The 72089-nt window shown below is 39.6% G+C and overlaps 2 protein-coding genes across 4 annotated transcripts in view; both read right to left on the bottom strand.

Annotated features, from left to right (window-relative positions):
* Positions 1-5372: 5372 nt before the first annotated feature.
* Positions 5373-46525, bottom strand: LOC124862465 (SH3 and cysteine-rich domain-containing protein 2-like). 3 transcript variants are annotated; one of them, XM_047356409.1, is made up of 11 exons: positions 45916-46519; positions 32487-32835; positions 30697-30791; positions 27848-27932; positions 23579-23700; positions 19282-19351; positions 19004-19113; positions 18813-18901; positions 11993-12044; positions 10049-10186; positions 5373-8337 (listed from the first exon to the last, which is right to left on the bottom strand). In XM_047356409.1, exons 1-11 carry the CDS (start codon positions 46000-46002, stop codon positions 8239-8241), a joined length of 1296 nt encoding a protein of 431 aa, XP_047212365.1. In that variant the 5' UTR covers positions 46003-46519; the 3' UTR covers positions 5373-8238. The 3 variants fall into 3 exon arrangements, with proteins under 3 accessions (XP_047212365.1, XP_047212366.1, XP_047212367.1); XM_047356410.1 differs by lacking the exon at positions 11993-12044 and having other exon boundaries at positions 45916-46525; XM_047356411.1 differs by lacking the exons at positions 19282-19351; positions 23579-23700 and having other exon boundaries at positions 45916-46520.
* A 4762-nt stretch (positions 46526-51287) lies between these two features.
* Positions 51288-72089, bottom strand: part of LOC124863228 (F-box/LRR-repeat protein 20-like) — a 25677-nt gene continuing 4875 nt past the window's right edge. The window contains exons 2-15 of the mRNA XM_047357526.1: positions 68194-68255; positions 64726-64780; positions 64538-64612; positions 64327-64421; positions 64149-64217; positions 63975-64070; positions 62630-62756; positions 62150-62224; positions 58104-58234; positions 57946-58006; positions 57775-57819; positions 57624-57680; positions 57298-57510; positions 51288-53962 (exon numbers count right to left, since the gene is read on the bottom strand). Coding sequence (XP_047213482.1) covers positions 53855-53962; positions 57298-57510; positions 57624-57680; positions 57775-57819; positions 57946-58006; positions 58104-58234; positions 62150-62224; positions 62630-62756; positions 63975-64070; positions 64149-64217; positions 64327-64421; positions 64538-64612; positions 64726-64780; positions 68194-68255 — 1269 coding nt within the window. The 3' untranslated portion in view covers positions 51288-53854. The remainder of the gene's footprint in view (positions 53963-57297; positions 57511-57623; positions 57681-57774; positions 57820-57945; positions 58007-58103; positions 58235-62149; positions 62225-62629; positions 62757-63974; positions 64071-64148; positions 64218-64326; positions 64422-64537; positions 64613-64725; positions 64781-68193; positions 68256-72089) is intronic.

Here is a 72089-nt window from a genome sequence, read left to right on the forward strand (position 1 = left end):
AAGACACTCTTTATCTGATCTGACTATGCTCAGACTCTACATATTCAAAGTTGGCAAAATACAACCTGCAAGACTTGCAACTGTAATTTAAACGAAAGGTTGTTATTTGTTTGATTTAGGGATTTAGTTGTCAGCTGGTCAACAAGGGATGCTTTTTATGGATATGAATCAAAATATGGAAAGCTGATGCCTGCAACTCAAAATAAGAAAAAAATTCCAATCAAACAACAAACTGATTAGCACAATAAACATTCAGATATTCTGCATTTCGTATGATGCTCAATCTACTTGCCAAATATTTGCAGAGGGAGGGGTAACAAGAGTATCATATGGAAGATTTCATTTGAACATTTCTTTTTGTTCTCATAGAAAGAAGGTGTTGCTCAAGGAAGAGTTTCCTCAGCTGTAAGTGCTATCAACAAACAGAGTTAAAACATCAAAGATGATTTGGATGTTTTTTTACCATCCTAAAAGCAGGAATTTATAATGGTCCAATCTTCTTTATGGCTGTCTGATGCTTTGTTTTGAAGCACTCCCAAATCCTTGGCTAAATCTCTGACAGGACTGAAAAAAGAGGTATCATTATTACTTTTATTTTTGAAGCGTTCAGGAGATGAAAAAACCTTCAGTGTATCATTTAAAACCACCTCAGATCGGCCTTGAGCCTGTCATCTTGTGTGTTTCGGATGTTTTGTTTCATTAAACAAGTCTGTCTTCCCTTAATTTCATTTTTTCTTTTCTTTTTCGCAATATGAGGAAATGGAAGAGGTGTAAAATCAGAATGGGAAGATGACTTTCAGCTCTTCCTCTGTGCTATTTTCAAACTACATGCATGCAATCACAAGGTACGGTAAATTGTTTTTGTCTCTCTTTGTAACTGCACAGTCATTTGCATATAGCTTGAAATAAAGGACAGCTTCCTTTTGCTCCCTGTGTGGGTGACAAAAAAGCGATAATGGTATGTTGTTCACAATGCTGAGGAAATAATTCTTTGCATTGCTATCAGCCAGTATTGGGGACAGGTCATTTTATGTGGGTGTTTGTGTCTTCATGTTGGAAACCTCTGATTACCTGCTATTCCTAGAATAACTATCCATTTAATTGCCTCTATTCTTTGCAGTTTGATTCCCTAGACAGCTGCTTTTGTTTGTGTTTGCTTCTTCTGCAACGCAGAATCAGAAGGTGTGAAAACTACAGTATGCACAAATGAAAAATATCATAGGTATAAAAGCTTCTGCGTGGTGAATGTGTGTGAAGGTTGGTCAGATACAGTCGGAAATGTGTATTACACAGGATTAGATAATTTATTTAATGCAGTTTGTGTTTTTGTTTCTGAGCATAATAATTTCATTCTTATCTAAAGACATATCGATCAGGCTTTTATTGACATATACTTATTTACTTTGAGGTCAACTTGCAGATTCAAATTTAAACCAATCTGGATTTTATGTCTTAAGAGTAACATCCAAACATCTCCATGTTCATTATAAACTGTAATAAAGATTCACTATAAAACAAAAAGTGCTTTATAATATAGGTTGTAGTCATTAATTGAACAGAAAAGAATTGAAATCCTTCTGATTTGTGCAATAAAGCATGTTTCTAATCTGTCTCTGGTTTTTACTAAACTCAAATGAAAATGAATCAAAAACATGCTTTAGTTTAATATCTTTATAGCCTAAAGTGTTTGTTTTTTTGATGCATTGAAATGAGCAGATGATGTAAACCAAAATCAACCTTTTACCTAATTTTTAACTTTGGTTTTAACACATTTACCTTATTAAAGAAAGCCATTCCTAAAGTTCTTTAGAGTCGTTTTTATCTCTGCATAATATTCCTGAAAAATATATAACTAAATTATTTTTAGGCTAAGTGACCTTCGAGGTCACTGGAACACAGTGAACTCTCCTGTCCTAGAAACCAGTTTAAACTTATCTGAGATTTGTGACATGGTGCATAATCCTGCTGAAAGTAGCCACTAAAAGATGGGTACACTGTGGTCATACAGGGATGGACATGGTCATCAACAATACTTATGTAAAGTGTGCCAATAAAAGGGTGTAATGTTGTTTTGGATCCGATAACATTACACTGTCACCATCACCCTGAACCATTGATCAAAGGCAGGATGGATCCAGGCTTTTGTTTACATCAGTTTCTGAAACCAACAATCTGACTGTTGCAGCAGAAATTAAGACTGACTCTTCCAGCTGGGCAATTTTTTCCCAATCTGTAATTGTCCACTTTTGGTCAGCCTGTGTGAAATGTATAGCCTCAGTTTCCTCTTAGATAAGAGGAGTGGCAGCCAGTGAGGTCTTCTGCTGCTGTTGCCCATCTGCTTTAAGGTTTGATGTGTTGTGCATTCACAGATGGTACCCAGTACCACTGTAAAAAAGTTGGCAGAACTCAACATTCTAAGGCAACAAACTTCAGAGCATTTTTAAGTGTTGCCCAACAAGTTGTTAAAATTGTAGTCTGTAAGAACTTTGAATCCTGAATTAACCCATCCCCTTTTTTCCAGGGAGCAGTGAACTGCACACACCAGTGGTGCCCAGGAAGCATTCTGTGGTTAAGGGGACCCAGAGTGATAGTCTGAGTTTTGAATCAGCAACCATTGGGGCTGCTCCAGAATGCTACTGCCTGCCCCTCTAACCACCAGGTTACATCTAACAGTTCTAAATCCTGACTACTGGTAACTCAACTATGAGTTGTAGTGACTTAAATAGGAAACTTTAGTGTCACTGTACAGAAGGTACAGTGACATTTCATTTTGCGGCATTTCTTTGGCTCTGTTTTAATTGTTAAAGCTGAACATTACAACAGCACTCAGCCTCTAACTCAAAAGCCAACTCCAAAAGTTGGTTTTTCTGCATTTCACAACAAAACTACAAAAGTTAGCAGAACTTTCACCCAATGCAATGACCTACAACTTAGAGATATAAGTACTGACAACTCATTAAATAATGTTAAAGATTTCAACTACCTTGGTTTACTGGACTGACTTAAGATGTTGTTCCTAATATGTCACACTTAAGTCGTTTTTTTACAGTGTATTTAGGTTGTAACAGGTTGTCATTTAGGCTACTGATGCCTTTATTTCATCATCTGCTCATTCAATTCCCTTTCTTAGTCCCTTTTGCATAAATGTATTGAGTTGCTGCCATATGGCAAATTCATTATTTTGGTTAACAAGAAATATAATAGGAATATAATAAATCTTGTTCTTAAAGAAAGCATCAAAACCAGCAGTTAATTTTTGAGATGTGTTTAAATCATTAAATAAAAATGTTGGCGAGTTTTCTTGAAATCCTTAAAATTGCTGATTTTTCCATGTTTAAAGTATTTGTTGTGCTCTGATTCGTCATTACAATTCTCTTCCTCAGTGTTGGGATATGATATGTAACCCTTTGATCAGCATGGATGAAAGACAAACGGCATGGCAGTGTTCAGTACAGCAGCCTGTGTTCTCTCTCTCTCTCTGGTTTACCTGAACAGAGCCGCTGAGGCTGTGAGTCCTGAAACTTGCTGTGAGGCAGCTCGAAAGGTTGAGGATGTAATAACAACAGCAGGGGACACTGTATGAATAATGATGGCAGACAGTTATTATACAGGAGCATAAGCAGGGTGGATGTTGGGTCAGCCGGTATGATGCCTGGCCAAATTTTTATAAATGACCACTTTTACTGCAGGCCTTCATTATTTCTCTCCGTTTACTACCTCAGAAAGTGGATGCTATGGCCAAGCTGTGGCTGAGCTGCCAGGAAAATTGAGTCATTATTAAGAGGCTGTTTCACTCTAAGAAGCTTCATCACATCCTCGTATTTTTCCCTGTGATTCAATCAGGTGAGGTGTGGGCATGCTTCTAAAATAATTTTATAATAAGTGAGCTATTGCCATGATGGCAGTGACAGAAACTGATGGAAGAGGCAAGAGAGAGCGTGAAGAGCCCAATGATAAGGTGGAAGACACTGGTGAGCGATGTCTGGTATGTGGATGCAAAACCAGAGTAAGGAAGGAGGAAGGGAGTGAGAGAGAGGTGGACCATGCCAGGGAAAGATTATACAAGATTGTCTTGGCGGAGAGAGAAAGATGGGACTGTTCAGCTTTCTCCCACACTGGCAAAGTTTCATCAGGCTGAGAAGACTTGCTGTGCTCTGAGTCACAGCAGATGGGTTGTTCTGTCAAGTGCTAATAGAGGTGTGCAACAGGCACTCTTGGTGATAAAAATCAACCAACAAGCTCTTCTGTCAGAATACAGCCTATTGGTTTTGAAGCCGGTGTTAAGGCAAAAGCACGGTCACACCCAAGAGTAAAGCTCCACAGCACCAAAAGCTATGACTTTAAAGAAGTCCGTATCAAACACTAACATAAAATCATAAATGAATACGTACAGCACTGTGAAAAGCTGTTTGCACTCTAATAGAGAAAATAAGATTAAATAAAGCCTGATTACTAATAAATAAATCAAACAATAAAAAAGACAAACTAATAAAAAATATTACATGACTACCTACTGACTGAGAGCTAGAATGGTTAGGGAGTCCTTTTTTTTCCATGATAAAGCTGATTATGATCTAAAAGTTTGTCTGTTTAATTCTCTGATGACAAGAAGAAGTTGATTTTGATGGTCTAAATCAAAAATGTGATACCTAATGAAAAATTTGAGAATAATTTGGGAGAGGGTAAAAAAGAAAGAGTCCATTGTTTTGTAAACTGCATCTGATGAACTGGGCCAGAACATCAGGGATAAAACAGGAACTGTCTGCTGTGGATTTGCCTTCCTTGATCCAGTTGCATTCTTGCTCTGTTGTGACGCTACCTCAGCCCCTCTCTCAGCTGGAGGGACAATCCCTTTGGTGACAACAGTGGACCAGTCATTTCTTCTCAGTGTGAATCTACCATCACCTGAGAATAGCAATGAGGCCCACTGGTTGCTCGTAATACTGATATTAACTGTGGTGCGCACTGATACATTTTTGTTTTTTGTTGAAATAAAAACAAAGATAAAAAAAAAATCTGCACATAGTAGATGTTATCACTCCTCCTCTGATTTATGAAGCTGCGCATAACATGGTAAACAGGCCTTAATTACACTCCCACCAGCAGTGCCATTATGTGCTATTTATATTGCAGCTGTCTTGAGCACCAGTCTGGCATTCCTCTGTGCACAGCAGTGTTAGGTCATGGCTGGAGAATAGTGCATTATGCATGGACAGCACTAAAACAATAGAGGTGGCCTCATTTAGCACAAATGCAGCACCAGAAAAACACCAGAAGCTCTGCCTTCTGTCATGCAGACCTAAATGATCATCAAGCACAAGCAGCTGTACTGCGACTGTATGCATGTTGTGTCAAAAAATGGGCCGACAACATTGTGTAAAGACATTTTATTGAGGTAAGTAGCTGAACATTTACTCATGACACAAGACACATTCAAACATATTTTTACATTTAGAAATCTTAGAAATGCGATGCGACACAAACTTGAGGCAGCGTAAGATATCAAGAAGGTGCTGGTACATATCAAGATCACCTCACACCTTCACACAGCCCCCTGCATTATTACTGGCACCCGTGGCAGAGAGGGCTAAAAAGCATTAAAGTAAAAAGGATTTTGAGGTCTATGCACTGATATAACCAGGGAAGAAGGTTGACTGTTTTGTCCGGTGAAAAATTTATCTGTTGATTTGCCCAGATGCTTTGGATGAAAAAAATCATCTTTATTTTTTAACACTGAGTTAATGTTTTTGACGTATGTGCTTAATTTTTCGATTTTTTAAAGTGTAGGATCAAGCTACTGCAATAATTCTAATGCTTTTTACACATCTTTAACAGGGTGATAATAACTAGAGAGGATGCTGCAGAGATTCTGTTTAAGCTGCTTTTTGATGAAAAGCAAACTAATAACCTAGAGGGGTTTATGCTAAACCTGCAATATTGTTTGATGACTAAGATCATGATGATACCTGAAAAACAAATTAATATAAAATGCTACTTTTACTTTTTACAGGAGAAGATGCTTATTAGTTCCACCTTTTTGAGGCTTTGATGTGTGAGAGACAGATAAAAAAGGGATTCTATCACCTAAATGGGCAAATGTTTCCATGATTTCTAATCTATTCTCTACTTCAAGTCATTTTCTGTCTTCCACATGCAAACGATTTGCTTCCCCTTACTTCAAGAAGGGGGCCTGGCAGAAGAAATGCTTCAAATTCATTGAAAAATTAATAAATTAAAAATAGATGTCTAAACTATCCAAAGTGTGCTGGGTTACAAGCAAAAAAATGTTCTCCCTCCATGTCACAGCTGACCAGTCACATCAATAACAAGAGGACAAGAAGGGCCAAACTGGGAGGGGAGGAAGGCAGACTGACATTTGATCAATGAATGACTCCCATGCACCCATGGGTAGTGTTACCTCAATGCAGGCTGACTCATAACGGTTCAAAGCCCAAGTCATCCCTCTCGCTGCGCCACCTCCTCCTCTGAACTGTCAGACAAACTTACTGTTTGTCACAGCCAGAGAGATCCCTAAAATGTTGCTGTTTTTATTTTCAGGAACACTGGCTGCAGATCAGTTTTATTCCCTGCTGTTTTCAGCTGTGGTGAACATGTTAAAAAACGTTGGGCAGCGCTCACAACGCCCGCTGGGGCACTCGAGCGAATCTCAGCAGGCGCCAATGTTCATGTGCACAGAGAGCTGGTATGTGAGAACAGGAGAGCAGCATCTTCCGGTTTGAGCGTCAACACTTGTTGACACTTATTTTTTCTGTCTCTGTGGCCACATAAAGCTCCAAAAAATTGTTTCTATCCAAATGTTTTGGTTATTTTAATTTCCTTTGATTTTTCTTTTTATTCAGGCACATGATAAGATCTAATAACTCTCAAAGTTTACACCACTTTTAAATGGCAGGTTTTTGTGATTAGAGTACGATAAGTTATTTCAAAACCTTTTTCACATATAATGTAACATTTATCTTGGACAATTCAATTGTAAAACAAGGAAAATTGTTAAAAGGAAAAATGAAAAAAGTTGCAATGACCTGGTTGTATGAGTGTGCATTCCCTGAAGCTAATACTTTGTGGAAGCACCTTTGGATTCACTTTCAGCTTATAGCTGACATCAGTAATGAGGAGCTGGCCAGTTATGAACCTAAATGAAATAAGTTCACGTACACTTTATAGCTAAAGCAATATTTGCAAGAGCTGGTTTAACAAAGTATTAGTTTAAGGGTGTAATTTAACGCAACTTACACTCATGAAACTAAGTTTTTGCACCTTTTCTATTTTTCTAATAGATTTATTTGTTTTCAGATAAACTATACAGGATAAATGCCATAGTTGAACAGGGTACTGTACACCTTTGACAGGCATTGTACCACAAACAATTACTGAAATATGGCTGAGAGAAAAGGAAAAACGATTCAGCACTGTCATCTAAAACTCATTCTCTCCGAGTTCAAGATTGATTAATAAACTTTGTGTGAAGCCTATTATCCATTATGTTATAAAGGGTTTCACATCAAAACTTAAAAGATGTTGAATCATTTTTGCAGTATATTTCAGATATTTCTATGAATCGGAAAAAGTCTGGAAAATACTAATTAGAGCATCTTTGAAGAGGTTCTCTGAGCTTTAGATTTTTCCATTGAAATTGATTCTCCTTCTACATTTTTACATTTACTAGTGCTGTTCAATGCAGGCTTTAAGTTTACACAGGCTCCTTCCATCTCATCCTGAAGTGTCTCTAGTGGCAGTGTAGCTTTCAATAGATAGCAGCGGTTGATCCTTGCAAAGACTCTCTAGTTGCAGCAGTATGATAACAGCCCCCAGGGTAAAAAAGGCCTGAAATGAGCAGATAGTGATGAGACAGAGTGGGTAGAAGCAAGAAAAGGACACTGACACAAGCAGGATGTTCCTGTAACAGGATACATCTTCCTCCCACAATTGCAGAAGTGTTTTTGACGAGCAAAACTAAATGTAATCCAAATATTTGAAGCCACATTTACCTCTGCTTCCCTTTTTCTAAATGTTGAGTCACCCAACATTCTTAGGAGCAGGACAGCAGTCAATAAATTCTCTCAGAAAACAAATGTTTATCAGAGATGGCAGTGTTGGATCTTTGTAGGAGTGTGTGTTTTCTTTTGCAGTTTCAGAGGCTTAGATGGTCATTTCTCCAGAGAGGGGGCAGAGTGTGGTGCTGACAGTTTGAATTTGAGTGTAAAAGTGAAATAATGTTCAGATCTCCTCTATGGAGTCGGCAGGGACCAGGCCTCTCTTCTTTCCACTGCTCAGCTTCAGAAACATTTCCCCATCTTCTCTCTTCCCAACACAAATCTAAAACGAAGAGAAGAAAAGAAAATGAGGAAAATACACCAGTTTTTTCCCTTTTTATGTGTTTTATATTAATAAATTAGAGTGAATTGATGGAATAATTTTATGAGGATAATGTAGTGTATACGACCCCACCAGACATTATTGTGACATTATTGTGACATTATTATGTCTTTTCTCCTCAGGTCAAGCACAGAATGTCATATCCATTATTCTATTTTAAGGTAATGGTTTTATCATTCAGTGCACACAGACCTGAAGACCTTGAGCTTAGATAAGCTTCCATCTAGCATTTCTCTGTGTCATCTTTGTTTTTCTACCACATAACCCCACACAGTTGAGTCATTTTATGATTACCTTGTAGTTTTAATTATTCATGTTTGTGTCTTTTTTTTGATTAAGGACCTCCTTAATAATGATTAATACGTGTTGTCACACAGTGGTTAACTGGAGCATCCTAAGTAAAATCCTGGAACTGAGGTGTCACTTTACTGGCTCCAACCAAGCCAAACATGCCATTTATGAGGTCCAGTCTGATTATCTGGGCCCAGTGAGCCTGCTTTGCAAAATTCTTCATTGTTTTCGTTAACACCACCTGTTAGAGTGAATATAAGCGATCCTGAGAAGAGATGTTTTCGCATCTTTTGTCTGATGTTACACTCATGCTTTGTTCTGGCTGGGACCCAGAAAGTCATCCATCCAAGCACCCGAGGCTATATCAGATGTAACTTGTGGCCACCTCCTCCTTCTTCAGAGTAACCCTGGCTGGTCCTAACAGCTATGTGGGCAGAATCTCCTTCAGGAGAGAGAAAGATGAGGAGCGGTCCAATCTCAACTCCCTGCTTGCTGTACATTTCCTATCAGATTCCCATGGGAGTAACTATGTGTTACTCTACTGATCAGGAATGGATAAGAGCAGATGTGAACCGGATAACTTTAAACCCGTTCCTCTTATTTTCCTTTGAATCAAATCATTATCAGAATATTTGAATATCTTTTTACACAAGGTTTCATGATAGTCTGATGAAGTCTGTATAACTTAATTAGTTGAATAATAAGATTGACATTTGCACTTTGTTTCTATTAGTAACTCATGATAGTTGTCTTACTCTTTAAATGATGCATCCTCATCTCTGAGTCATAATAAATAGATGCACAGAGAACTAAAGAAAACTTCTGGTCTTTTCAAAGGTAGGACTGGAATCGTTCGCTGAGAAAAAAAACTATTTATGTAAAAATTAGGCCTAGATGTCAATCATTTAGATATATTGTTTTAGACATTGTTTAAACATATGTTCACGTAAAAAATGCTCACTGGGATAAGGCTTTCCGATGTTGGTATCCAGTGGTGTCCAAATGTTTTGCCACGTAGGTCGAAATTTGACGAATTACTTTTAACTGCTTAATCGTAAACTAAACTAAGGAGTATTTTAATGAAAGAAACAAAGTATTTAGATTTTTGTAGTAAATGCATCTGTAATTCATATTAGATCCAAAATATAAAAAGGGTCTTTCGCTTTTCCCTTATTAAAACAGAGGCATGTAATATCTGATATTTTTTGTATATTCCGATATAGTTTAATTGTAAAAAGGCTACTTGCAGCGACAAGAACAGGATATGACTGTTATACCTTGATTAGAACTATATACACATAAGCCTCAAGCAAAAACAGGAAAAGAAGAATGTTAATAGTCTATAACATTACTGGGTTACCTGGGACTCCCTTACTGCCATGTGTCCTTTTTCTCTATTCCCGGGAGAACCCTGGACGACCCGCCAGACCCGCTCTCCTGGCCGGACCCTTTGCACAAAGTTGGCAGGGAAAAAGCCAATTCTGTCACCACTTTTGCCCTAGAGAAAACACAAGAACAGAACTTCTCATGACCATTAGAACAGATGTACCGTACCCTCCATGACACTAAGGTGTGATGTCTGTCTGAAGGAATGATTAGTTAAGAAATAAAAATACTCATTATTGTCACTATTAGTAATGTGACCATAAAAGTATGGGTGCTCAACAAAATTCAGAAAAATCAATCACAAAATCATTTAATTACAGATTAAATTGTTATTCTGCAATCCCTGAATGTTCTAGAGCAGTTGGGCAGATTGATAAAAAGAAAAAAACTTGATTGCTCCAATATGCCTCCAATTTCCTGTACACTGAAGAAAGAAAAACAGTTTTTCATTATAATTACAGTTTTGTAACCTCAACAGGGTAACTGGGATTCTAGGGCAACACCATTCGGTCAGAATTGTTTCACAGCAACTAGATGTACAGAGTTTGAACTGGGCTTGACTGGAGTTTGAATTCTCATTAAATGCAATTATATAAAGCATGAAAAATTGATTGTGAATATGTTGGGGAGATGCCTGTTCAGCCCTCCTCTATAACAAAATCACAAATTTTACATGACTGGTTCATTTGTCCAAAAAATCTTTGCAAAATGAGAGAAAAGGTGTTTATCACATAAATTCTTTGCAGATAAAAAGCTTTCATTGTTCTGAAAACACAGTTTGTTGAAAAAAGCTCATTAGCTCCTTTGTGGCAAAATAAAGCTACTTGTTTGCTTTAGATTTTGTTTTATCATCTTTTCTGGTGTTTTTGTTTAACAATGCTTCACCTTCAGATATAGCTATTTAAGTTTTTTATGCTTTGACTTTCAAGGACTGTATTGAAATTGCTCTAAACATTTAAAATTATTTTTATGAAGCTGAAAATACCTTTTTCAAATATCTGTCAGCAATGGAGTAATCCTACCTCAGTCTTGTCAGATTTCTGGAGACTTTGAAATGTTCAGTGAAAGCTTTTTGTGTTCTGAACGAACAGATGATTACTCCCTTCTTTAATATTGGCAATCCAGAGTGGCTGTCATCTTTAGCTTAACTATTTGGTGGGTGAATCAAGGAGGTGCCTTTGTTTATCATTTCTCTGGAATACAGTGATAAATCACAAAGGCACTAGGGACATGCATAGAGTTATTTTCCATCTATTCACATAAAAATAAGAACAACTAATTGAAAGTGTTGAGATTTAAGTGACAATATTTGAATGTTTATTGCCGGATGCCTCAGGTATAGCCATGTTTATTAAAGTAATTCACAAATCCTGCATTAGTAATGAACAGATGATTCACAAATTATACATAATTTAGATATTCATTGGCCATTCCTGTGCTGACTGACTTTTGAGGCTGATGCTTCATATGTGCTTACATAACATAAGTTCTATGTCAAGGAAATACAAGTACTGCTGATGAAAGATACACAGACTCTGTGCATTATTTAGTCTCGGTGAATCTTGCTTTTTGTGTGCAGCTGAAAGAAACTCACACACTAAGATTTTTTTTTCCACTGGAAGTGAGTGAAGCTCATTACCAACTCAATAAACACCTTGTTGAAGCTGAAACACTAGTCATGTTCATTATGTTAAACTCTTTTGGTAATTTTCAGAGGAAATTATGTTCTATTTCAGAATGTGGCTGCCTGCATGTTTATGAAAAATGGAGCAGGTGCTACACACTAAAGGTTTAATTTGAAGACTTGAATTAGCACACATGCACAATAAATGTGCATTCACACACCTTTTTGGACACTCAAAGTGACACAAAACCCCAAGATACAGCCGCAAGTGCACACACACACTGTCAGACCCACCTTCCACCACTCCTCATTAGAGTCATCTGTGACCTGCACCCGATCGCCTGGACTAAAGGAGATAAAACAAGAGATCTTTTATAAAAGATGCATGAAGGGGGGATGAGATTGAGATGCATAAGAAAAGGGTGCGAAGGAGGCAAGAGGGGTATACATAGTCAGCATAGAAAAACAGAAAGTAGAGCTGAGATGAAGCACAAAAGATAACATTATCTGACAAACAACAAAAAGCTGTAGTACCCATGGTTACAAAGCCACGGCAGTGGCAAAGAAGCTCACATGGGGTCATAAGACCTACGTGTTGGACTAATGTCTGCGATGATGAAAACAAGGCTTGGCTGCTGCCGACCCAACCTGGCCTGCGTTTTATTGTGCTGCTGGGCTTTGATGAGACCCCTTTCTACAGATCCACACATGTACACAGCAGCCGCTGTCCTAGATTCACAGAAATGCTGTCCCAATTGCTTGTCTGTACGTCAGTTCTTTTGGGTGTCAGCACTAAATAGTGTGTTATACAATGACATCTCACACACTCAGCCTTGACTCATAAAATAAGCCAATGTGGTTTTGGTAATTGTTGCTAAATTAGGGTTCATTTATTGAAGGTATTTTGGAGCTATTTCTCCAACGCTAAGAACTTTCTTTTAAAGTCTGTTGATGCAACTTTAAGGTAAGTGTTCAGCGGTGGGACTAACCTACTTTAAGTCATGACTGTAGAAACACCAGCGTTGCTTGATGGCTGGAAAAAGCCCTTTCATATTACCCCAAAGTCAGATAGAGGGTCCAAATTTACAGTAACCTTTGCTTTATATTTTCATTATCCCTGCTTACATATCAGTGTATCTCAAAAGCATTTCTTGATTTAATATGTATAATTTCATTTTTATGTTATTTTTTTCCAAGTCCAACAATTCTGATGCCGGCAATTTGTCAAACTTCCAGATCTTTTTAGCAACCACTATACAATACACTATTATGGTCTAGACAAGAATTAAATAAAAAATAGTCCAAACCTTCATACAGCCTGAAGAACTACTGATCAACAGCATTTTAAAAGATTTAAAGTGAGTGTTAAAACAAATTTAAATTTATGGAACCTCAGAAATCTGACTTTTTACACACATACGCACAGTTATTACATTCTCAGATTCAGATTCGGAATTTGAATCTTTATTCATGTCCTAATGGGCAATTAATTTTATTTAATTCTGAACAGGACTAGTCTGCAGATGATGACCCTGAGATTGTTAAACTATTCCCAAATGCAGTGTTTTTGACATTGAAACTATTACAAGAAATTACTTGGATTCTTTTAATGTTTTATTAGAATGCATGTGAATACATGAAGCTCTAGAAAGTAATTATCTTTTTTCTGCTGTTTCAGAACTCGGTAAGCTTTTGACATTAATGTATTCTGTCGGTTTTCTTAGAAAGATTGCATATAGGTGGGCCTTGAGTAGAATACTTTAGGAAAAAATATAAACTTTGTTCTTGAAGTTGATCTAATGAGCCGTGCATTCTCTCTGATCCCTGCTCTCAATGCCGAAAGACACAGAACACAGTTGGACAGGAATCTGAAAGGACTAAAACTGTATTTTTGAAATTTTAATATTTAGGGTCCCAGCAAGTTGTTGAAACATAACCTAGCTTATCCAGCAAAATCTTTTGAAATTGGGGATAGTCTGGTGCTGGGGCTGACGTTTCGGCTCTCTCGGGATCACTTGGGTTCCCTTGGATCTTGGTCCCTGGCTTTGGGCCCTGGTCTGCTGGCTGGGGGGGTGCCGGGTTCCGGCAGGGGGGTCTTAGCCGGTGTTGATTGGGATGTGGCCCCGCTTTGGTGGTGGGGTTGGCCGTCTGGACTGCTTGGTGGGCCGTGGTGCGCCATGCGGGGGTGCGAGTGGCCGGCGGGCTGGGGCGCCCCCGGGGTTTGGGGGTGGAGTTGGCGGGGTGCCCGGTAACTGGGGCCGCCGTGGCCTTTTTCCACTGCTTCCTTCTATGGTTCTGGCCCATGGTCGGGCTCCGGGCTGCGGTTGGCGGTCGGGTGGGTGGGGCGGCAGAGCATGTCTTGTGACTGCACCGGGGCGGCTGGCGGGTTGTGCTTGGCCTGGAGCGGTTGGCCTGCACGGCCCAGGTACCCGGCCGGTGAATGTATCCCTCTCGTGGACTGGTGGGCTGGGGCTGCTGGCGCTGTCTGGGGGGGTTGGGCGGGCTTGAAGGTGTGCTGCTCTGCTGGCTGTCGTGTCCGAGGGGGGATCGGGGTGGTGGGCTGGGGGGTGGCATGGAGGAACTGCAGCCTGTGGGGTGGAGGGGTTGTGTCCACTTCTAGGGCGTGGGGTCACCGGCGTTTGGATCGGCAGGGCGGCGATGGTGGAGCTGAGCTGGATAGTGTTTCTCCCTGGGCGGTCGTTGCAGTGGCAGTGATGTAGTGGTTGTTTGTGGCTGAGAGGGGGCGTGGTGGGGGACACTGGCCCTGGGTGTCTGCCGCTGGCTGGGGACCTCTTGGTGGATGAGTTTGTCCCATTGTGGTGCGGGGTCGGGGGTCCTGTTGTGGGTGCGGTGCTTGGTGGATTCTGCCCTGTTGCGCCAGTGGGCGGGGGTGGCGTTGCGTGGGGCCCTTGCCTTGCCGTTGCGGCGCGCTGTGTGGTGGGGGAGCGGGGTACAGCTGGGGTTCTAGAGCTGTGTGTGGAGCTTGCGTTGTGTGGGTGTGGTTTCATTGGCTTCTCGGCCATGGAGTTCACCTGTGGGGGTGTGCCCCTGTGGGGGAGGGGATTCGTGGCGTTTGGGTTCGGGGGGATGTGTTCGATATCGGTGTCCTTGTTGAGGGTGGCCCTGTGGGGAGGTTCTTGTTGGGGTTTACTGGGGGTGGGAGACTCATGGGGTTGGGATCGGAGCTCATTGGGGGGTCGGGACTGCTCCGTCCTGGGGCGGCTCCGGTTGGCGGGCTGCTTTGAGCCATGTGGACCCCTCTGTTGTACATAGCCCCCTCTGGGTGGATGGGGGTTGTTGGGGGCTGGGTTCGGGGCGGGGGGGGGGGTGGGAGCCGGGCCAGGGTCACCTGGGTCTGGGCGGTGCCGGCGCTGTCTGCCTGTCTCTGCCCCAGGAGGGAAGGGGACCACCTCCTGGGTCCGGGGGCTTGTTGCCCCTAGGGGGTACCGGCGCCTGGACCTGGGAGTATAGAGTATGCATGGGGAGTGAGTGAGTGTATGACGTCCATTGTTGTTTGTCGTTTTTGTTTTTTTGCGACAGGTTGGGTCTTGGACTGCTCCCTCTCCTGGATCAGCTCAGGCCCCCCATATTAGGGGGGGCCTATTTCCTCCCCGCCACACTACCTGCCGGTGGTTGGAGTCTCTGCCCGCTGGTGTACTTGTGGTTCTCAGTGTCCGGGGCCGGGTCCTTTGGTGTGTGCTGGCTCACTCCTGGTGGCTGCTTGCTGGGGCCTGCCGGCCGGGCCTGTGGGCTCGTTGGTGCGGCTCCCTGGTGCTTCTGCAATGTCGCTGCTGGGTGGTTCCCCTGGGACTCTCCACTGCTCTTCTCTGGGGGGGGTTGCGGTAGTCCCGGCGGTGGTTCTCCCGGGGTTCCTGTGCTTTGGGGGGCTTTTGGATGTCTGTGGCCCGGATCTCCTCAGTGTCCGTCCAGGGACCATGGGGCAGGTCTGTGGGTCCTCACACTTGCTATTGCATATTTTTGTGGAGAAACCTTGTATACAAATCGCGCTCACACTCATACTCACAGGTGTTAAGCTTCAGGTGTTGACAGATACACAGATGTTCTATATTGGGCTGTACCTCTCACTAAGTACATTTTACATTCATAATTACCGTGTACTATTTGTTAAAAAAAAAAACAGCTGCAGGTGTATAATCAAGCAGGGTGTAATCTTGTATTCTCTTCATCCTTCTTTCTCACCTCCACTCTTTCCTCCTTTTCTCCCCTTTTTCCCTTTTGCCCCATCTCTCTTTTTTGAGCTTCTTTTTGCCTTTTCATTTAAGTCCATAACAATTAAAATATTCCCAAAGAAGTTTATAATAAAGTTTATTTTATAAATATCAAGCAGTTTTAAAGCATTAGTTGTGATGCTCTGCTTGTGAAAGTGAATCTGTTGGGCAATTTCTTGGCACTCAGACAACAATTTTGAGCGCTACTCTGCCGGACAGGACATGGTAAAAAAAAAAAAAAGAAATAACTTGAATCTGACAAAGGTAATAATGAATAAAAATTCAATGAAAATGAACAAATGAAACTCAACCATGCTTTACAAACATGCTTCAACAGAATTATTTTAAAAAAATAAACTCATGAAACAGGTCTGGAAAAAAAGGATTGTACTCCTGAAAATAATGTGACCAAAGGGACATGTTAAATCAAGGTGTGTCCATTAATTAGCATCACAGGTGTCTACATTCTTGTAATCAGTCAGTGGGCCTATATATAGGGATACAGGTAGTCACTGTGCTGTTTGGTGACATGGTGTGTACCACACTCAACATGGACCAGAGGAAGCGGAGGAAAGAGTTGTCTCAAGAGATTAGAAAGAAAATTATAGACAATTATGTTAAAGGTAAAGGTTATAAGACCATCTCCAAGCAGCTCCATGTTTCTGTGACTACAGTTGCACATATTCAGAAATTTAAGATCCATGGGACTGTAGCCAACCTCCCTGGACATGGCCGCAGGAGGAAAATTGATGACAAAACAAAGAGACGGATAATACGAACGGTGACAGAAGAGCCCAAAAAAACTTCTAAAGAGATTAAAGGTGAACTTCAAGCTCCAGGAACATCAGTGTCAGATCACACCATCCGATGTTGTTTGAGGCAATGTGGACTTAATGGGAGACGACCAAGGAGAACACCATTGTTGAAAACAAATCATAAAAAAGCAGACTGGAATTTGCCAAACTACATGTTGACAAGCCACAAAGCTTCTGGGAGAATGTCCTATGGACAGATGAAACAAAAACTTAACTTTTTGACCAGGCACATCAACTCTATGTTCGCAGATGGAAAAATGAAGCATATGAAGAAAAGAAGACTGTCCCTATTGTGAAACATGGAGGAGGCTCTGTTATGTTCTGGGGCTGCTTTGCTGCATCTGGCACAGGGTCTCTTGAATCTGTGCAGGGTATAATGAAATCTCAAGACTATCAAGGGATCCTAGGGAGAAATGTGCTGCCCAGTTTCAGAAAGCTTGGTCTCCATTGCAGGTCATAGGTCTTGCAACTGGATAATGACCCAAAACACGCAGCTAAAAACACCCAAGAATGGCTAAGAGGAAAACATTGGACTATTCTGAAGTGGCCTTCTATGACACCTGACCTAAATCTTTTGAGCATCTTTGGAAGGAGCTGAAACATGCCATCTGGAAAAGACACCCTTCAAACCTGAGACAACTGGAGCAGTTTACTCATGAGGAGTGGGCCAAAATACCTGCTGAGAGGTGCAGAAGTCTCATAGACAGTTATAGGAATTGTTTGATTGCAGTGATTGCCTCAAAAGGTTGTGCAACAAAACATCAAGTTAAATGTACCATAATTTTTGTCCAGGCCTGTTTCATGAGTTTATTTTTTTAAATAATTCTGTTGAAGCATGTTTGAAAAGCAATGTCTGACTTTTATTTGTTCATTTCCATAGAATTGTATTCATTATTACCTTTGTCAGATTTAAGCTATTTCTGTGATCATTGTGGGTTTTTCTTTCATTAATCGAGGGGTACCAACAATTTTGTCCATGTGTGTGTATATAATCTATCATTGTTTATGCTATATTGTGCTTAGTTTCTCAAATAACTATAAATATATTAATGTGATTATTAACAAGGTACCCCGCTGCTGGAGTTGGACACCATAGATGGATAAATGGATGGATGGATGGATGTGATATGATTCTTAAAATAGATCAATTTTTTTATGACTTGTTCATCTTTTTTATTCCTCTCTAAAATATGCAACAAGATGACTGCAAAAATAATCTTTAAAAATCAATTAAGATTGATTTTTGATTTGACACAAATAAGAAAATTAATAATTTATAAAAGACTGATAAGATTTTTGATGCATAAACATAAGTAGAGTTGTGAAGAGTTAATAGTGTTTAGTCCACATTATTTCAAAAAAATCGGATCAGTTTTTAATCAATAGATTTTGTGCTTTCTTCTCTGTAGAGAAAGTGGTCAGAAATTACTTTCCTAAGTGGAATATGGAAATTGAAGTAAAAACAGACTGATGTCCGAAGCCAGTTGTAAGGTTTTTCATTTTCTTGAGTCCTGAGAGAAGAGCATCTGCCTTTTTTTAAATTCTGCACTCATACACTCAAAGCCAGATCACAGATGGCTCTTAACAGTCTCGATGCTCTGCCTTTGTGAAAGCTGTCCTCTACCCATCAATACACTCTCATAATAGCCTCACATCCCAATCTTCTTCTCTCATCCTTCATCTGACAGAACTCCTACTTTGAAATTTGCCCTTTAGATGCAGCGACTTTGTCTTACTTTCACTCTATATATCCTTCTATTCTATGCAATTTCCTGTCTATCCTCCATTTCATTTCTCAGTTGCTCATTGTCTCCATCCTCTTCCCTACTGGGAACGCAGCTAATCTACGCTACTTCTACGTGGGAAGAGGAATGGGATCTGAGTTTATAATTAGTTGTCCTTAGGGGTGTCCCAACATCGTCCTCTACAGATGGCGGGGACATTATATTCTGCAGATATGACTGCCGGGTAAATCACAGTGAGAAACAAAACACAGAGAACAGCAAAACATGCTTACACACAAGCACACATGCCCTGACCTGCAGAGACGTGGTCATGGCTTTTACTCACTGTAGTTCCAGGTCATTCTGCTCCTGAGGCAGGAACCTGTACAGCGCTACATAGGTGTGGATGGAGTGAACTTCAATGCGTTTGGGCACCTGGATACGGGATTATTCAGGTCATGAGACAGAAACACAAACGCTGAAAATAAAACAGCAAAGGCTGACCTTAACATAACTGCCAGCTGAACAAAGCACTACCTTTGCACTGCTGTCCTCTGCAGGAATCTCAGCTTGCTCATTGCTCTGCTCTACCTCCTTCTCCAACTCTTTCTCTGGGAAAGGGGCGTCAGGAAGGATTGAGATGATATCTATGAAAGCAGCAAGAAGAAAGACTCTTACAATGATGCAGATTATGCTTTTTAACAAACATGAACATTAAATATATCTTTCATGCAGGCAGTCTTGCACAGGTAAACACAGCGGACACATTGACCCACACATACAGCCCATATCCACATACACACATCAGTCTTTACCCCCTGTTTCCTGAGTTATCTCCTCCTCCATGCTGCACTGTCTCTCCTGACTCTCCTCATCTCCCTCTCCCTTAAAGAAGGAAATAAAGAGGAATCGATAAAATGTTAGCACCCAGCTGCTGAAGAGGTGTACTCTTGTGCAACAGATGTCTGATCAGTTTGCTTTTAGCCATTAAGAATACTATTTTCTGAATTATATTGATTGTTTTTGTCAGGGATGACAATGTTAGAGAAATTGGGCATTTATATTTTGGCAGGGAACATTTATATCACTTTAATGCTTAAAAAATAGTCCATACAAAGCATGAGGATTTGTGTAATTCATGTCTAGCGTCTGACTCATCGGTCTACTACTTTATTGTCCTGCCTTTCAGGTGCTAGACTAAAATTTAGTAGTCCATATTTGTAAGGTGGAGAAGAGGAATGCAAATTATACATGGTTTTTTTAAGGTTTTGCTCCCCAAAAAATCTGAAAAGTATGGGAAGCTTTAGTATTCAGCCTCCTGAGTCAATACTTTGCAGAACTGTTTGATGCAAATACAGCTGCTATGGGAAGAAACTTGTGGCATCAGAAACTGAATTTTGAATTTGTCCGACTGAATCTGTTTTTGTGTAATTTGAAATTAAATGCATTGATTTGAAACTGAATTTATTGGTTTGAAACTGAATTTATTGGTTTGAAAACTGAATTTAATGGTTTTAAACTGAATTAACTTGCATTGAATATGTATTTCGTTGTTTTGAAAATTCAGTTTGCCTACTTTCACTTTCAGTTGTAAAATTCAGTTTTTTGTGTCACGCATCTGGGTCCTTGAGGATAGCCTTAGATTAATCAAACACAGATTAATCGATTTACGTTTCACTTCAGGTTAAACTTCCTTTACGGCATGTTGAGCTGGAGCAGTGCAGCATCACCAAGTCAAATGAGCATCTATAAGAAATCATGTAAACAAATGATGGTCAAACAGCAACACTTATGCTACCTGTAGCTATTAGCTAAACATGCCAGATCAGCATGGTGTGGCTGGTGTTATGTCGGTCTGCGTTTCCCCTTCCTTTACCTCAGCGTAACTTATGTTGCCTAGCAACAGCGATAGCGTGAAGCACAGAGCTGTGAAGCCGAACAAATGGAACCCTAATGGCTTATTTTCTTGTTTTATAATCTTGTTCATTATTCAGCCATTTAAATTGTTAAAGTTTTGTGTTCATAGATTTAAAAAAATGTGTAAATCTGTTTGTAAAAATGTAACAATTTAAACACTAACATATTAACTTTAGGAATATTGTTTAAATCAGTTTATTTCTGGAGCATAAAAATAAAAGAACCAAACATCAACATTAGATATCATCTGATTGAATTATATCTGTGTTTAACTTCCATCCATTGGGGAAACCCAGCAGGAGTTTGAAAACAACGTTCCGGGAGTCAGCTGTTCTCTCGGGATTCATCGCACCTCAACCCCCCGGTCAGCTGTGCGCTGGTGAGGCGAGCCGGCTGTGAGCCCGGTGTCAGGGCAGCAGAAGCGGACATCTCCGAACACGTCGGAGCACGTGTGGAATAACTTTTCCCTCTCCTCCAGGCTTTGCTACTTCCGTTAACACAATCTACTTTGACCCGCAATGAATCATGGGATAGGGTGGCCCACGAGGAATATACCGGACCCATCCTTCATATCTGCGGAAAAGAAGGACGCATTTGTCGGCCCTATTTGGAGGAGCCTGCGAAGCTGTAGACGTTATTGCCTCACAATGATGTAATCGGCCAACAAATGCGTCCTTCAAAGAATGCAGCCCCTCAGTTTGGACGCAGCAATAGTGAATGACATCCGTGAATCGGTGAATCTGTGTTTGATTAATCTGTGGCTTCAAGGACCCGGATGTGTGACACAAAAAACTGACTTTTAGAACTGAAAGTAAAAGTGGTGAAATTGAATTTTCAGTTCAACAAAATACATTTTCTGAGCAAATGAATTCAGTTTCAAACCAATAAATTCAGTTTCAATTAAGTGAAATTCATTTTCAAACCAATGCATTTCATTTCAAATTACACAAATACAGATTCAGTCTGAGAAATTCAAATTCAGTTTCTGATGACACAAGTTTCTTCCCATATACAGGTCCTTCTCAAAATATTAGCATAGTGTGATAAAGTTAATTATTTTCCATAATGTAATGATGAAAATTTAACATTCTGACTGAGTCTGGAGTAGAAACATCCAGAGCCACCGTGCACAGGCGTGTGCAGGAAATGGGCTACAGGTGCCGCATTCCCCAGGTCAAGCCACTTTTGAACCAGAAACAGCAGCAGAAGCGCCTGACCTGGGCTACAGAGAAGCAGCACTGGACTGTTGCTCAGTGGTCCAAAGTACTTTTTTCGGATGAAAGCAAATTCTGCATGTCATTCGGAAATCAAGGTGCCAGAGTCTGGAGGAAGACTGGGGAGAAGGAAATGCCAAAATGCCAGAAGTCCAGTGTCAAGTACCCACAGTCAGTGATGGTCTGGGGCGCCGTGTCAGCTGCTGGTGTTGGTCCACTGTGTTTTATCAAGGGCAGGGTCAATGCAGCTAGCTATCAGGAGATTTTGGAGCACTTCATGCTTCCATCTGCTGAAAAGCTTTATGGAGATGAAGATTTCATTTTTCAGCACGACCTGGCACCTGCTCACAGTGCCAAAACCACTGGTAAATGGTTTACTGACCATGGTATCACTGTGCTCAATTGGCCTGCCAACTCTCCTGACCTGAACCCCATAGAGAATCTGTGGGATATTGTGAAGAGAACGTTGAGAGACTCAAGACCCAATACTCTGGATGAGCTAAAGGCCGCTATTGAAGCATCCTGGGCCTCCATAAGACCTCAGCAGTGCCACAGGCTGATTGCCTCCATGCCACGCCGCATTGAAGCAGTCATTTCTGCAAAAGGATTCCCGACCAAGTATTGAGTGCATAACTACATGATTATTTGAAGATTGACGTTTTTTGTATTAAAAACACTTTTCTTTTATTGGTCGGATGAAATATGCTAATTTTGTGAGATAGGAATTTTGGGTTTTCATGAGCTGTATGCCAAAATCATCTGTATTAAGACAATAAAAGACCTGAAATATTTCAGTTAGTGTGCAATGAATCTAAAATATATGAATGTTAAATTTTCATCATTACATTATGGAAAATAATGAACTTTATCACAATATGCTAATATTTTGAGAAGGACCTGTAGGCTGCTTTGCTGCTTCTGGACGTGGACAACTTGCCATAATTGATGGAACCTTAAAATCCATTCTCTACTGGAATCAACCTGAAGTTAGAATGTCTGGCTATAAGTTCATGACCTTCAGCTTGAGCACACATTGGTTACCTAACAGGACAATGTTACACACCAGCAAGACCAACTCTCAAACGTTTTGGAGAAGCCTGGTACAAGTCCAGGCTTAAATCTAACTGAGATAACTTGCGAGGACCTTAAACAAGCCAACAGGCAGTTATCACAAATGTTTGATGGCAGTTTTTACTGTTTATTAGATTCAGGGAGCAGTAACTGCTTTTTTCCTTTGTTAAATGAAATCATTCGCTGAAAACTTGTTTTTGTATTTCATTAAGGTTATTTTATCAAAAATTAAAACTTGTTAACATTTAAGTGTAACAAAGGCCCAAACAACTTTTCACAGCACTGCACTGTGTACGGTGATTGGACAGGAAGATGCAGTGGAGTAAAGTGGAGCCATGGATAAGTAAAGATATCTAAAGCAAATGGGAAATATATATATATATATATATATATATAAATTTGAACTTCTTAAATTTGGAATGTATTCAACTTGTACAAAATAAATAAATAAATAAATAAAGCAAAAATTAACTAAACCAAACTGTAGTAAAGCAAGCAATGACAAACATAAAAAGCAACAAAAACACAAACAGAAAGACACAAAGTGACCACAACAACAACTCAAAAGATCAAAGCACACAACACCATAGTAAAGATTTTTTTCCCTCTTATCTGCCCATATATGCTTTGTTTTTAAACCTTGTTCTTTGGCCTTTTGATTTTTATTTTGGCAAAGTATTGCATAATGCTTTAGTTTAACCTTTATTTAAAGCATAAAAATAATCTGGAATGTTCCCACTACACATTGACAATCTATTAAATTTTCTGTACTATACATATATTCCTATGGATGACCTCAGTACCTGGTCAGTAAGTGCGTGAGTGGACTGGATTAATCAAACCAGGTTTTATGTCTAAAGCACACATTAATCTGTTCTATAGCCACACGAACAAGGTAATGATGCCGTACCAAGCTGCGTGTTGGTGATTCTGATAAACTGCCAAAACTGGAACGGCTCATCTGTGCCAAGGACGTCCCGTAGCGCAAGGCAGCATACACAGGGTCTACACGCATCCGCGCAGCTTCTGAAACTACACACACCACACAAACACACATATATTTACATCTGAGTAAAAATCACACACATAAATTATTAATTACTCCAAGCTTCTGCTGCAGACACGCTACAATTAGGATGACAAGCTGAGATAATGCTGTACATCACAGCTATTGTGCCTGTGAGAATCTGGAGGACTAAATATAACAGCAGAAATCCAGTCACTCCAAAGTGACCCACTTTACATCTGAAAGTGCACAGCATCCGAAAGTTAAAAAGACATCAAGACATTCTAATAACTCTACTGAGTCTTAGATTTAGGGCTGTGATATATTAGGTACTATGGCCAAGTACAAAGAGAATAAGATAAGATATTTTAAATATGGAAATCCTCTCAAAGTCTTCATCTCTACGTTTCATGTAGACTGCAGTGCTCAGTGCTACCGCAGCATATTTTAGGTTAGGAATTCGATTTTCTGCTCCTATTTCCATCCAGCTCAACACAAGCTGAACGGCAGAGGGATTTTTTTCTATGGTGTCACATATGTTTGTGCAGGATGAAGCAGCGACGATTTGCAATTTCATACTGAATGAAGTACCTCTGTGCTCTCGTCAGAAATATTCACCAGGAGCCCTAAAAACTGAAATTCTGACACAATACTAAAATCAAAGGAGTATTTAGGGGGTGAACATTCCTGAAGGATGTGTTTTTGCAGAGTGAAATAATTAAAGAGGAGTAAATAAGAAGCCTTGATTTTGCTTCACATAAATCCCTCTCTCATAGCAGGTGTAAGACCGTGGGGCTTTATTTATGTAAGCAACCGAGTAACTGAATTAAAACTGACTCCAGCTTTTTCTTTCTATAACTTCGCCATCTAAACAGAAATGTTCCTTCTTGTTTTAGCAGATGCCAAATCAGACTTTGTGAAAACAAGATTGTAACCTAAAGCACCAACTATCCTTCACCACACTCATGGAGAGTTCATTCTCCTTATGAGCAAAAGAGTGTACTAATAGGTACTTGTACGATATATTAAGTACACAAGGATGTACAATACTGGGTTCACGAGAATGAGACTTGATGAGGATTTAAGTATACTTCCAAGAATTTCTTTTTGCTTTTGTAAATAGAGAAAAGATTTTGAAAACCACAAACCGTGTTTTAATAGAATCCTTATTATTGTAGTAGATGTCAGTCCACGTTTCACTGGTCAATATTGTGTTGTTTTATGCTTGTTCAATTTTATTGCCAAAATATATTCCTGTTTTCAAACACAGAATAAAAACATGTATGAAGTATTTCAGATTTTGCATTTAAGATGATCTAATGCTGCCCAGACTCATATAAAAAACATAAAAACAAACAAAATATCGCCCAAAATAGCCCTTTGGTTAAACACTGATGGAAAACAGGGAAACAGATGCTAATACGAGTTGTGGTATTCTCACAGTGTTTACAAGTTATTTGTATTTTGTCTGTCACTCTGTTATAGTTTCATTATTCTACTAAGTAACCAAAATGCTGCCAGATAAAACGAGTGGAGGCTTATTTAAGGCTTTTTTGATAGAGTTGTTGACTAGCTCAACAAGAAGTATCAATTTATTAACTATCAGCACAGCAGAGCAACTCATGAACTGCTTCCTTTCTTACTTCAAAATAAGAGTTTTTAAAAATAGAGTCATGGTGTCAAGCCTAAAGCACATATTTTGATATCTAGGGAACATAATAGATAATATTACATAGTAGTACTCTTACATCACCAAACAAAATTATGTGCTAACAGCAGCTGGATAGCGGATTGTGAGATGGAGTTCATTTTTATGAGAACTATAGTGGCGTTTGAATACCACAAGATCTTGTTACAGTCCTATTAATAATATCATAGTAATCATGAGTAACATGAGTTCTGTATTGTAGCAAGTATGAGGACATTGTGACTTTGACAGACTGGGAACTCAGCAGGCCCCGGCAGAGTCCCAGGCTTTGAGGTGATGATGGTGCTGCAGGTTAATTGCACCTTGAGCCATGAGTTGTTCAAAAAGTCCCAGCATGAAATGCTGAGACTTAGTCAGCATGGTGTAGATCACATCCTACGAAGCTCAACAGTAGCTACTAAGGGTGTAACAACTTATCGGGACATGAGATCTTGTGGTTTGTATGACTTTGCTCGGTAAAATCCAGGGAACTGAGGTGAGATATTGGCTTCTTAGAAGTACCTTGGTGTTCATTTGAACAATAAACTGGACTGAAGCCACAACAATGGTGGCCTTTACAGTAAGGGCCAGAGTAAAATCTATCTGCTGAGAAGACTGAGGTTTTAGAGTGCAAGGGATGCTCCTGAAGAATTTTTTTGACTTAGTGGTGGCATAAGCCATCTTCTATTGCAGGTATGGGGCCCTGCAGCCCGGGGGCCATTTATGGCCCCTTTGGGTTTCATTAGTGTGCTGTGAAAAAAATGCATCTGGAAGATAATTGGAACAATAAGCCTTGCATTTCCATGCTTTACTATCTATTAAAAGGACAGAACCCTTTTCGTGTTATGGCTTTTACATGTCATTTATATTAGTTCACACAAATATTACATCCATCCGCTCCTGGCCTGCGCCTTCTGTCAAATTTTAGAACCTATTGTGGCCCACGAGTCAAAAAGTTTGCCCACCCCGGTTCTATAGTGTTCTCTGTTGGAGCAGCAGCTTATCGACATCTGAGAAGACACAGTTAGATAAGTTCATCAGGAAGCCCAGCTCTGTCCTAGGATGTGTATTGAGACGAAGGGAGTAGAATTTTGTACTGTGTCATGACAGTTTTCATTAGTGCCACTATTTTTTTTGTTTTTGTTTTCCATGTTACCACATGAAGTGAACACCTGGCACCTAAATTTTAACACTCTGAGTCTCCCCATAATGGTCAAATAATTATTAGCTGTAATTTTAGCTGACCTGTTCTGAAGGTATGTCCTGCTTGCATCAATTCAACAGTTTAGAATGTGAAAGGGAGTTGATTTTCGGTGCGGACGGAGTGTCTGCATAGCATAGCATTACAATAAATAATATTATCGGGTTTTTGCAGCAACATTTGCTGCTCCTATCAGCTAACAGCTACTAGTATTTCTCCTAAATGTGGTTCCTGTCAGCATTACAGATTACAGCCTCCTACCTGCTACCCCGTGTATGCATCTGTGCTGCTGTTTTGCATGCATTGTGGGGTTTATTTATGTAATGCATCACCTGCATTCATCAGCAGTCCTCAAATAAAGTCTAGCCTCTTTCCTCTTGTAAGCACATATGTCAATTACCTCGCAGTGAATCAAATGTGTAGTATATATGGCATCAGCATTCATTCAGGACATTTATGCTGCAAAATGTTTGCAACCTTCAAATAACTGCATGCTACAGTGTCAGATTCTAATCAAGGAGAAATGCACATTATTGACCAAAGTGTAAATAACCTAAGCTGTGCATTTTCCTACACCATTGAAATGGAAAGCAGATATGCTGTAGTGTAAAAGGGGCATTAGTTTATTACAAATATATTGCTGAAATTCCATCTTTACTCATTCTTGTAAGCTTCTTGTAAACTTAATATCTTACCTAGAAAAAACAAGTTCTGATCCAAAGATGAAAAAGAAGAAATATACTCAAGTCCTATTTGGCCAGGGAAAAAAAGGAAAGCTTTAAAAACTCAACATGCGTTCAAAACCTGAATCATGAGGTGTAACTTAACTCAGGACCGCGTTGGAAAGATCATGCTGATCATAAATTAGCAAGCATTTAAATGTTTATGAAGATTTTAAACAGGCAAACTGCAGTGCCTGTCTCTAAACTTCAACAGTCCGGAGGTATACAACACAAATCATAAACAGATTAAAAAAACATAAACATCACGGCTTATGAATATTTATTCACATACTTTCAGAGTTCAGACCATCCACCAGCCTCGGAGCAAGGCTGACGTTGTTCTTCTTCTCTATCTTTTTCCCACTTCATGCCTCCGTGCTTGTCAGGTGAGAGGGAGGCAGCTCTGGGTTTGTTACAGTACAAATGCAAGCGCACAAAAATCTAAAAATACCCCAAATCACTAGACAGAACAAAGTTACAAAACAAAAGCGCAGAGACGCAAACAAACCTGTTCACTCACTTTTTCATACACACACACACACAAGCACTCTGTGATTGCTCACCTTGGCTTGGCCGAACTTCCTTGACGACAGCCAATTGGTCATTGACGAGCATCGGCGAACTGAAGTTTCGCTTGAATGCTCCAGACTAATGGAGGAGAGCAGAAAGCAGAAAGACTTTTTCAGCTTCCATTACTTTCTCTATACAGATTCGACCCGTAGAAAAATAGACTCGACTGTGTAGTGATTTTAGGGACTCTAATGAAGTCATTTGAAAATGACTGGATCAAAAACACAGAAAGGCACACTGACGTGCATGTGAGCACTGTCAGAGCGGAGCACCCAATGCAGGAGAAGAAATTATTTCTCTATTTATCTGTAGTCCTTAATACTGAACAACAAATTCACTAGACCACTTTACTGTGTATGTATTGCTTAGATACAAGCGTGGTCAAAGAAGTCTATGTTTGGGGTCTCCATGATCGCAATTTTACACTGAATTAAGCACAGTAAGTGTTTCAGCTAAGATCAGTTTTTCTATGTCTCTGAGTCTCTGTGATTTTAAGGAGCAAAATGAAATATACTTTAAGCTTCTAATGCAATCTGCTGATTATAGGCAGGTATACATTACATCTCTATGCCCCTTTCACTATCCTACATGTCCTGCTGATTGTGCAAAGCTGTCAGGCTGCACTGAGCTGTCTTCAATAAAGTGCTCCTTAAATATTTGAGGTTGCTTTCAGACGTTCTCATCTCTTGCTGCATACTAATATCTGGAAAGTTAACAGAAATCGCACTGTATAATCATTTTGCATAAAGGACTGTATAAATATCTATAGTTAAGTTTTTTTGTGACCCAAATCTAAACTTTCTATTTATCTTTGTAATTTATGATAGATTGGTGCCAAATAAGACATTTTTTTCTTTTCTCAAAAGAAACCCAACAAAGTGCCAAATGTACGACTTGGTGTGACGTCCACATAAATATTACATGAAAATAGCATTTTGATTAAAACATCGTTGCCTATGGGCGGGAGGCGGGGTACACCCTGGACAGGTCACCAGTCCATCGCAAGACAACACAGACACACACAGGACAAACAACCACATACACACTCATTCACACCTAAGGGCAATTTTAAAAGAGACCAAATAACCCAACAGTCATGTTTTTGGACTGTGGGAGGAAGCCAGAGTACCCGGAGAGCGCACGCATGCAAGGGGAGAACATGCAAACTCCATGTCAGGAGTCGAACACAAGACCTTCTTGCTGCAAGGAAACAGTGCTACCAACTGCATCACCGTGCATTCCGGATTAAAAGATTGATGTATTTATTTTAATTCACATCTTTACAAAATCATAAAAAACACTGAAGCTAAACTATAGATTTCCATTGCAGGATTTCATCAAAACACACTTCTTAAACAAGAAAAATTATTTTTCTGGTCAATGATGTGATACGAGGCAGAAAGAATCGACACTAGACAGTGAAGGTTGAAAGGAAGCAGCAAGGGAATTTTGCCAATTTCCCACAGAGACTCTGAAGCACTTTCATCTAGTCTATTAGGGTCTATTCACACCAGGAAAGTCCTTTAGTCCGCTTGTTTGGTCCAAAAGTGAACCTTATTTTTCTGTTTGGTGCGGTTTATTTTCACATTGTACTTTTTGCAAGTGAACTATTACTTGTAAACAAAGCCACGCAGGTGACGATCATTGCTCCCATTGGACAGAAATGACGGGGGCGGGACAGAGCACAGACCCGGAAATCTAGGAAAACCACTGTAGACGTGCTTCGTGCAGCACCTCTGTTCTGTATATTTGTGCCGTTATTACAGCTGCAATATTATTGTGAGAGTCAAGAGCAGCTCGCTCAACACAGATTTTGTGAAGTTGTATTTATAATTTTGGAACGGCGTAGGAGAACAAATATGCCATGTACCACAACATGACAGTAGCATTGCTAAGCAACATACAGCTTATCAGGTATGATTTCAGTACAACGTACACCTTTGCTACCAGCTACGGTGGCTTGTTAAGTCCAAAAAGACGTACGTTTTTTTGTAGTTGGTTCAGATCGGGGCCGGTTCGTATTCAGACCATAAGCGAACCGCATCAGAGTCCGTTTGGAAGAGGACCGAGACCACCTCAAAAAGTGGGTCTCAGTCTGACCAACGGGGAAAACGAACTCTGGTCCGTTTAAAGCAGACTAAAAGTGGCAGGTGTGAATACACCCTTAGACTTTTCCATGACTGATAGATACACTTCAGATGAAGATCAGATAGAGGGAGAGTTGAAGTTGCAAGGGTTTCCACCGTTGTTTCAGCTAAAGTTTGACTCAAACACTCCATAAACCACAACAGCTGAAGAAAATTATGATGACTACAATGATTCCCATTATAAACAGGGATTTCTTAACTCATTTTTTAGCTGAATTATCTTCAGTAAGATACATTTAGATATCTGCCAGTCGCTGACTTTGGTCTGAGGAAAGTTTTCTGTGAGATGTTTGAGTGGTTTCTGTTTTCTACAGCCCCTTTTGACTCAGCCTGCAGCCTTTCACACTGGAACAAATTCAGGGGCCTCGTGTACAAAGTGTACTTACGCACAAAAAACTTCTGGCGCAATGTACAACTTGGCATGTACTAAAATGAACGTTGTGTGAAAGTGTGCGTAGGTTGAATTCATAATGGTGGTGAGCTGGCTAGGGTTCTGCTGCAGCAAGCATCCCTGATCCATGACACTTCCAGCTGTATTCTTCATAGTTGGTATGAAATCATTTTTATATCAACATAATTTTCTTAATGCATGTATATTATAAAGCAAAATTCTGACATATTCTCCCATTGAAATCCCTATTATGAGAAAACTGCCAATGTTCAAAAAAATAAATGCGGCATAAAAGTGTGTATACCTTTCCATGGCACTGCTGCTGCGAGAGTTCTGACGTGCACCACAGGTGAGCAGCCATCTTGCACGTTTTACACCGAAGAGCTTGTTTGGAGTTTCCTGCAGAGAGAGATAGAGAAAAAATTAAAGGCAAGGGACGCAGACATTGATGCAGCACAAACAAGCAAAAACATAAAAAAAAACAAAAAACGGAAAGATGTGAAGAGAACAAAATTGCCTACAGATCACAGGAGTAGATTTCCATCTTCTTAGGTTATCAAGCTCTGCCCTAGTTTTTATCCAGCTGACAGTGTTGCAGGTGCTGATGCTAACAGCTCATAATTAACAGTTCCTCCTAAAAAATGGCAAGATGGAAAACCAGCTGGAGATATTTTAGACATAATCGATTTAGAAGAGATTCATCAAGCATTTTCCTTTTATGTTTAGTATTAGAATGATAAAAATCAGTCTCCAGATGTTTTCTTTCTAATTTGTTTATGATGAGATAATCACTGTTTATTATGTTTTTAAGGAGGAAGGGGCCAAAATCGTTTTTGTCTTTAAACCAAAAAAACTGATTTCTGAATTTGCTGCAGATGAGGATAACATCAACAAGCCACTTATGAAACATGGGGTAAAAATTACATGGCTTGAAGAAAGCACAGTTTTAACTTTAAAGAGGAAAATTGATTCTACTTAATCAGCTTAACAAGGGAGAAAGAGGCTAGACTTTATTTGAGGACTGCTGATGAGTGCAGCCAGAGTGGGGTGCTGCATTACAAAAATAAACCCCACAATGCATGCAAAACAATAGCATAGCCGCAAACATGAGGGAGCAGGTTGGAGGCTGTAATCAGTCATACTGAAAGGAAACACATTTAGCAGATACACTAGTAGCTGTTAGCTCACAGAAGCAGCAAATCAGATATAAAATAAATCTGCACTTCAGATGCACTGAAGAAAATAAGTCAGGTTAATTAAATGTCTTTTAAGTAGAGCCAATAAAAACACAGTTTGACACGCTGAGTTTAGGGTCATCTGTACAATATATACGAGTAGAAAAACTGCTTAAAACCAGACTTGTCTGTAAAATCACTTAAACTGACTTTAGACATCTGGAATGACATCCCATGCTCCGCTTCTGGTTTTTTGCTATTTTGTTGCAAATCCTTATTAAAATCCTAAACCCTCCCAAAAACAAACTTATATGTGCACGCCTCTGATGACATCACATAAAGTATATTACAAGTAATACGAGTTTGGCAGAATATACAGTCATATTCAATAAATTATTATTGAAAAGGTAATTTACTACAGTAACTCCATCACTGTTTTCCTTGCAGCTAATAAAAACCCAACATTTAAGATTAGAATATTACATCAGACCAATGAATAAATAAATTTAATACAGAAACATGGCTTAAGGAAGAATATGTTTAATATCAGTTTGTGGTTGTTATTTTCTAAAGGTTAAACCTCTGAAGGTTTTCTAAAGGTTAAACCTTGTCGGAACCCATATTCTAATTTATTGAATATGACTGTATATGAAATTTCATTTGTTTGTTGTAGAGTTTGCTAATGCATGCTCTTCACCCTCTCCTTACCTCTTGTGATGTCATTGATCCTAGTACACACAAAGCAGAATTAGCAATTTTGTTTCTCAATGCACCTTTTAAAAACAGGACAGTGTCTTTATGTCCTCAAGGTGCTCTGTTACACGTACATGCCTATATTCTTTCTATAAATGGTCATCAGTTTGTGCTGTATATAATAACACGGAAGAGTTTTCTTGTGAGAACAGCTATAGCAACTTACCCACTATCATATGCTTGCAGTGCTGGCAGTTGGTGGGCTTCCGAAAGGTGTGGTCCTGAAAGCAGTGGTTAATCTGAGCTCGGGGGGGCTTGGCAGGTAGTGATGGGGAAAGGCTGAGAGACGGTGAGTGGGAACAGATGGAGGGGTTGGGGCTAAGAGATGGCGAAATGGAGGGCGAGCGTTCGCCAACGAGAGGGGAACCGGGTGGCAGAGGGGGGGAGGGTGGCGGTGGGTCTGTGATAAAGTCTGCGGGCAAGCGAGCATCACTGTAGGATCTCTGAAAGAAGTTCTCCACGCTCTTGCTGCGCATCATGGTCTTGAAGGACAGGGAGCGTTTCAATCTCTGGAGCTGCACAGATTGACAAAGACAGAAAGGTACACAAGTAATAAAAACAAGATGAGCAGCAGGTACGAATGCTGAACGCACCTTCAGAGCAGCACAAGTAATATCCCAGCATCCCTAAACTAAACCCTGTGCTCGGACCAGTTCTCACTGGGAAAATAGGGTGAATCATGACATGCAATATTACCTCAATACATAAAATATTATTAACGAAGTTTCAAAGTTCCCGTGAGTGAGACAAAGTGTTCCTCATACATTCAGTTCATGGTTAAACAAGATAAGCCTATTCTCTTTATGATTACCTGCTGTTATATATCAAGCTCTGCTGTGTGTAAATGTTTTTACTTCAGTAGCGATCAATAGGAGGTGACGTCATTAAATAAAATGGCTTTACGGAGTGTTATCATGTGTTAACAGCATATCCTAGTGATCCCTAACCTGATGCTGCTGGTACAACAACTAGGTTGATAGCATAAAAGGTTTGTAGAAAAGCAAACAATTCAAAGAAAATAATAGTGTTGTGTAAAAGTCTTTCATAACCCCTCGCTTAGCCAAATATTCCTGAAAATTTATTTTTCTTGGAATTTTGGCTGCTTTGTTAAACTGTTTTAAGTAGAACCTGCAATTCCTAACACAAAACAATTGAACAAAGCAACCAACTCCAAAAAATTACATTTTGCACCAATTCATAGTTTTTTTTTTGGAATATTTGGTTAAGTGAGGGGTTATAAATGACTTTTACACAACACAACTAAGACGGAGTGTATTCTCTTTGCATTTTTTGTTCAGACAAATATCAAAGTACAACCTTTTTCTTCATATTTCCTGTCAACAGCCAATAATTTTCCAATTTGTTTAAAATAATCCTGCTTTTTAATTCTTTTTTCAGAAAAAAAGTTAACTTTTTTTTTGTTAAGCTGTTTAAGTATGACCTATGACTCAATCAGGTGTAATAAAGGTTCCTAAATCCAAAGGTAGGAACCCATGTGTGAACCAGTGAACCAATTTTAGGTCAAATCTTTTAGCACTTTGTTACAACCAGCCTGTCATAAATACATTGTAATTTTATGTATGAACTGGTGTGTTTTGCTAACATTTACAGCCATCCATTTTTAGGTGAGGAGATACCTGCATGAAATATTTGAGTTTGCTGAGTTTTGTTCTTGCTTCCTAGAGACATATTTTTTTTTAAATGTGTTTCAATTTCAGATGTGTTTTTAGCCTTGACACTTCTTTTAACCTCCATTTTCCTCACTTTTCCAATAACAGATCAGATAGAAAATGTGAAAGCAGAAAAAGTCCAAAGACATAACTGGCTGTTGCTGTATTTCAATAGCCTCAGAATCACATGAGGAGCAGCTGTTTGGCATTGATTGATGGATGTATGTTCCCAGAAATTTGCCAGCAGCTTTGCACACACATGCTGATGATATGCGCTGACATGCAGCTTCAGTCAGCAAGGAAGCCGTCCTGTAGCAGGGGAAGAATGGCTGTGCACGCACAGACAGGCAGATAGATAATCAGCGTAATGCAGACACCATGTGTGCAGATGTTCCATCTGTTTGCCGGTCTGCGCTCGTTCTGCTTAGTAGCAAACTTAATCACTTTACGGGGACATGTTGTTTGCAGCTCTGTGTGTCTGGTAATGAGATATGAAGACAGTTTGTCTATTTAACAGTATACCTCTGTGGGAGGGACCCATGGAGACAAACGCAAAGCAACGAACGAGAGTAGGTGCATTTGTTGCCTGCATATGTTTCCTGCATAACTCCATTTGGATAATATGACCTCATTAGATTACTACCACTCTGTATACAGCTCTGTTTGCACATAATAGTGTTTCCTGCTTTTGGTATCTCCTTATAATAACAATTTTGAAATGTATCCAGTGGGTTTATCAATATAAAGTCTTAAAGGAAAGGGGAAAAATTAAAGAATGTATTTTCTCCCTTGCCATCATTTAACTGTCTTGTAACTTAGCTCACAAATGTTAGCTGAAGGGAATGTGCAACTTGTCTTTTTCTGGATGCAAAATATATATGATGTTGCATTCAAATGCAGATATCCCTCCTCTAACAGGAGGAATTATATTCTGGACATTTAAACATTATTGTTTCTCCTTTGTTGTGTGTTCCACAAAAGCCTTCAACTAACAGGTGACAGGAATTCTACTCTGTCTGTCTGCACATCTACCTATTTGTCCAAACATCCATCCATCCATCTTTCCATCCATCCATCCATCTTGCATTCTCTGGTTTTTGCTATTTGTATTTCAACTGCACATTATTTCTTTTCACTTTGTGAATAAAAACTGCTTCAGAAGAAAGATTATAGTGCATTGTTGGTTATGTTTTGTTGTCATGTAAACAACTAATCAGAATCAGTATTACTATAAGAAAAAACTTTATTGCCAAGTAGTGTTTCAAATGTTTGTGTAAATTGCTTTGGTGGTAAGGTGCTACACATAAGCAAACATACAGCTGACATAAATACATTTGGAAATATGTAGTTAAAAACAAAAACAAGTTGTGTTGGAATATTATGAGAAAAATAGAGCACCGTGGCAAATATTAAAAATATACAATAACAACAATATAGAATTAAATTAAATAGTATTTACATGTGCTGAGATATTCGTACTATTTGTCAGAGGGGAACCAGGGCCTTGTTAATGAGGCTTGCTGCAGACGGGAAGAAGCTGTTTTTCCAGTGAGAGGTTTTGGTCCTGATGGACCGCAGCCTCCTGCCAGAGAGGAGAGTCTGAAACAGTTTGTGTCCAGGGTAGGAGGGGTTAACATGCAGTTTCTGAAGAGAAGGAGGATTGCAGGCAATCACTATCTCTGCAATGATACGCTCCAGCCTGCCCTTGTCCTTGATGGCGGCAGCAGCGTACCAGATGGTGGTGGAGGAGGTGAGAATGGACTTATTGATGGCAGAGTAGAAGTGCACCATCATTGTTTTTGGCAGGCTGAACTTCTTCAGCTGCCACAGTAGGTACATTCTATGGTGAGCCTTCCTGGTGAGGGAGGTGATGTTCAGCTCCCACTTGAGATCGTGAGCAATGATGGTGCCCAGGAAACGAAAGGAGTCCAAAATGGCAACTGGGGAAGCACACAGGATAATGGGGGTGGGTGGGCCTGTGCTCTTGCTAAAGTCTATGATCTCCACTGTTTCGATGGTGTTAAAGCAGAGCTGAAGTCCACAAACAGGATCCTGGCAAAGATTTCTGGGGAGTCCAGGTGCTGCAGGATGTAGTGAAGGGCCATATTTATTGCATCATCCACAGACCTGTTGGCTCTGTAGGCAAACTGCAGGGGATCCAGAAATGGTTCTGTCATGGATTGAAGGTGGGTCAACACAAGGCGCTCAAAGAACTTCATTACCACAGAGGTCAGGGTGACAGGTCTGAAGTCATTTAGTCCTGTGGTCCTTTGTTTTTTGGGGACAGGGATGATGATGGATGCTTTGAAGCAGCCTGGCACCTGACATGTCGTCTGTGAGGTGTTAAAAATGTCTGTGAAGAGACAGCTGATCAGCACAGTGCTTCAGGGTGGATGGGGAGATACGGTCCCGTTTCTTTCTCTTAAACAGGCAACAAAGTCTGTTGAAAATGGTTGTTACTGATTGCTCTGGTTATTATGCCAGCCTCATGATTGATGCTTGAACAATTAATTAAATTCAATTTGTTTATATAATGCCGATTCACAACAAAAGTCGTCTCAAGGCACTTTACCAGACAAACAAATCTAGTTTATACAGAAATATGTAGTCACAAGAACCACTGGTCTAGACAACCATGCTTCATTTCCAACCATAAGTAAATGCAATTAAGACTGTAGTATTTTTCATTATTTTAATTTACTTATTACAGACTTTTTTTATTTTCAGTACGGCTGGAGCCAAGCTCACAATGAGAGCAGTTGAGTAGTAGCATAACAGCTCCAGCTGAAGCACATATCTCAATTACAGTCAGTGTGCAGCTCTACAAAACCTTCCCGTCAGCCTTCAGTTGAGCATTATCTGAGGATCCTACTACCAAGTCAAAGCTGGAGTGACCTCATGCTCAGTGGGAGGCATCACTGCACCATCTCACATTAATCTCTGTGACAGGTGAGAAGCTCACATAGAAGAATAGAAGCCGGTTCAGAGAAGGCATTTAACATGTGAACATTGACTTATTTTGCTAGGAATCAAGGGATTAGAAGGGAATTTGATTCTTCAAATGTATGTATTTTAGAGCCAGGGCCATTGAGGAGGTGCATGTTTCTCTATGAAGTAATTTTTTAGTGGCTTACATTTTTAAATGGGACACAATGTCTGTCATTTACACAGTCAGTGGTCAGGAGCAACAAATGACAAAGTAATGTTTTTATCTGCAAATTAACAATTCCTAGATAAACCATTCTTTTTTTTATATGCAACACAAAAACCCAGATTCACTAAGACTGCTCTGTTTTGGCTTTTAGCTCCAAATTTTGCACATCCCTTCCACCTAGTACATGCTTTGGCTCAGAAGCTCATTTACTGCTGTTCTCATTTACTGGCATAAATGCACTGAACAATTCCAGATGTGAATAATTTGCACTGAGACATGCTGTCTCGCTGTACCCTGAAGAAATCACATTCAGTGAGCCATTTTCAAATAGAAAAATTACATTAATGTCTGACTTTTTTTAAATTTATTCAAACAAATTCACTCAACTGTTGTGTTTCCTTGTTCATCAGTTTAACTTTCTATTTAAAAAAGTGTTCTTGATTTTATTCCTATCAACCTTATTCCTCACTGAGTGAATTCTGTTTGAAATTTCTGGACCAACATTCCTACCAAACCAACTTTTACATATTAAACAGGGTTACATTATCTCACTGGTCCCTTCATTTCTCAAAGATTGAGGGATGACCTGAAAAAATCAAATTTCATTAGATATATCACCATATTGATATAACTCGTCAACTCCATTGGTACGCACGAGAATGTAGGTAAAAATAGAAATTAATTCAGTGATGCTTTGGTGTTTCTTTGCTTTTAAATCTCAGAAAGCACATTAGCGCCTGCCCTGTCTTTCCAAGACCATCATGTGGCCGAAGTGGCACCTGTTTACAGGGAACAGTGACATTTTCACCCTGCACTGCACTGGTCACAAACAGCAAAGGTCAGCAAAGAAAAATCCTGCTTTTGGCAATCACTGTAATTTACATAAATATACATAAAAATAGACAACATTTCCCCTAAATACATCCAGAATATTTAATTTAATTGTGGAAAGTCTGGGTTGGGACAGAGAGAGACATTGTTTACTTGAGCAGTGTAGACTGTCTCTTTTCAATGTTAAGAATCAAAAGGATGCAGAAATTCTGGTAATCACTCCATTTTGCAAGTGCAAAATCTTCACACCCTTTTTTTGGCCAATCAACCCTAATGTATTTGCACTCCCAACAAAAGGGTACACTTTCCAACGGAAAGATAAAAAAAATCTGGGGCAGGTGTTCCTATTTGTAAGTCATTTATCAATTTTTAGCCACTTCATCTCATTTAGGCTGGAGCTGATCCCAACAATTAACAATTGTTGTGGTCCATTACTTCTATCTATCTATCTATCTATCTATCTATCTATCTATCTATCTATCTATCTATCTATCTATCTATCTATCTATCTATCTATCTATCTATCTATCTATCTATCTATCTATCTATCTATCTATCTATCTATCTATCTATCTATCTATCTATCTATCTATCTATCTATCTATCTATCTATCTATCTATCTATCTATCTATCTATCTATCTATCTATCTATCTATCTATCTATCTATCTATCTATCTATCTATCTATCCATCCATCCATCCATCCATCCATCCATCCATCCATCCATCCATCCATCCATCCATCCATCCATCCATCCATCCATCCATCCATCCATCCATCCATCCATCCATCCATCCATCCATCCATCCATCCATCCATCCATCCAGTGGCAGTTCTAGACCAAATTTACCAGGGTGGGGCCAGTGTTTTTTCATGGAGCACAAAACAAAAGAATGAAACAAAAAACAAGACAATATGTCATTGTTTAATATATTAACTGAGCCACTTGCAGCTCTGTAGCTGCAGCTTTTTAGACCCCTGATCTAGCAGATGAAAATTGTGATCCTACCTTGATACAGCTGAAGATAAAAGTGTAACATCCTAATGTTTGATTCATTGTTAAAGTAAAACTGTAAAGGTACAAAATGAAATAGGTCCCTTGGACCAATCACTTAAAGTTTCAATGTCAGTGCATATCATCATAGGAAATTGGTTTAGTATTATGTCTTCATGCATATAGACCCCAGGCCTGGATTCGACCCCAGGACCTTCTTGCTGCAAGGCAACAGTGCTACCAACTGTACCAGCCTTAATTACTTCTAACAACAATAAAAGAAAAACAGAAAACATGCCTTTATTCTATTTATTCTAACAAGAAAAATCTTATTGCTGAAGAGAATCTAAGTACTCATCTCAACAGAACTGCATGATCCCACCCTTTTTTCACACACTTAGATCCATATACAGCACTCACATGTTCTAAATGTTTATGCCTAAATGTCAAAAATCAAAGCTCCAAAAGAAAACAGCAGAGTTTAGGTAGCTATAACTCAATAATAAGACTTTGTCTTTGAGCTTTTGTTAAAATTTAATGAGGCCAGACTGATATATTTATGGGATGTCCGGCTGTGTCTAGAGGTCACAACTGAACAATAAAGCCTTGATCCCATCTGGAAGGTGTTGATATGGACGGCTTGTGTCCACAATATGCTGACAGTTTTTAGAGATTTCTATAATATGGCACATTTTTTTAATGGACAATTAAATTGATTAACTCTCTCTTTGTTTTTGTAACATTTAAATGTGCACTTTAATACAAATTCTACTGTTGATGTCTGCATCCACCAGTTCATGTTGTTTTGTTGGATGTCTTAAAGAGAATATTCAAGGTCATATTTTCTTTTTCAAATTTCTTCGGTCCCGGATAAGCGGAAAACGACGAGTACGAGTACGAGATATTTCCAAATATAAAATGAAGAAAAGTGGTGATCCAGGATATATTGGAAAAAACAAAACACTGAAGCAGATCTATATCTTCAGCTAATATAATTATAGCAGCATAAAATTCAAAACCTTTTTTTTTTTTATAACAAAGTCCACATATCAGTGTATACAAGCTGTAAATCTCACTTTAACCAGCCGCAGCCAAATGCTCAATATCAGCGTCACAGTTTCCGACCTTGGTCTAAATGGGGATATTTTAGAGGACCAACTTTGGTGTAAATGTGTTATGAAAGACAAAATTATCCTGGCTGACGCCAATTCAAGGTCATTGCAGAAAAATGTAGCTTCAAAGGAAATTATACCCCCAAAGCGGGCTTCTGTGAACACAAAGTATTTAAACATCCACCATGTGAACACAAAAAGCAACATAATAAGGATTTATATAAATGTTCACTTATCATGAAATCTCAAAGCCTGGAAAAAGCTGCCTTCACAAGAAGACAGTGTGTGTACTGATTCCATGTCCTAAAATTGGTTATTATGCATGACTGGATGGCAGATTCCTGCTATGAATATGAGATAAGCAATGCATAATCACAGGCTGCTTCCAGTGTTCTTCTATCACAAATGCTTGTACACAGATGATCAATCAAGCTTATGCACGCAGAATCACACACACACACACACACACACACACACACACAGTCTCCTTATCGTCGTCTCAAGGATTGTTTAATGGAGGAGAAACTCCGACCACTGAGTATCTTTTCTGTTCTTCTGACCTAAACTCTAATATTTGAGAGCTCACACCTTTATTGTAGTGTCACATCAATAAAAATTACAGCAGGGGAGGTGTGATCATTAATTAAGAAACACCCTGGCCTACTTCAACTGCCTTAAAGGGTTATAAAAATATTATCACATTGCTGTTTTGTGCAATTTCATGTCAAGTTGTCTCTGCTGAATTAACCTTAACCTGCTCAGCCTCGAAGTTTTTTTTAATTTATATGTTCCCCTGACTGAATGACACGTGCAATGAGAAATGCACAGACATGTAAGGTGTGCTCGAGGTCAGCACATGACACAATTATATCACGTTGCAGCCCTCTCTGACTCACCACCTTCATCGGTCAAATCAGTGTCATGGCCTCTTCATTCGGGGAGTTAGTGAAATGTTCGTTAACGAGATCTGAAGTGAATTTTAAAGAGCATCCTTTCAAGGAGCCGTTTGATTCAGTTGCAAACTCTGGAGGTCAGAAACTGTAGTCATCTGTGTGATGCAGGTAGATCATTAGCAACACTTCAGCTGAATTACTGAACACTGCCCTGTTGTGCTCGTGGTAAGTTTTCCTTTCCCTCTTTTTAAAAGGATATAGAAAGACCTCATAAGGTCCCTGGGTTTTCTTAGAGCTATCAGAGTTTTGCAGGCGTTTGCAGGCGTTTGCAGCTTCCAGAAAATCCAATTTAATTCCTTCAGGAGCACAGAGAAGTTTGTGGTCTTTATTATCATGTCTCAGCAGCTATTGGATGGATTGCTGTGAAATTTGCAACAAACTTTAAGGTACCCCTCAGGAGGAATTTAAAGGTTAGTCATGCTGTAACATTCTCTCATGTGCCCAGAGAGAGATCAAATTGCACTTGTGAATGTGTGTGCTAACATGACTAACCTTTACCCGAATCAGGATATTTAAATTTTACAATTTACAAATTATTTCATCTTGTACTGGAATTACATTTTCACACACCGTTTCATTAAAGTCAATAATCTAAAACACTCTTAGCCTTATAAAAAAAACGTAAGACTTGTCTTCTTTTATGTACGTTTGCTTCAATGTAAAACCTGAGATGTTAAAAAATATTTATTCCTTTGAATTCATGCCGATTGACATACAAACTGAATTTCCTTCAAGAGGCCTCTCAAGTCTGTCATTGTATTTTATATCAGTGACCAATGTTTTTGAATCACGTTTTTGCATTTCCCTGGGATCTAAACATAACGCGGCACAGAGGTTCATTTCTCTTGGCCACCTTTCAGAATGGGAAAGGCAAGAGAACATGTCATTCAAGTAAGGCAAATATGTGTATGTCGCCATAAGTCAGGAAATGTTTCGAAAATAAAAGCTACTTGCTTACCACTGCCTATATCTACAATCAAAACATTAATTAAAATGTCTGAAACAACTGGGACTGTGTCAAACGTGACTAGACAAGGGCTAGTATATTTTACCACCCAGCCAGCAATGCTGAAATGTTCAGCATGAATAAAAAAAATTGAATGAATATTCTAGTTTTCACGCATGGATAATTTGTGAAATTATCATCATTTGGTGAGCAAGCTGCAAAACGGGCCAATTAACTAGAGAATTGTGCAGACACGTTGGATATTATTGTTGACAGTGCTCAAGATCTCCCAGGTGTGTTATTTACATGAAGTGGCTTACCTGTTCACAAGTCACTTAAATGCTCAAACAGCATCAAATACCCTGAGAGACCAAACAGCTCTCAACACAGACCAACATCACTGGCTGCTGTGCTCAGATCCCTGCCAATATCGGCAATATACCACAGCACATTGTTGGACGGAGAAAGTCCATACTTCCTTTCCTCTTAATCATTTTGGCAGCATTCTCTGCTGTCCTTGATTTTTGATATCTATCTATGTTGGAATTTGCTGCTGGTAGATTTCTAAGAACATCTGCTTCCAGACCCTCGCTCTGCCGGTCTTTTCCTGTCCAATTAAGACATGGACACATGTCTGAGTCTGATTAGATTACTTCAAAATTACCTCCTGTAGACGAGATTTATATTTCAGAAATTCTCCTGATTAGGTGTTTTAAATAGACATGGGTCAAATGAGTTCTCTGGGTTCCTCAACAAAGCACATCACTTCAAAGATTTTTTCTATACAGCGTCCCTCAATAAACTCGCCTTGAGGGTGTGAATTCAAACTAAATTCCCAAGCCAGCTCAAAGAAGGTTCCAAGAGTATAAATATTACACTCAAACCACTGCTGGGTTATTTGTTTTACTCAAGGGCCGTACATATGCTTGCATATGTTTAAGATTTTATTTTGTTTGTTTATTGTCTTAGCTGGTTGTCACAATTTTTAGATGTTTAAGTTTTGTTATGATTCTTGCCTCTGATTGTCATTGTTTATGCTCTCCAGCAGGCTGCATTATAAGATCAATTCTTTTTGGTTTGGTTTCTTATTTATTCTGTTTGTGGTGCATTTTAGTTCTGTTGCTTCTGCAATAATTTTCCATCGGTTTTATTGTGTCTTTGTATCTCTGTTTAATTCCAATCATATTTTGTTTCCGCTCTGCCACTGCCACCATTATCAACCTCATTTAGTCCACCTGTTTCATGCCAATTAGTCTCCTTGTTCTAACTTGTGCCATGCTCTTCATATGTTCTGTTATGTTTGCTCCTCGCTGGAGAATACTTTTTGCCATGTCATTTTTGTTTTTAAATCCATTCAAGTCACTGATCTGCTCTCACCTGCCTGTCTGCATTTGGGTTACTCAGAGCCCTTTCTGACAGCGGCCATAATATTTAAATTTTTTATGGCCATGAGTCCACCCCTAGCTGCTGATGTTCTTTTCTCTAGTCCTAGCCAAATATGGAGCCAAGACAGCACCAGGTTACCAGTCCCAGAGCCAAAGTTTTCAGTGATAGAAATAGAAGGAGCTGACGCTACTCAAGCACTAGCACCAACTCCAGCACCGGCACCAGTTTGGCACTGGAACTGGTTTTGGGAGAAAAAAACACAAATAATGAGACGGATTCTGCTGGAGATTTTTTCCCGTTAAAACAAGTCGTTTCTTCACACTGTCACTGCATGCCTAGTCAGAATGAGGGACTACTGCAGTATGAATGACTTCATGCAATCAGCTGAGCTGTTTTAGATATCCAGTTGACATGATATGATCATGTAGATCTGATATTTTAAAATTATGATGGAATGGGGTGGTAAGTAGCTGAATCTGTCTACTTGACCTTAATATATTCTAATGAATTAGATCGATTTTAATGGTACTGTTTGCATAACTAGATATGGAATGGACCTGTTTGTATTAGTCAGTACCTTGAGATGACATTTGTTATGAGATGTTACTACAATATATAAAGTGCAGCTAAAAGCATTTGTCACCTCACAGATTCCTTTTGTTTTTGCTTTTTTGTCATACTTAAGTGGTTCAGATCATCAAGCAAATTTTAATAGCAGACCAAGATAACCTGGGTAAATCCAAAATTCAGTGAATCAGTTAAATAATGGTGTCATTTATTAAGCAACAAAAAACAACCAAACTAACTCAACTCTGTGAGTTTAGCTACTACCCTTGGTAGTAACTGCTGTCAAGCATTTCCAATAACTGCTAAGGAATCTTTTATATCAGTGTGAAGGAATTTCGGCCCAGAATTGTTTTAATTCCAACACACTGGAGGGCTTTCGAGCATCACCTGCCCATTCAAGATCATGCAACAGCATCTCTGTTGGATTTAAATCCAGACTTTGACTAGGCCACTCCAAAACCTGTTGTCAGATAGCTTCTATTTTGGGATTTCTTGATTTTACAGATCGGACAGTAATTAGGCCTGGGTGTGGATAGTAAAATTGAACTCAGCTTTCCAAAAAATGTGGTTAACCACATGTTTAACCATTCATGGTTAAACAAAGGGTTGATTACTTTGTCACATAGGTCCAGGTTAAATTGGATAGATTGTAATACATTTATTTAAAAGGCTAATTTTGTATTTATTCAGGTTATCTTTATCTGAAACTTATATTTGCTTGATGATCTGATACGTGTAAGTTCGTCAAATAGGAAAAACAGAAAAAATCTGTAAGGAGGCAAATACTTCTTTCACACTGTAAACTGAACTGAAGTGAATTTCAAAAAAAGCGCTGCAATTCAGACAAGGCAATGTTAATCAATGAGAAGAATGGGTGCCCTTAACATAATTGATAACTTTGTTGTAAAAGATTTAATGTAGTTAATGCAAAGCAAGCCTACAATTCATGTGAACATCAATCGGTCCTGCCTGCAGCCGAAACACTGCTGATTTTCTTTGGTCTCAGCTGGAGAGGAGTGTGGATCCTGAGTGGGTCACCCTAGAGTGAGCTCAGTTAGCTGGCAGCAATGTCAGCTTCTCATGGAAGACATCAAATATTTAGATGCGGCACAGAGCATGCAGTGGAGGATCTGACTGCGTCGCTCCGGAGTGTCACTTTGCTTCAAAAGTGAAGCCTGCAGTGTTGATGCGTGGGCATCAAAAAGAGGCATGAGGTGGAGACAAGGACTCCACCCAAGGGAAAGTTGTGCATGAAGCAAACTTATCACCCAGTGTTCTGCCATTAAAAAGCAGACAAGGAGAAAGCTTTCACAGCTCCTCTTGCCTGACATCTTTGTTTATACAGTTGAGTCAATAATTTCAGGCTCCTGACAGGTAGACTGAATACAGGAAGAAATGACCTACTGCTGCTTATTCAAGTCAAAATCCGCTCTTATAAAGCTTTTAACTCATGCTTATTGCTCTGTAAATTCTAAAAGGCAACACTATTGAGTGAGAGCAGCATTGTGGATTGGAAAATTAATCTGCAAAAAAAACAAACAATGCACAGGCAAACTCATTCAGAGTGGCAATTTATCTTCAACTATTTGTAACTGGAGTAGAAAATCAAATGCACGTAATTGGATAAACTTGATCCGCTTGTCTCTTTGTGTGTTTGTGTGTGTGTTTATTGAAGAGACAGGAGAGAAAGTGACATCAGACGTTACGTAGGAGATTACACCTAGTGACGCAGTCATTGGAATACAACTGCATTTGTGAAATGTCACCGCCATCACATAATCTAAAATAATAGGGGTGGAACATTATAAAAACCCGCTAAATAACAAATATGACCATTCAGCCAATTTCTCTCGGATTGTGGAGGGAACAGTTTGCAAAGTTTTGACTGAATTTAAGTGTCTATCCTTTTAAATTGCAAGAAGACACATCTGAATAGTAAGTTTGGGAAGAATTTGCATAAGAACAGTCCAAAGTACTTGCCTTGGATGTCATCGGCTGGATGGGCATGTTGTTTGAGGAGCGCTGGAGCTGCGAGTCGCCCTCCATCTCATTGTTCTCAGTCATCATTATTGGATCGGAGAGTCAATGCAACAAAAAAACTAAAAAAAAATACAGAAATAAAAAGTTTTTGCTCTTCAAACTAAGGCCAGTGGACAGGATATTAATGGTTTAGCTATGCAAAACACCGGCAGGGAGCAGATCCACGTCAGATGGAAGAGTGCGCACTGCTGCTGCTCCGAGGTGACTCTCCACACTAACCACACGCCTATCGGGTAAATTAGAGACTGATGCAACTCATGCACCACCTGCTTATGCTATATTTGTATTCAGGTCATGTGAGGACATACGTTCAGGAAAAGGCTGAATCTCCTCTCTATACTGCCCCGTGGATCGCCTTGCGCGCACCAAAAAGCTCCAGTGTGGCACAAATTCGTTCTCCAGGTACCAAAAAAGATTCAGATCAGCACAACGTCGTTGTGTAAACCTCAAATCTATAACCTGTTTTTAAAAACACAAAAATGACTCCTTTATATGATAAAGGATCCAGCTAGGTTCAGAATCCAAGCGAACTCTGCTTTTCAGAAACGCATAGACTTAATTTTAAGCGCAGTCCGAGACACGCCTCTCCATGCGTCTGAGGGGCACGATTGGCGGATTTTTTTTTACAACTCAGCTAAGATTTATTTCACAGAGTAATAAGAGCGGGCATTTTATTTTGAAACCAAATATAGACTTCAAACGAATTTGCTATCAACATAGTTTTATGGGGTTCTTGATTCATTGTGCCATAGGCAGATTTTTATACAAAAACTGCCACTTTTATTTATGTCAAAGCTACGCTATTTAAATTTGCTGTGCGTCCTCTATATATTATTATTAACACCTGAACTGACCTCATACAGCAGAGGTATTCACATCTCTTAGACATTTCACGTGGTGTCAAATTAAAACGACAAGCTCCAATGTATTTCATTGGGATATCGTGTAATGCCAAGACCAAGTTGTCAAACAGGTACTTCTTTTATCACGTGTCCTGTCACATCATTTCAGGCATGACCTTCAACCATTTGGACTGTGTGTCAGTTAACTGTGTTTGTGATCAGTAGGTGTATGTGAGCAAGATTGTCACCCTTAGGTGCACAGGACAGGTGGACTCAGCTCTGGAAGGCTGCATCAGACCTAGGCAAACAGAGAGAGAAGCAGCAGCCCCAAGGCTACAGGGTGTAGTGCACCCAGACCCCCCAACCCCCGACCCAGCAGCACCATCATATCAAGCTATGCATTCCAAGCCAAAGACCTAGTACTCCCGTTGGCCCTTGGCCCTCACCAACCCCGGCAGTAAGACCACCCAGCACCAAGCAGGGGAGATCCACCAGAGCCCCCAACACGCAGAGCAGGCAGCAGCCACAAGTCAGAAGGACCAAGGCAGGGAGGGCACATTACCATTTGACTAAACTCAAACCCATAGCAGACGTTTCTGAACTTTATTTGTAAATGTTTTGGTAAACCCTTTATTTTGTGTTGATCTATCACATAAAATCCCAATAAAAGACATAAAAGTTTCTGGTTATAAGTGCAAGTGGTATAAATACATTTGCAATGCATTATATCAACCACACAGATAAATATGAAAAGCATCAAGACCTTTCCACAGTCGTTTTGGTGTGACTGAGGCACACAAAAAACATCCAAATCGATGGACTACTTGGGACGTTTTATCCGACAAACAGATTCGTCTCACCATTCCATTTCGCTGAAGAAGTGAATACAGCATGTGCCTGTACATCCTTACATAGTAATAACAGCACTTAAAATTGTTAGAAATCGGTGATTGTTACCTTTGAATTCATGTGTCTGAAGTAAAAGTATAAATGGCTACTTCCTTATATAACACACTATTGTGACAAGTTGCGGCATCTATTTATATCATGAAGAAAAGGAGGTGACTGATACATTTCCATGTAAGGAACATGCTAATATTCCTTACTTCTATTATTTTTGCTTTTTCTTTGCATTATTTCACCAAAGCTTGACATCAAAGTTTGCTTCTAGCACACAGAAAGTCTTTGGGCATGGGTGCATTACAAAGACGGGGGTTCAGTTATTATATTAATTATACTGAGCCAGGGTACAGCATGTGACAGAAAGACATCTGAGGCACAATGGGAAAAATAAAACAAAAAAATGTCAAAATTGTTATATAGCAGTGCCTTTGCTGTTACAAATAAACAGGAGCACAATATGTTGGTGTGCTATGATCTATCCTCCGAACCATCTGTGTACAAACTCAGAAAACAGAACAGTCGAGAGAACTGAAGAGGGGGGGGGGGGGGGGGGGGGGGCTGGGGGCATTTAAATTTCTTCCACTGAGCCACCTTCCTTTCATCTCTTTATGTGATGCCCCGAGGTGCCATGAAAACTCCACCTAAAAATGAACCTTAAACACAAAAGTGGAACACAGCATCAGTTTCAGTAATTTAGAGACAGGGGAGAGAGATACAGGAGGACGAGAGGAACAAAATGAGCCTCATGCGGCGGAAGACAGATCCCAGCCGTGACAGCGGTCGTCATGGTGCAGCTGCAAGACCAGATCTGCTACTCTTTGGGAGCCCTCTGGGATAAATTGGCACCAATTGTTCATCTGTGCTTCCACCTCAGACACAATGACCTAACCAAAAAGGCAGAAAAATCCAACAGATACGCTTCAAACCTGAAGCCATCAATCTCTGTTCTTATTAGTTTTACCTCTGTAGAGAAAATATCCTATTTTGCTGTTCAGTTAAACCTTATATTCTGGCCAACCACTGAATGTTTTGTTTTTTTTAGTCTCCGGGTACTCCGACCTTCTCTCACAGTCCAAAAACATAACTTAGGTATGAGTGTGTATGTGCATGGTTGTTTATGCTGTGTTTTCTCTATGTTGCCATGTGATGGCCTGGTGATTAATCCCGGGTGTACCCCACCTCTTGCCCAATGACCGCTGGAGATAGGCAAAAGCTGCGTTTAGATGATGGGTGGATCCAACATTAAATGAATGCCAATGACTTTACACCATTATACTACCCAAAGTATATTGCACATAGATATTAATAATGGAAAATGGCTTAATTTGATCAGATTCCAATCTTGAATCTAAAACTATATATTTTTTGTCCCCTGGTTAAAAGGGTTTTGTTTTTTGCAACAAAAAAACTGAAAAGTTTTGAATCATTTTCCAAGTCATTTATCGTGCAGGCAGTACTGCACTGAAAACATTCTGTTCAATGCTATCCAGTCAGATTTTCCACCACACTTTAGACTGCATTCATGTTTTAGAGACACTGGTCTTAAAAGTGATGTATCAAAAACCATTGCCTTGGTGCTACTGAATGTCCCTCAAAGCTCTGTTGTTGGGCTACGTTTTATTCAGCGTCCACAGTCTCCCTCTTGTAATAGTATAACAGTATCTCTCACCACACTGATGACACACAGCTTTTAATTTCTGTGCCTCCACATCACCTCAGTCGCTGAAGGTAACTGCTTAGTAGCCTAACTGACTGTGTGTACAGTTTCAGAACGTCCTGCAGATTAATTCAGAAAAGGCATTAGTTATTGTTTTTAAGTCACAAAACAGCAAAGTTGGGGATCACAACTCAACTAGACTCAATGAGGAGAACCAATCAGAGAAAGCTTAATTTTGTATTTCATGTACTGGACCTAATTGGGGAGGCAGGATAGAAATTTGTTGCTTAGCTCAGGAAAAAAAATCCCTAAAAAGCTGAGATGTGCTAATACCATTGCTCCTTTGAAACAGAACTAAAAACATTAGTTTACAACAGCTATCCAGTAAAAAGCTAATTTTGTCAGCTTGTTTTATCAGTTTGTTTTAGTTTGCATTTCAGTTTCCTTTTATGTTAGGTATATTGTAGGTTTACTGAAGTTCTTTTGAGGCGTTTCTTGCCTTTGAAACTTTGAGTTGCTGATCAAAAAGTTATTGAGACAACATGCAGAACAGTGTGGACTGAAGAAAAAAATTGAAATTTAGTTTGTATACATGTAAACAATGGTTTAACTATTAGAGACTATATGCAGCTTTTTTTAAACACTTAAAAAAGCAGGACTGGATGTGTAGCAACTTTTACCATTTTAACACCCAAATTAAGTCTTTATTTTATCCAGGGCACAGCAAAGCAAGATCATCGACATGTATGGCTTTCTGTTCAACATGACTGCACACTAGTGCACAAAGCAAACTTTATAAAGACATGGATGAGAGTTTGGTGTGAAATGGATTGACTGGCCTGCAAATAGTCCTGAGGTCAATGCGATAGAATATCCTTGGTATAAATTAGAGTAGAGACAGTGAGCCAGGCCTTCTTAAACATTAATGCCCCACCTCACAAATGGACTTCAGGAAGAATGGTCAAATATTTCCATAAAACATTTCTAAACATTGGGGAAAGACTTCTCAGGAGAGCTAAGGAGTTGTATAACTGCAAAGGATTAAGCTTTATGGATTGGGAATGTGTTCTCCCCGTGCATGCGTGGGTTCTCTCTGGCTTCCTCCCACAGTCCAAAAACATGACTTTTAGGTTAATTGGTCTCTCTCAGTTGCCCTTAGGTGTGCATCGTTGTTTGTCCTGTATGTCCGAGTTGTCCTGCGATGGCATGGCGACCTGTCAAGGGTGTACCCCACCTCTCGCCCATAGATCTCTGAAGATAAGCACCATCTCACAAGCGGGCGTAAAAATTGGATGGATGTCACTCAGTTGTCACTTCATACTTCTGGCAATAAAGTGAAGTTTGCAAAAATCACACATTTATAAATAATTCAGATTTTTGTAGCAGCTTTCCCTAGTTGGTGGCATAGGGACAGCTTCATGCAAGCCTTACTTATAATTCATCTCTTTGGTTTACAGTTGTGCAGTGCCAATTGGTGTATTTATGCATGCATGTTGTAAACTGTTCTTTTATTTGGGCTCATTTGCTCAACCCTTTGAGCGTGGAGGTACTTCACTACAGATCCCACTACATGGATGTTGGGTTTTTAGAGGACCCTGAATTAGCTTGCATTAACCCTTAAGAAAAGCAGAGTTTAGCTCTAATATGAAACAAACATGTAGGCAATACATGCAAAAAAATATATTTTGATTCAAATTACTCAGTTTGCAAAATGGTTTTAGTAAAGAAGCTGAGGTTGACCAAACACAAGCAGACATTTTGGATGAAGTGAAAATGAGAATCAATCCAGATAAACCTGCTGAACTCTGGGTCAAAAAAAGTTAGCAATGTAGGAAGTAGCATAACTTGTTCTTTGCTGCCATCTACTGAGTTAGATCACCATCAACAAGGAAAAATAAAAAACACAAGTCTTAATAATATAGGTATATATTTATTCATAAGTACATATTTCTTTATAATGGTTAATTATAAAAAGAAAGAAAAAGGAAAAGATTTACAGTAATCATATGAACTACAGTCACTTTGAAAACTGCTTTTTTTTTTTTTTTTTTCTCAGGTGTCAAATCTACTTCCAACACAGACACTGTTGATTCAGCTTCTTCTGCTCGTCTGTCTTACTCCAGTGTTTAGGACAAAACGTGAATTAAACAAACAGAACTGGAGCGTGATGACTCCACCTTTATGTAAACCAGGGAATATAGAGCTCCGATATGATAGATAAGATAGGAGATTGATACTGTTCTGGAAAATAAGTCCAGTGTGGAAGCTGTAGTGTTTTTCTTTTTTTGTAGCATCAAATAACATTTTCTTGCTGCACATGAAACCTCTAGGAGCAGCCTGAAAGCATGTCACTGTTAGCTGCACTGGAACTCGAGGATTGGAAGATACTACATCCAAGCTCAAGGTCTGATCTTCTGGAGCACAAAGAGTTAATCACCATACTTTAAGCTTTTTGACTCCTCTAATAAATCCTCCCATCAAACTCCTTTGAAACAAAATTCACACTAAACAGAATCATGATTTTGGATTTTCCTAATGCCAATTTGTTGCAGCACATGTTAAATTGGTGCCCAATATTGTAATTTATCACTTTGTTTGAAGCAGTTAGGCAGAGGACATTATGGGTAAAGGGTTTTCTTATCAAAACAAGGCAAAATAAAGAATGGTTTTGGATGGGGATAAAAAAAAAAATCATTCTGCTGCACTTAGATCCTTTTCCTTGATTAAAACATTCAACTATAATCACCCTAAACTTGTATGTAGATTAAAAACAAGAAAAAATAAAAAAGTACAATTGCACTGATGCCAACACTTCCCATGGACAAATGCTACACATTGAGTTTAAACTTAATGAAAACAAACTCCATCAGATCAACTAGGATTGAAAATTGGGCTTAAACTCATTCCGCAGAGACTGGACTCATGACTTCAAACACAACGGAGACAGAATCCAAACCACAGCAAAACAAGAGGGAAAGACTCAGGGGAAATTACAGCAAGGAGAAAAACAACATTTATATAAAGAGATAGAATGAAGCAGGTGTGAAAGCAGGACTTAGTAATTCAATACTTCAAAGGGCCAGGAGCTGAAGTCCTTTAGAAGATCCTCCGCTGCAGGCCAAGATTGTGCACTCCTCAGATTCAGCCAGCTTCCCCTTTAAGCAACTCTAGGGTCACTGGTCCCAGACAGACAGAGGTGCTCCTGCAAGGCCTCATAGGAGTTGAGGAGTTGTGACTCTCGACCTCAAGCGTGTGCGTCCTTTGTCCTCCACTCAAAAAAAAAAAAAAGCAACTCAAGGAAATCAAACTAACTGAAAGTAGACAATTTTAGATTGTTTTTTTTAAGTTGGCTTTATCTCTCCATTGTCCTTCGACAGCTTGAATTCCTGTAGTGATGCCACCCCCAATCTACGCCTTCTTCTAGGAAAAAAATCAAATAAAAAAGTTTGTTGTCGACATAAGCTGTAACAGACCAGCATCAGTTCGCCTCAAGACTGAGAGCTGGCTCAAACTCTCCAGCAAATCAGTATGTAGACGAGCATGCTCGAACTTTGCCGGATCTTCCTTTGATTGGAAGATATCTCTGTCCCCGTCTTACATCATTGTCCTGTTGAGCTGGCTTTGACTCTCAGTCCTTACATATTTACATTTTATATTTAAAAAAAGACTAGAGTTACATGCAACATTTGGCATCTTTTTAAGTCCCCACTTGTGAGTCTGAGTTTTAGAAAAATACTTCTTTTTCTATTCTCTTCAGTATCTTGAAGCGTCTGATTGCTGATTGTAACGGAGAGAGGTAAGAGGACAACAGCTGTGAGCGCCAGCATGTGATGTTAGTTAATGTGTCTGCTTGTTTTCTTTTTACTGTAAGTGCAAATAGCTGCAAGTACTCTTAAAGGAACAAAAATAATTGTTTTCTGCTGCTGTGGATTTGTTGGAGGTGTTGGCAGTTTTTCAGCTACGTCACTGCTGCTTTTATTTAGACATACTCAACAAACACTGGTCTTACTCAAGTGCTGTCCTGTCACGAGGTAGCTTTTGAGTGACCTTCAAAACTAGAATTGGAAGGTTAAATGTGTGTGTGTGTGGGGTGGGGTGGTCTCTGTAAAATGCCTAGTTTTATTTGAAACAGTTGTCCATACTTCATTTGATTGAAAGTAAAATCCTATGGCACTGATGAACACAGCTGTTATTCACATAGCCCCTCTTACTAATACTGAAGTCAGCACAGATTGTGCTGATGTTCGGATCTGCATTATCCATGTATGATGTGGGATTCAAAACCATTTTTGAGAACGTTTATCCAGAATCCTGTTGGGTTGTTTGCTTCTCTCCCATTCTCTGAAGCTCAGAAAAAAGGAAGGGGAGCGGACACACCAGCATGAAGTCTTTTTGTATTCATTTCTTTATACAGAAGATGAGAAGGTGTGTCAATGGGTTGCGGGTGCGGGTACGAGGGGAGGGCGTTGTCTTTGCATCATAGCAGAATGCAGCAGCGGCAGAACCTCTGACGGCTGCCCCCGACGGACGGAGGTGGAGTGACAGGAGCGAAGTACGCGTGCACTTTGATGTTAGGCAGATGAGTCTGAGGGGAGGAAGAGAAATGGAAAATGTGTTAATGCCTCAAAAATACAATTTTTTGGCGGCATCACTTCAGTCAGTTAATGTAACTGGAGTGGCAACAAACTCTTGTTTGCCAGTGTAGTCATGCTATGATTAATTTGCATTGAAATCAACCAGGCAGGCCTGAGATCAAACGATGACGAGCCCAGCTTGGGTTTACCAGCTTCATGTGGGTGGTGCAATGACTCAGAAATCAGCTTGGAACAACACAGTGCCTTGAAAAAGTATTCGGTCCCCTTGAACTTTTCAACCTTTTGCCACATTTCAGGCTTCAAACATAAAATTGGTAAGTTTTAAACATGCAGGGTAATCAGTGAACAGATTCAAATATTTTGTGAAGAATCAACAATAAGTGGGACACAATCGTGAAGTGGAATGAAATTTATTGGATGTGTCAAACTTTTTTAACAAATAAAAAACTGAAAAGTGGGGCGTGCAATATTATTCGGCCCCTTTACTTTCAGTGCAGCAAACTCACTCCAGAAGTTCAGTGAGGATCTCTGAATGATCCAATAATGTCCCAAATGACTGATGATGATAAATAGAATCCACCTGTGTGTAATCAAGTCTCCGTATAAATGCACCTGCTCTGTGATAGTCTCAGGGTTCTGTTCAAAGCGCAGAGAGCATCATGAAGACCAAGGAACACACCAGGCAGGTCTGAGATACTGTTATGGAGAAGTTTAAAGCCGGATTTGGATACAAAAAGATTTCCCAAGCTTTACACATCCCAAGGAGCACTGTGCAAGCAATCATATTGAAATGGAAGGAGTATCAGACCACTGCAAATCTACCAAGACCCGGCCGTCCCTCTGAACTTTCATCTCGAACAAGGAGAAGACTGATCAGAGATGCAGCCAAGAGGCCCATGATCATTCTGGATGAACTGCAGAAATCTACAGCTGAGGTGGGAGAGTCTGTCCATAGGACAACAATCAGTCATACACTGCACAAATCTGGCCTTTATGGAAGAGAGGCGAGAAGAAAGCCATTTCTCTAAGATATCCATAAAAAGTCTAGTTTAAAGTTTGCCTCAAGCCACCTGGGAGACACACCAAACATGTGGAAGAAGGTGCTCTGGTCAGATGAAACCAAAATCCAACTGTTTGGCCACAATGCAAAACGATATGTTTGGCGTAAAAGCAACAAAGCTCATCACCCTGAACACACCATCCCCACTGTCAAACATGGTGGTGGCAGCATCATGGTTTGGGCCTGCTTTTCGTCAGCAGGGACAGGGAAGATGGTCAAAATTGATGAGAAGATGGATGGGGCCAAATACAGGACCATTCTGGAAGAAAACCTGTTGGAGTCTGCTAGAGACCTGAGACTGGGATGGAGATTTATCTTCAAACAAGACAATGATCCAAAACATAAAGCCAAATCTACAATGGAATGGTTCACAAATAAACGTATCCAGGTGTTGGAATGGCCAAGTCAAAGTCCAGACCTGAATCCAATTGAGAATCTGTGGAAAGAGCTGAAGACTGCTGTTCACGAACGCTCTCCATCCAACCTCACTGAGCTCCAGCTGTTTTGCAAGGAAGAATGGGAAAGAATTTCAGTCTCTCGATGTGAAAAACTGATAGAAACATACCCCAAGCGACTTGCAGCTGTAATTGCAGCAAAGGGTGGCGCTACAAAGTATTAACGCAAGGGGGCCGAATAATATTGCACGCCCCACTTTTCAGTTTTTTATTTGTTAAACAAATTTGACACATCCAATAAATTTCATTCCACTTCAAAATTGTGTCCACTTGTTGATTCTTCACAAAATATTGCCCTGCATGTTTAAAACTTACCAAATATGGACCTTCACACTGTATGGACCTGAATCACATGAATCACTAGTGTGTGATGTTAGTGTTGGAGCTAGTTTTCTGCTTTACGTAGACACCCAATGGAAATAAGTATTAAGATTGAGAAGTTTATTTTATAACTAAATCAAAAACAAGGCCCGTCAAAATCATTATGGAGGCTCTTCTAAATGATCTAGATAACTTCAAGTTTAAAATACTGTTTGATTAACCTCTTTGTGCGCAGAAAAGACAGACAATCATTGGGTCTTTTTTGGATTAATCATCACAAAGTAGTATGATTAAATTTGACATGGGTTTTTTAAACATCAAAAGGCTAAACAGTGTGGATCAGTATTCAGCCCACTTTACTAAAACAGTGAAACTAATTGCCTATGAACATTCAATACTTCAAACCTTTGCTGATACAACACAAGTCCAGACCATAAAGTAATCACCCCTCCAAGCACCCAGAACGTTTTGGAGAGTGGTTACCGGGCAGCTTCTGTCGTTCAGATCTCAACTGGACAGAACTGAAATACAAGACCTAAATTAATGAAACGCAGGGCAATGTCTAATCTGAATATCCACCCATGTCAGCTGCATACAGATATAACCTAAAAAACCAAAGTAGCGTTGCCCCCTAAATGATTTGTGGCAAACTGCAAGCATGAAGAAGGTTCTCTGGTCAGATGACACAAAGGTTTACTTTTTGGCGTGGTGAGAAGGAAAAGTACCACAGCTTATCAACCTGAACACACCATCTCCACTGTGAAACATGGCGATTGAATTATTATGGAGATGCTTTTCTTCAACAAGGTTAACTGGTCAGTTGATAAGATGGATGGAAATAAATACACAGCAATCCTAGAAGAAAACCTGTTGAAGGTTGTTAAAGACTTCATAGTAGGGTGGAGGTTCAGCTTCCAGCTGTACAACAAAATCCAGACCTAAATCCAACTGAGAAACTATGGATTCACAGACACAATCCACTCAATTTAACTGAGCAAGGGTTATTTAAAAAAAAAAAAAAAAAGAATGTCAATAAATACATGTGCAAAGCTGATTGACACTTAATGTTGTGTTGCACGGTTCACAGTATTAAGAGGGGTTGAATACAAATTCATGTCACATTTTATGGGGTTGAATTTGTGAATCATTTTGAAAACCCATGTATAATTTTACTTACAGGTAACAGTCTTGCACTGTGTTTGTCACATCATTGCATAACTGCATAATTGCAGTGAAATACACTGATGCTTGTGTATTTACATACAGTGAAAAATAAGTTCCAGTGAAGGACCAAAAAAAAAAAGCATCCGAAGCCGTTTGGCAGATAAGCGTCTCAAATCTAATAAGTCTCAAATCACGTTTGGGCTCTATTTAATGTAAAAAAAAAAAATCACACTACAAGAGGCATACTTTGCCTTCAGGAAATGAATGTTTACAGAACATTACGTGTGTGAATAAACAGTCACTACAGTCAGCCAACACAACTTACTCTTAGTCTTTTGATGCCTGCGCGGGTAATCTGCTGGCAGTCATAAAGCTCAATGCGATCAAGACTGTGGCAGCTCTTCAGGTGCTCCAATGAAGCGTCTGTGATGAGGGGGCAGTTGTCCAGCTCGATCACCTCCAGGCGGTCGTGAGCGCAGGGGCCGCTGCCGAGGTGTCTGATGCCATCGTCTGTGATCAGCTCACAGTGAGACAGACTCTGAGGGAACACAGCGGCGCCACGGCCCCAGCATAGTTACTCAAAACAAGCAAAGAAGTGATTTCACATGTGAAAGAAGCAAAGATATGATGGAGAGGGGAGCCCAGACTCACCAGGACTTGCAGGCGAGGGCAGTGAATGGACAGCTGGATCAAAGTTCCATCTGTGATCTGGTTGAAAAGGTGGAAAAAAAAAAATCCTACTCTTTAAATATATATCCCCCCCCTGGACTGTAGAATCCATACTTTAAATATCTATATTCACCTGCACACATTCTTCTAAATCCATCTTCTCAAGTTCATGGCAATTCTGCAGCAAATAAAACAACAAAATTAATCTTACTTAGATTTTTTTTGGTTCTGAAAGAAAACCACAGTTTTACATCTCAAGCTTCTGTTTTAAAATACATGCATTCAAAAGGCCAAACACTCTTACCCTTGCTAATGTAGTAAAGCCCACATCTGTAAGCTGTGAGCAGCGAGCCACTTCTAATATTCTGAGAGAAGAAAAGGAAATTATGAAATAATTACATTTGTTTTTGCAGGGTGTTAAAAGCTGGTAAATTCCCAGTTATGTCGGGTATTCAGATGTACCTTAGACGCGGACAGTTTTGTCCCAGGGCGTGCAAGATGGCGTCTGTGATGTTGGCACAACCCGACACACACAAAGACTGCAGGCGGTGACAACCTCGACAAATAATAATGAGGCCCTCATCTGTGATCTGCTGCTCATTTGAGGGTACAAAAAAACAAACAAACAATCTTTACCTTACAATTTTTTACTCTGCTGTGCTCTCAAGCCATGAAGAACAAAATATGTTTCCACTCAAACTCTGCTTAGGAAAGCATTTTGTTTTTCCCTGCGTTTTTCTTAGAAGTCGAATTAAAAATATAGGCAGACGTGCTTAAACAGAAAGATCAGAAAATCAACAGAATAATCAGAAATAGTAGAAAAACCAACACACAGGCAATTTGTAACATAAGGAAAGTCTATTTAAAAGTAGAATACATAGAATTTACCACTAACACATTTAAATTAGATGTAATTAAAACACATCAGGCAGCTGCAGGAGCATCTTACAGTGAGTGTTGGTCACCAGAAACACAGGGCGCCTTGTACAAACATTAGACAGCATTACCAGCAACGATGGAGCTTTATGTCGGGTACGGGGCAGTTTTATGAGGAGGGCTAACCTTAACAACATGGTGCAGAATGAAAAGATGTCAGTGACTTCTGGTACCAATTGGTTCCATCATATGGCAACTAAGAGATCTTTATGCACCTTATGCCATAAATAAGTTTGTGGCCCATTAACTTAAAGATGTCCAAATCTAATTTGAAGTATCAAGCTCCCTGACTAAAACCAACTCCTGGCACCCGTTGCTGGTCTTCTTTCTGAACTGATGTCAGATGCACTCTGAGCAAGCTTCATGGCTGCATTTTGCACGGTCAAATTCTAACAAGGAGGATCATTTTTGCCACATTTTGATTTGCACACAATTAACTGGAACAGCAAAATAACATGTTAAAGTATCATGGGGTCAGATCAAAACAAAGAGTAAACACCCTCACTTCTCCACTTCATGAACATCAGGAGGAAGCCATGATATTAATGATGATGCTGACTGTGTTTGGCGTCGTAGATATGCATTCAAAAACGTAAGAACATTGTGCACAACACCAGATCCATCTCAAGAAAAATGGATTAGGGCTACAACTAAGATTGCTAATCAATTAATTGGTCAATTATTTTTTTTTATAAATCGATTAATAATTGGATAGCAAAAGGTGTTTAATAGAAGTTTTTTTTATACAGAATTTGAAGCTAAAACTGTGCCACTTGAGGAGCTCTGGATTGAGCATATTTACAAACAAAAAAGGTTTTCCATCTTGAATGCAAATACATATATTTTTTGTGTAATTTTGGCCTAACTGGGTTGTTCTTTTTGCAAATGGCATTTTTTAGTCTCTATTCTCCTGTTACCGATTATTCGATTACTAAATTAGTTGCCAATTGTTTCAATAAACAGTTAATTACAATTAATCCGATTGTTTCAGCCCTAAATCAAATACTACAAATTTTGAAAACATCATTGGTGAATGACTTGTAATACTTGTGTGTTGCACATCATTTGTCGACACTAAGGCTACAGAATGTTATAGGCATGTACAGTACAGTGCTGTGTAAGAGCATTTGTCCTCTTACAGGTTTCTTTTGTTTCTGCTTTTTATTCACATTTTCATTTTTCAGATCAAACAAATTCATATCGGACAACCTGAGTAAACAGCTTGAAATGCTGATTTCATTCACATTTTAAAAAGGGAAATAGGCTGTCCAAACCAGCCAGAAACATTGTGAAACAGTAACTGCCTACTTTGTTAAATCATGAATAATTGCGACCAACCAAAGTTTTATTTAATCAATTTCACCAGTCCCACACAGCTGTGACCTGTAAGAATCAAGAAAAGCCTCAGACCCAGTCAGACAACATGAAGCAGGATAAAAGATCTCAAAAAGCTACAAATCGTGCCCACAATCTAAAGAAATCCAAGAACAGATAGGAAACAAAGCCCATCTGTCTGTAAAGGATTCAAGACTTTGGGCCTCTAGTGCACCACATTAAGGGCAGTTATTCACAAATGGAGAAAACACGAGACAACCTACCAGAATGAGTTGAAGAGTGCATAGATGATTCCTCTAAAATATATTAAAAGAACCCAAAAACAATATCTAAAGCACAACAGGCTTCAGCATTCAGGACTCAACAAAAAGAAGCAAAAATGGCCATGGTCCATGGTGAAAACACCTACTGAGCAAAAGGAACACAAGGTCCAGCTCGCATTTGCTTAAAAAAATAAAAATAATAATAATAATAATCTTCATTAACCCCAAGACTTTTGGGAAAATACCAAAGAAAAGTAAACCTGTTTGAAGGTCTGCCTCCCAGTAAAACTGGTGTAAAACTAGCACAGCATTTGAAAAATGAACATACCTACAGGGTCGTGGGAGCGTGACTGTCTGGGGCTCTTTAGGCTTCAGGACTTGCTGTAAATGATGGAGCCATGAACTCTGCTCTCTAGTAGAACATCCTAAACGAGACTGTACGGCCATCAGCTGATGACGCTAAACTCAAGAGCACTTAAGTAATGCAGCGGAACATTGATTCATAGCACACCAGCAATTTCACAAAAAGTGTTTCTACATTGGCCTAGTAAAAGTCTGGAATTAAATCCGACAAAGATGCTTTCACATAACCTGAAATGTGCCCAAAAACCAGTGTTCTGAATTAAAACCATTCTGCAAAGGAGAGTGGACCAAAATTCGTTGATGGCGATGTGAAAGACTCGCTGCCGGTTATCACAAACACTTGATGGCAATTTGCTGCCGATGAGAATGACGCAGTTTTCAGGTTTCGAGGTGGGCTGGGTTGGTATGGGCAGCTTCTCCCTTAAATAAGGTCATCATTTGAAAAAATACCAAACGCCAAAAATATTTAAACTCAAGGTTTAATGTGGTGGATCAAACATCCTTGGAAACTATGTTAATATTTTTGAAATAAATACATTTTAAAAGCCTTTATCTTGTTTAAGCTATTACTCAGAGATTTAGATTAATGATAGATTTTATCTTCTTGACAGTGGGAGAAAAATAAATCCGGGAAAAACAAATAATGCCCCATACTCCATTGTTCTACTGGACTGATCCAGTCCAGGAGAATAAAACATCTAATTTGATACTTTCATAACTGCATAAGAGTGATGATTTATCTGTTAGATTCCAGTAGGAGGAGTAAGTGTGGCACTAAATGTGCAAAACTGTATTTGCATTTGCCGTAAAAATGCAGATGTCGTTAAAAACTGTATTCAGTTATTTTTACTTCAGAAGTTAAACAAAATAACCCATGAGAAGTATCTAAATATCTACAGAAGCTGAACTTACCTTCTGCAATAATTTCATAAAATGATAAAGTGGTCTGACCCTCATCTAAGCCTAATTATAAGCACATAACACACTGAATGTATTCAAAGCGTGGGAGTGTGAGTGCGGTACCAAATCTCCCCTGCTTGAGTCGTGACCTTTATATAAGATGCATTAGCATAACACATTAAGAACTATTCAGGACTTAAGAGTTATAGATGACTGGAAAGCATTTTGGAGGAAGCAGGATGAGGACTTTTACAGCACATGTGACATATGGTATTACAAGTTACTCTTAAGTTTAAGGGGGAAATCCTCCCTGAACATTGATGCTTTATCACAATGATCCATGTGTTGTTTGACGGCTGCTGAGCACCAGACTGGTAGCGTATCAAGTTTGTCAGAGAAAATAAACACTAAATACCTTAAGATAATGATTTTATTCATTTCTTAAGGACACTGAACAAAGCTTTTTCCCTGTAGCTGTACCTTAAGGACAATTGAACAGTCAGCTAACTTTATTGCGGTATTTGAGAATATAGAGAACACAAAGTGCTGAACTACTTGTTCCATAAGCTATTAAAGAATGTCTTTAACGAACTTTCTGCAGCATCAATGCAGAGCTTCTTCAATACACTGTAAGATGCATCTTAAGTCATAGCAACATGAAATATTCCTTGCATTTGAAAACAAACGTCCTGTCATTGCAAGTGCACTTACTGAGCATGTCTGCAGGTTGAGTGTGACCAGCTCTGGACAGTGTGCCCCGATATGCTTCAGGGCCTCGTCTTCAAGCTAGGGGGGGAATTGACAATAATTAGATGATCAGGTGTTAAATGGCACCTATCTGTTTTTACAAAATACTTGAACGCAGCCTTTCAAAGAACTCGTTTAACACTTAGAGTGATCCGACACCTTGAACCATCTTTAAATGCAAGGTTGTTGACTGTTAATAAAATGGCTGTATACAACATTATGCTTGCTGTAAATAGTGATCGCCATGTCTTTTACCAGAAACATCCCCTGCTGAACAGGAAGCTACTATATCCTGTTTGCTTATATTTAATAAGAAATCAATACAAGGAACTGGTGTTATTCTGAGAAACCAATAGAATATCTTATTTCCAAAGCAGTGCTCTGCTGATATAATTTCACACTGAATAAAACCATCTGCAGCTCATTCAGCACCCTCAGCAGTACCTGTGTGCAGCCCTTAAGGAAAAGGCCTTTAAGTCCGGGACAAGAGCGCACCAGAGCCTGGATGCCATCCTTTGTGACCTGATCACACCAGGAGATGTTCAGCTGCTCCAGCAGAGGACAACCCTCACTAACAGAAGTGTGGTGAGAACAAATGAGAGGCAGTACAGCAGCAAAGCCATTCAGAACCAGAATATAGTGTTTTCTCAAAATAATTTCTAATGTTAATGCCAAACAGTCTGTAAAATTAATATTGAAGCAAGAAAAAAATATACAGTACTGTGCAAAGGTTTTAAGCAAGTGTGAAAAAATGCTGTAAACAAAGAATGTTTTCAGAAACATAAATGATGATTATTTATTTTTATCAATTTACAAAATGCTAAGTGAGAAAACCCAAATATACAGCCAAAGTCATTAAGAACTATCTTCAGCTTAAAGAAGAACAAGAATTACTGGAAGTGATGGTATGGCCCCAACAGAGCCCTGATCTCAACATCGAATGTGTCTGAGGTTACATGAAGAGACAGAAGGATGAAGAAGCCTACATCCACCAAAGATCTGTGGTTAGCTCTCCAAAATGTTTGGAACAACCTACCAGCCGAGTTCCTTCAAAAACTGTGTGCAAGTGTACCTAGAAGAACTGATGCTGTTTTGAAGGCAAAGGATGATCACACCAAATATTGATTTGATTTAGATTTCTCTTTCGTTCATTCACTGCATTTTGTTGATTGATGAAAATAAATGATTAACACTTCCATATTTGAAAGCATTCTGTATTTGCAACATGTTTTCACACCTGCCTAAAACTTTTGCAGAGTACTATGTATATAAAAAAGGTCCTTAAACTACGACTTTCTAAAGCAGCGTTCATTTCAATTTCAGCATTGAGTCTTCCTGAGTTCACACCTATCATCAATTAAACTGAATCTGATTTACCAGAGAAAAAAAAAATTTCTAATGGGGAAAAACTGGGATTAACTCCCCTACTGGGGTTGTCCCAACATTAGCATCCCTTAGCTTAAGACATGGTGTTACAAAGTAATGAGGTTAAAATGATCTCATTTTACATATGTACCAGCCAGCCTGTGTAAAATGTCCCAAACGCTTGTAAAGGTATGCGTTATGGCTTGATGAAATCACACTTAAACCTCTGGACTATTCCCAAAGGTACGTTTATCACAAACATCCCTTTTGTTGTTATTTTTATTTGTCCCCAAACAGATTAATTTGTCATAACGACTAAATGATTTATTAAGGTCTTATTTTTTACATCTCAAAAGATTTTAAGAGGTGGGTATATCACTGTACATTCTGCAAACACAAACGACCCTGTACGGACGCAACGTACCTGAGAGCTTTAAGAGACAGGTTGGTGATTGAGGTACAAGAGGCAAGGTCCAGGTGCTTTAGCTTTGGACAGAACTTACTGAGGCTATTACACGTGCTGCAGAAATGGAGAAACAAGTACGCACTGTCAAGAAGAAAGTGTGTTACAGCACTGCTACATGAGCCAAACACATACCTGTCAGTAATCTTGGTGCAGCCATTCAGGCTAAGAAGCTCAATATTCCTGCAGTTCTGTGCAAAGGTCCTGAAGAGGCGCATCGATATAACAGCAGTTAAACAGTACAAATTCTTCCTGTTGAATGTTTGCACTAAATCTAAATTTTTGATTAGCCCAGATTTTCGGCCAAACTCACCTCAAGGCGGTGTCACCAACACCCAAGCAACCCCTCAAGCTCAGTTTTCTAAGGAAGCCTCCACATCGCTTTGAAATGTTCTCCACCACTCGACCCTGCAACAAAACCCAAATAATTATTATCTATCACGTCTATGACTTTCTGTTAGCTTCTCAGTAACATCTTAAGTGATCGACATAAACGGTAAGTTAGTCACTTAGGATTTGCTCACCTCAATATCCCTCTGAAAATCAAAGAGGTCAATTCGCTGCCAGTTGCTGCCATCCAAGGCCAAGACATTCCAGGACTGAGAGCGAAGAGGGAGAAACAGACATTTAGAATCAAAGTTTGTCTTATGCTTTCCAGCTACTCACACATGCAGAAAACATGCAGATATGCAAAAGGTAAACACAGACTCACACGTGAGACCTGGGCACATCGACAGAGTGTCACCACATCCAGAAAGGAGAAGATTCTGGAAGACAGACAGGAACCAGTTAGAGCCTCTGATCCCTGTAGCTGGAATTTGCAAATGTGGGGTTTAGATAATGTTGCTTCAGTTTTTATCTATCCGTCTGTCTGACAGACCATGACAGCTCAACATGTTGGCAAATTATCTTCGCAGTGATTAGATGCATATAAGTCCTTTGGAAAACCTCCTTTTCACTGTATTTTTGTCAGCTAACTGCATTTGAGAATAGTTATATCGAAAGCATACACAAATCATTAAAAACTTCACAGTGATATAGTGAGAGGATCAATTGCAGTAAGAAGCTTTCAGGACATCCCAGAGCGTCCAGTAAGCACCAGGATCATTTTCTCTAAAGGACTGTTTGACAAATCGGCGAAGGCAGAAGCCCATTTAAAAATGGGCATGTTTTTTAAAACCTGTATTTGAGTGGCTATGATTGCTGTGAATTTGTAAACAGTGGGTTTTTATGTTAGTTTTATTGTTATCATAGTAAAATACCACAAAATATAATCCGAATCAGTTTTATTCACCGCGTTTGTGCACACAAACAAGGAATTTGACTTTGGTTTTTGTGCTCTTAATGAAGACATTTTAAATATAAATATATAAGAAGGCAAATAAAATGCGTGTTTTTATTGTATATATGTATACAGTGTTTTCACAAATACAAAAACATGGTTGAATTAGTGCAAATATGCATGGAATTGATCAGGACACTCTGACCGGTAAATGTTTATCAGAGTGAACACCTGGGGAAAGAAACTGTCTCTGTTGCAGCTGGATTTTGTGAATAGTGCTCTGTAGCACCAACCTGAAAGTAAAGGTCTAAACAGTTTGTGTGCAGGGTGTGTGGGGTCTGCAGAGATATTAGCTGCCCTTTTCCTGAGCTTAGACCTGTACAAGTCATAAATGGAGAAAAGGTCAGCCCTGATCATCCTCTCTATAGACCTAATTGTTCGTTGCAGTCTGGATCTGTCCCGTTTTGTGACTCAGCCAAACCGTACAGGGATGGATGAACACAGGACAGACTGAATTATGGCGGTATAGAAGATGACCAGCAGCTCCTGTGGAAGGCTTTACTTCTTGAGTTGCCGCAGGAAGTACCGTCACTGCTGAGCCTTTTTCCAGACCTTAGAAGGTGTGAGAACCATCTAAGGTCCAGAGAAAAGGTTGTTCCTAGGAACTGGAGGTGATCCACAGTAGGCACAGCGTTGTTGAGGATGGTGAGGGGAGGCAGTGTGGGGGGTGTTTGCTGAAAGTGCACCATCATCTCCAATGTCTTGAGCAGGTTAAGCTCCAGATGATTCTTAGAGCACCAGTGATCCACACCTGGCTGTATGCAGACTCGTCAATGTCCTGGAACATACCAATGACAAACAGCGTTGTCATCTGCAAACTTCAAGAGTTTCACAGACAGGTCTGCTGAGGTGCATTCATTTTTGTAAAGAGAAAGGAGGAGTATGGAGAAAAATCCACAAACAGGATCCGGTATACCCAGATCCTGTAGATTCTGCAGGGCCAAGTACTCAGTGCTTCTTTAGTCTTATGCGGCTTCCTCAGATGTGAAGTGAACCATGATGTATGGTTTTTGTATATGGGAAAGGTCTTGGGCTGCACACGTCTTGACAAAAACTCATGTAGGAAGTATTTCAGCAGATCAGAGGTGGAAACTTCAAAAAACACTTCAATCTGTGCAGTTTAAGCAGGTCTGTATCATCTGCATTGACAGCTCCGTCCACTTCCCAACAGTCCGAACCACAGCCTTAGAAGTTTTTAATTTCTGCCTATAGATTGGAATGAGATGAAGCAGGCAGTAGTCAGAAAGTCCCAAAGCTTCTCTAGTGAAAATGCGATATGCATATTTTTAAGCTGTGTTACAGAGGTCTAGTGTTTCTAATCTCCGGTGGGACACTAAATATGCTGTCTGTATTTTAAACGTTCATAGGAGAGGTTTGCACTGTTAAAATCCCCAAGAACAATAATGAGAGAAGCTGGGTGTTTTTCTCCAAGTCTGTTATCATGATAAAATTAAGTCCATATCATCCACTCCTAGCACAGTATGCTCAACACTGACAGTGGATAGGTACGTGTACATCTGCACTCAGTGGGGCAACGATATTAGGAAAACAACAGCAAAAGACACCATATCTGTCCAAGAAAACCATTAAGAACAGGCTAAAATCCCACAGACAAAATAAGAAAGGACAGTAGATGGTCTGATGGTTTATAGTCCAACATATGGCAAAAATAATTTATCTGGAGAAGAAAAGGTGAGGACTAAGTTGTGCCAACCAGGAAAGATCACTACACACACACACATGTAGGGTTGCTTCTCATCCAGGATAAATCTTAAGCCACTAAACAACATTTGCGTCACTGCCAAGAACTTAAATGAGTGTAGGTTGCCCTCAGCTCAACTATGCATCTGCTTCCACCCACATCACCAGGCAGTGAGTAGATTGGCTGATGTCACTAAATTCAAGCAGAGTAGATGCTTCCTCTTACTGTGAGAAAGCTTTGTTTTATTAGAAAAAAGGGTCAAAAGTTAAATATATACAGGATCCTACAATGTAGCGAAAACCATAGTGGGTTGAACTAGGGAAACAGCAAGTTGCAGCACCATCTGCCTACCTCAGAAATTGCCGCTCTGCACCTTGCCAAGCAGTCGCAGTGCAGGGAGATTGTCTGGCATGGCTGAGGCTTGAGTTATGATGCTCATTTTCTGTTTACGAATGAGTTTGAGGTTTTTTGTTGTTGTCTGAAATCAACTTAAATGTTTTATAGCCACCAGCATCTGTTTTTAATTACACTTATAGCATTCAAGGAGCAGAGCAACTTGGGTAACAAAAGGGAAAATGGGTGGTTGGGCAAGTCAGCATACATGATATGATTGCAAAATGCACGTGTGTGTGTGTGTGTGTGTTCCTGTCTTGGCATCACAGTGAGAACCATTTTCCCGATTTCACCATCAAATTGAGGACCGTTTGTACCAAAGTGAGGACATTTTGCTGGTCCTCACGACCTATTTTGCTAACGGTTAGGTTTAGGACTAAGGTGTGAATTGAGCTTAGGTTAAGGTTAGGGTTAGGGATGCACTGGTAATAGTTAGGTTTAGGGTTATTGTCAGGGCTAGGGCATAGAAAGGGTTGAAAATGACTGAAAATCAATGGAAGTCAATGGGAGTCAACAGATGGTCCTCAAAACAAGAGTGTGTGTGTGTGTGTGAGTGTGTGTGAATGTGGTGCTTAAGGCTTACAGAAAGAAAAGGTTGGTGCACATGGGTACCATTGGTTTTGCTTTTGTTGATTCAAATTGAGAATGTGAAGTATGAAGTAGGTAAAATGCCATAACCCCCCCTCCCAAATCTTAAAAAACATGCAGATAAGCTGATTCGGGGGTTTTGAAATGTCACTCACCGTAGCAACAGCTCCTTGGGTAACTTCTTATTGATGACCGCCTCGTCACTATTTGTGAACATCTGAAACAAAATAAGAGGATAGTGGTGTTGCTGGCTTGTCTCAAAGCGACTTAGCCCCTAAAAAATAAGCCCAAATCACAGACAGGTAAACTTATCTGCAGACGATGATTGATTCAAAGCCAATTTTTTGTAATTCTGGTGACTGACTGGAAGTAATGATGCACACAAGATGGAATTTGGCTTTCCCAAGGAAAATCAGCAGGAACAGACTTTGTCTTGTGGACTACCAGATGTAACGGCCTTTGCTTTCATGTTATCATTTTTTATGTATTTTATCTGAATGTTCTGTTTACACAACTGTCCACGTCAGGAAGTTCTAGGAGTCTACGCCAGAGTCAGCCAGTTTGCATCTTACACGACTCTTTTCCTGCAAGCATCTATTGCAATTTCAAACAAATAACTACATACTGAGAGACCACAAATAAAATCCTTTAATTCTCTTACAAACACACAAAGGTCTTAGCATACAGAAACTGTAAGTTAACATTTATTATAGATGCAGTTTTCCACAAACCCACTGTCTCAAAACGAAAGGATACCCAGTTGATTTCTGGGAAAAAGTCAGGCTGTGCTAGATTGCAGAATGGAAGACTATGATGTTTGGAAGCACCCGCAGATGAAGCAACAATCCTTTTTCACAACGCAGGCTTGTGGAAAAACACATCCAACCCAAAGCATGGGTTCACCGAGGGCTTTGCTGCAACAATAAATTTAGTATTTTCTTAATCCTGATCTGTTGTACGTCAGTTAAACAAATCAGCCATCCAGAATTAAAACTGAATTAGGAGTTTATTTATTGTCTTTAAACAATAGGAATAATTTAAAGCACCCAACAACCGGCTACTTTAATTACGGGCGTCCAAAACAACACAATGGCGGGACTTCAACCCATTCATAAGCAGACAGAACAAACTGACGTGTCGGCCGGTTAAAATTAATGCCTGGACTTTTAAAGAGCCAGTGAGCCTTCAGTCAAAGCCTTTCTATGAGTCTCATACGCACACACACAGCTGTCTATACAAGGGATGTGTAAAATTTTGAGGGAGAAAGAAGGGACAGACATTCGCTGTTTGGATTTGGGGCAAACCGGCTGTGACAGCTCGCCTTTCCAGAGTACTTCTTTTTCAGCCAAATAATCCAGGGCCATTTCCAAGGAGGCAGATGCACGTGTTTACCAGGCATACACTGTCCCCTTTTGTAATCCAACATAAAATGAACCTGATGCAGCATGAATAAAAGCATTATGCTGTCTCCACTGGTCAACTATAATCAGTAAAGCAAGCCTAGGAGAAAGCTTAAAAAGCTGCAACCTCTAGCTAAAGATCACAGTGAAGCACAGAGAAATGACTTTAAAATATTTTAGTACGGTACTATTCCTTCGCTGAAAATGGATCAAATGGGAGAATATGTAATGTATACATTTACCATCTCTCATTTTAAAATCATTTTTGTCTAGGAATCTATGGAATAAGACACACAAACTGTCTCTGTGATAAAATGTGTAAAAATATGCATTACTATGCAACAGTTATTTTTTAATTGGGATAAAAACAAATACGGTCCTTTGCTAAAGTACTCTTTTCATTTCTATACATTTGGCTTAAAAGAAGTTAGATTTTCCTGTAATCTTTCAAAGACAAATTGAGCAATTTTTCTTTAGGTTTCTTTACAGACACAGATGCTTCCCCTTATAGGGCGGCATGTTCCCTTTAACTCACTTAACACAGACCAATTAATAATCAGGAAGTCAAGAAATGAGCCAGTATTAAGTCTATGCATTGGTCAGTATGAGATTCTCATGGTATGAGGGTTATTTATCATCTAGTTGCTTTTATTTAAAAACTGAAAAGCGACAAGTATTCATATGGCCGCTAAAATAATTTAACAAACAGATTATTTTCTAAAGTTATAAATATGTGTTAGTGAATGGGTGTTGTCATAATACATAGACTTCAACAAACAGAGCAAAAACACTCGTTGAAGTGGACAATTTAAAGTGTCTTATTGTGCAGAGTATTATATATTACAACCACTTGGCTCTTTATAAAGTACCAAGCAAATCGTTACCATATTTCAAATGAAAAAGCATTTTCAGAAATGCTTTTTCATTTTAAGAATGTGGCTGCATTGTTTGACTCATAAATGAAATTAGTAATCAATAATCCTATTTGCATTTTAATTTTCTTCTTCAAGACTGCTCATTCTTTCACTTAATTAAAAAGAAAAAGACATTTAAGATTTATTTTTCAAAATATGCCCCAGCAAATAAGATACCAAAATTCAATTTGAAATGTAAAATTTGAAAATGAAAAAGCATTTCCAGAAATGCTTTTTCATTTTAAGAATGTGGCTGCATTATTTGACCCATAAATAAAATTAGTAATCAATCATCCTGTTTGCATTTTCTTCTTCACGACTGCACATTTTATGCCATAATCAAAAAGAAAACAAAGCAGACATTGCTTTTTCGTTTTTGTGGTCTGCCCAGAACTCGAAAACAAAAAAGCATTCCGAGCGGCGGGCGCAGCAGAGTGACGTCAGCAGCCGCTCTTCCTCAGCTCCCTGCTGACCGAGCTACCCATCTTGTTCGGTAGGGGGCGCTGCGCACGTCTGCATTGGCTGTGGCAATTCCACCACAGCCTGCCACCGGAACTGCAACAGCGTGCCGCAGGATGGCAGGGGATTCCGAGAGGATGCCAGAAGGTGCCAGACCGGCCGTAAAACTTGCCAATATATTGCCGCTGTTTTTGTGTAAGCTGATGCTGATTATCGGCAAATGGGTTGTCATTATTGTTATAGCCTGTTACCTTTAAATAATGATTTCATTATTGATTATTATTATTTAATAAACAGCTTTAGACCCTAACATAAGGTGATTGTATTTACTTGACATGGAAAATAAATAGCACTACAGGTCCTTCTCAAAATATTAGCATATTGTGATAAAGTTCATTATTTTCCATAATGTCATGATGAAAATTTAACATTCATATATTTTAGATTCATTGCACACTAACTGAAATATTTCAGGTCTTTTATTGTCTTAATACGGATGATTTTGGCATACAGCTCATGAAAACCCAAAATTCCTATCTCAGAAAATTAGCATATTTCATCCGACCAATAAAAGAAAAGTGTTTTTAATACAAAAAACGTCAACCTTCAAATAATCATGTACAGTTATGCACTCAATACTTGGTCGGGAATCCTTTTGCAGAAATGACTGCTTCAATGCGGCGTGGCATGGAGGCAATCAGCCTGTGGCACTGCTGAGGTCTTATGGAGGCCCAGGATGCTTCGATAGCGGCCTTTAGCTCATCCAGAGTGTTGAGTCTTGAGTCTCTCAACGTTCTCTTCACAATATCCCACAGATTCTCTATGGGGTTCAGGTCAGGAGAGTTGGCAGGCCAATTGAGCACAGTGATACCATGGTCAGTAAACCATTTACCAGTGGTTTTGGCACTGTGAGCAGGTGCCAGGTCGTGCTGAAAAATGAAATCTTCATCTCCATAAAGCTTTTAAGCAGATGGAAGCCTGATAGCTAGCTGCATTGACCCTGCCCTTGATAAAACACAGTGGACCAACACCACCAGCTGACACGGCACCCCAGACCATCACTGACTGTGGGTACTTGACACTGGACTTCTGGCATTTTGGCATTTCCTTCTCCCCAGTCTTCCTCCAGACTGTGGCACCTTGATTTCCGAATGACATGCAGAATTTGCTTTCATCTGAAAAAAGTACTTTGGACCACTGAGCAACAGTCCAGTGCTCCTTCTCTGTAGCCCAGGTCAGGCGCTTCTGCCGCTGTTTCTGGTTAAAAAGTGGCTTGAC

Source organism: Girardinichthys multiradiatus, chromosome X, assembly GCF_021462225.1.
Source record: "Girardinichthys multiradiatus isolate DD_20200921_A chromosome X, DD_fGirMul_XY1, whole genome shotgun sequence".
NCBI classification, from domain to species: domain Eukaryota; kingdom Metazoa; phylum Chordata; class Actinopteri; order Cyprinodontiformes; family Goodeidae; genus Girardinichthys; species Girardinichthys multiradiatus.

Bases quoted from the DNA above. Each gene is read 5' to 3' on its own strand.
- LOC124862465 (XM_047356409.1), bottom strand. From the start codon at position 46,002: ATGATGACTGAGAACAATGAGATGGAGGGCGACTCGCAGCTCCAGCGC. The intron at 18,902-19,003 runs GTAGTGCTTTGT...TCCCGTATCCAG, and splicing joins CAGAGGACAGCAGTGCAAAG to GTGCCCAAACGCATTGAAGT. The intron at 8,338-10,048 runs GTAACCCAGTAA...TCTTCGTTTTAG, and splicing joins TGGCAGTAAGGGAGTCCCAG to ATTTGTGTTGGGAAGAGAGA.